Below are 71,372 nucleotides of genomic sequence, written 5' to 3' on the forward strand. Positions count from 1 at the left end.
TAAGACCATCCCCTCCTAACCTTCAATGCATAGGGCAATAACATTTTCCTAACGCATAGACAAACCTCCATTTCCTTGACCCTCCACGCATACTCCTCCAACGCATGGTCCTTCAACACATGTCTTTACCATAGCTTAACTTGACCAACATCTCTATGCCAAGCCCTTGCCCCATGTCTTCCTATGCACAACTCACCAAGCAAAGCTACCTGACATGCCTCGCACTCTTCCCCCTATGCACACTTCCCTTCACGTCTCACCAATGTATAGACTTCCTAACCAAAACTCACCTACAACTTCTTTTTCGCCTAACTAATTCCCACCTTGAGCACCTATGGCCAATGCATAGCTCACTTCCTTAGGTAAATCCTCTTGTCATCATACCATTCAAGTCCAATGCAATGCCTACTTCCTTTAATAATTACTAAGGAACACCTCACTCTTCTTCTCTTTTCAAATCAAACTCAATTCTTACTAAATACTTTAAGCCAAACTACTCACAAGTAACGTAATTCTGAAAAACTTTTAAGGGAAGAATTTCAGGGCTTACAATCACTCTCACCCATACAAATCAAAGGACGGACCTCATGATAGAAGTTCATAATTCATTTGGGAATGAGATTGAGTTACATGGTCATCGTTTGCTTTTCACTTAACGGTATTAAAGAGAGAGATTATATATTTCATGGTCCAGTCTTATACAGTCTCATTACATAGGATACTCCCACTTGCATGCTGTATATAAATGATTTAGATCAAACTGTTTGTACACTTATAACTCTTGTAACAATTATAATGTGGGTTGTATCCATAGTGTTACCAGATAAGACATCCAACCTTATCCATATACTATAGACCTTTTTAGGTTATTACTTAAACACACTCCACTTGTATGTCAATCACATACTGGTCAAGTTACATAAAATAACTTTGGATCTTAGTTTATTGAATTTGAGTAATACGTAGAAATAAATAACACTTATTTATGAAAGAATAAATGAGACTTTATTTATATAAAATTACAAAATTTACAGATTACGAGATTTAGGACATAAATCCCAACACTTATAGTTTTTTCAGACTCTTATTAGCAATGTGGTTTATTAGTGATAGATTCTCATTAGCGATATGGTTTATCGTTGATATACTCTAGGAACTAGATCTAAATTTTGCTATATTTGTATTTTTTTTATTTTTTATTTTTTATTTTTTTTGCATTTTGTTGTATTTGTTAATACTTTTAATTTGGTTGTTAGATTTGCAACTATTCAAATGTTTAATGCATGCTAAGAGAAATTGTAACAGGTTGGTCCATTTGTTAGTGGCCCATGCTATCTATATCTATATCTATACTATATCAAAGAGGGCAATAAAGGAAGAATTTTTATCTCCCTTTTTGTTCTTATATCTCTTACAAATTCCTATTTTACCCTCATTCAATATTTTCTATTTTACGTATAATATCACACCTTTTGAATTCTCTTGGCACTATATTAAAAGGGGCAATAAGGGAAGAATTTTTATCTTCCTTTTTTGCCCTTAAAATTCTTATTTTACCCTCATTTAATATTTTCTATGTTACATACGATATCACACCTTTTGAATTTCTTTTGGTATCACTTCATACAGATACATCCCTTTACAAAATTGCATCACTTCGTACAAACACATTCCTTCACATTATAACTTCAAAAGTTTCAAATAATAAATACAAATTTTTCTACTTTTATTTGGCCCCATCTCATCATTTTCAAAATGTTATAAAAAAAAATAGAATCAAGTATTCATTCTCCATTGGTTGCTTTTTTTTTCAACGGGTTTCTATTATCACCAACACCATGGATCTCAAAGTGAAGTCTTCTCTTGATCAAGGTGAGTTTTGAGTTTCTTTTATTTTATTTATTTATTTTTTTTTTTTTGAAACAAAGAGAACAAGAGAGGATGTTTAGTAAAAAAAAACTAAAAAAATAAAATACACCGCTCAATTAATATCAAGAAATCACCGAAAAGGAGAAGAAAAGTAATAAAAATTTGATATGGTGGATTTTCTTTGAGATTTAGTTGGTCATTGAGATATGATATCGATGTTTACATATATAAATGGTTAGAATAAATATATTTTATTAAATACATAGATTGTGTATCTCTAAAATATATATATTTGGTTAGGTAGTTTCTCAAATCTTTCCTAAGTTTTTTCTTATTTCTTTCCTCAATATTTTTTTTTTCTTCTCTACGTTTTTTGGTTATTGGTTCAGTCCCACCGAGCACAATTGGCCACATCGATCTCCTCTCTTTCACTATCATGCTGATGCTGATTTGGCCGTACAAAATTTATTGATGTGAAGGAAAAAGAGACGCAACTTCAAATTTTAGACAAGTATTATGTGCAAATTTATTAATTTTTTCATTTAAATTAATTTTTTTTTTTTTGTGAATTTTTTTTATGACTACTCTTTTTTCCATCCCTCCATTTTGAAACTTTTGGAAAAACCTACATCTTTATAAAAACACACATTTCCAACAAATTAAACATCTCTTCTATAACATTCATCCTCATTATTCAAATCCCCTCACTCCCATTTGTACTAAAAAAACATATCTTCTGCAAGCAAAGGAGTCACCAATTTCTACAATTTTTTTTTTGTCTTTTTATATGAATTTTAAAGAGGCGGGTGAGAGAAATTAGGATAAGTTTTTTTTTTTCAATTTGCTAAATGGGACTTCTCCAAATTGACCAATTATTTAATATATGAAGTATAATTTGGATGGAAAAAGAGGAAGCAAAAATAAATAAGATTGAGTTTTTTAAGAAGAAATGAAAATGAGTTTGAATGGAGAAAGCATGACCAACAAGAGATGTGAAAGTAAAGAATAAGATTCAAGAGAGAGTAATATTGATGATTGTTCGCACGAGATTTGAAGAGAAGTTTATTTCGTGGAACTTGAACTTTGTATTTGTAGGCCTTTAGGCTTGTTGATTGATCGGCCTTTGGGCTTGTTGATTTTTGAGTGATCGGCCTTTGGGCTTGTTTTTCTTCTTGGGTGATCGGCCTTTGGGCTTATTGATCTTCTTGGGTGATCGGCCTTTGGACTTGATGATCTTCTTGGATGATCAGTCTTTGGACTTGATGATCTTCTTGGATGATCGACCTTTAGGCTTGTTGATCTTTTTGAGGATCGGTCTTTGGACTTGTTGATTTTCTTGGATAATCGACCTTTGGGCTTGTTGATCCTCTTGGAGGATTAGTGTTCGCACGAGGCTTCCGGAGAAACTTGTTTCGTGGAATTGAACTTAAGTTTGTGTTGATGTTGAAGTTGATTTGATGCGATGTGGTTCGATCTCTAGTACTTGATGCTCTGATTCTCTCTCAGTTGAATGCGTACGCTTGATTTGAGAAAGCGAAGCATGTGATGATCGTGAAGTTAAAGTCTTGGGAGAATACTTGTATCTCTGAAGGTCTTTAAGGGTCTTCTATCTTCTAAGAGTGCTGCTTTAGGAGTCTTAGGAGTCTTCTGCTTGTTGATGAATTCTCTTTAGACTCTCTAAATGTAGAATTGCTTGTATCTTCAAAGAACTCTTAATGCTTGTATCTTCAAAGAACTCTTAATGCTTGTATCTTCAAAGGACTTTCGTCTTCAGAATGCTTGCATCTTCAAAGGACTTCAGTCTTCAGGATGCTTGTATCTTCGAAGGATTTCAGTCTTCAGGTGTGGTCAGCTTCAGGAGTCGAGTCTTCTGATTGTAAAGAATTCTCTATAAGCTCTCTGGAGTATAGAATTGCTGACCTCCTCAAACGAGGAGAACTCCTCTATTTATAGAGTTCTCTGCTGGAATTCATAGGCTTGGGCTTGGTTGGTCCATGGGCCTGACTAATTAGATTTGGGCCTTCTTTGACATTTTGGTCAAATTAAGCCTATTTATGAGTTAAATTGGACTTTTAGCCCAAATAATAATATCAAATTGGACCGAAGTAATTTTATTCAATCCAATGGTTACGAAGGAAACACGTGGCATCATCGGACTTTGTCAATTTATGTCTTCAACTTCAATTTGGGACAAATGTCAACTTCTAATTAGTCTCGAATTCAATTATTTGGAATTTCGTCATTAATTTAGTAAATGACGTGGCAATTTGCGATCGGTCCAAAATTTCTCATTCAACAAATGCCCATTTCGAGATTTATGCACATTTATACGGTGGGTGGATCTTGAAAAAGATAATTCGAAATCAAAGTATGATTTTAACTCCCTTAATTTGATGCATCATTTTAATCAAAATATGAGAATTTATCTCATAATTTTGATTTGAAATTTGTTTGCTTGACACACTTTCGCCAAATAAACAAAAGACGAATTTTAGTCCTTGACTTTCTTGCTCCCAAGTGAACTTTAATTTGAACTAAAGTAGAATTTATGTTCCACTTTAATTTCAAATTTAATTTAATATCCCAAATTCTAACAATCATTTTTTTAGATTTCACGTGAATTTGAAGTAGAATTTGTTATCTTGTCTTTATCTTTCCTTCAGCTTTGATTTGGTGGATACTTGGAGTGTGTCGATATTTTGATTTGAGACAACATTTAGATTATGCCAAGATCTTGACATTGGGATGACATTTTGTTGGTATCCAAATCTTGGCTTGAATTTGGAATAGAATTTGAGGTGAAATTGAATCTAGATCAATTTTGATTTGAGATAAAAATTTGGGATATACCCAAATTCGAAAGGAATTTTAGATTACTCTAAATTTAGATGAGGTGAGATAAAAATTTGGAAGATGCCCAAATTCAAAATTTACATCACTTTAAGGTTTTATCTTTAATTTAATTTGGCTTTGATGATAGAAGACTAAATTTGGATAGAATTCCGAATTTTGACTTGAATTTAGAATATAATTTTAATTTTGTTCCAATTTTGACTTTGCATAAAATTTGGAGTATGCCAAATTTTGACTTGAAAAAGATTTGAATTTCAAATATAACTGGTATTCAATCCAAAAATTTGGTTTGGATTTGGATTAACTCCTATTTTTATAAATAAAATTGGAATATACTTCAAAATTCTCAATTTTAAATTTATTTAGCCAATTGGCCTTGAAGCTAAATAATTCTGGACTTGGCTTTATCCCTTTTTTTTATAGTTTCAAATTTGTCTAAAACCTAAACTTTGTGAAACTTGGCCTAACTTTAACTTCTTCAGGATTTTATGGAGGATTAAACCCTAATATTAGTTAGAATTCTTTTTCATAATTTCTCTAAACCACACTTCTTCTCCTATAAATTGGGATGGAATTAACCCATTAGAAATCAAGCTTGGCTCTTTGAAGCTTTTAATTGCTTTCTTCTTCTTCTTCTTTTTTCTTTAATGGTTGAAAGGGGAAATCCACAATCGTTGGTGTTGAGCATTGCCATGAATGGCTTTTGTTGCTGCCATAACTTTGCCATCGGTTCTTTAGTTGTCGATCTTTCTTTTTTTTTTTTTTTTTTTGAGTTTGGCATTTTCGTCACTTTTGAAACCGCCTCAGTGCACAGTCGACTTTGCCACCTACCGTCGCACACTGTTCGCCGTCGAGGATGCCCTTCGACGTGATCGAGCCGCTTCTCCTTTTTATAATTTGAAATGCCAGAATAATGTGTGAGAGTGAAGAGGAAGTAATAGGGAGAGAATAAGAGAGAAGAGAGTTGAAGGAACAGGAGAAAGAAAATGGCAACGGCAAAGCGCAAGAGAAGATTTAGGGCGGGTTTTTCATTTTTTTTTTTTTAAAAAATTATTTCATCCCCTTTTTCCTTTTCCCTTTCTCTTTCTCTTTTCTTCTTCTTTTCTTCTTCTCTTTCCTTTTTCTTCTCTTCTTTTTTTTTCTATTTTTTATTACCGATTGATATAATTTCATACTTTTTTTCTTTTTCTTTTTGTCTTTTTTTTTTTCCTCAAAGTTATTTTTGCTTCTTTTTTTAGTTGTTTTTTCATTTATTTTATTTTTCTCTTTTTTTTTTTGTTTTCTTATTCCTTTTTTTCAACGTTTTTTTTGTTGCTTTCTTTTCTCTTCATGTTTGCTTTTTTTTTTCTTTCACACTTTTTTCACATGTTTTATTTTTTACTTTTTCTTCCTCTTTTTTTTCCAAGAAGTCTTTTTGCTTTTTCTATTTTATTATATTATTATTTCTTTTTACTAACTTGCCCCACCTACTATTTTTTTGATAGGTATTACAGGGCACAAAGGAGCACAACAAAATAAATTTTCAAATCGACCCGGTCTTGGTGTGAAAGAGACGACCTGCATGAGTCTACTATTGTAATCCGTCTATTGTGTGCCTTCCTTGATCGCCATGATGAAACCTGCGAAAAGGGTGCAGCGCCATTTGCATTCCTTGATTCATGGGAGGGGCCCCGCAAAGGCTTACAACTCTCCCATTCGATCACCCTAGGGAGGATCTCAGAAAGGTCTACCTTGTAGCGCCGTTAGTGTATCCTGATCGTCATGAGAGCGACCCCATAAAGGCTTACAACTCTCTCATTCAATCACCTTAGGTGGATCCCGAAAGGTCTACCTTGTAGCACCGTTTGTACATCCTGGTCGTCATGGGAGGGGCCCCGCAAAGGCTTATAACTCTCCCATTCGATCACCCTAGGGAGGATCTCAGAAAGGTCTACCTTGTAGCGCCGCTTGTGTATCCTGATCGTCATGGGAGGGCATAAAGGCTTACAACTCTTCCATTCGATCACCCAAGGTGGATCCCGAAAAGGTCTACCTTGTAGCACCGTTCGTACATCCTGATCGTCATGGGAGGGCCCCACAAAGGCTTATACTCTTCCATTCGATCACCCTAGGGAGGATCTCGAAAAGGACTACCTTGTAGCTCTGCTTGTGTATCCTGATCGTCATGGGAGGGGTCCGCAAAGGCTTACAACTCTCCCATTCGATCACCCCATGGAGGATTCAAAGGTCTGCTTTATAGCGTCGTTCATGTATCCTGATCGTCATGGAAGGGGTCCTGCAAGGCTTACAACTCTCTCATGCTTTCACCCTAGGGAGGATCCTAAGAAGATCTACCTTATAGCACCGTTTTCATATACTGATCGTCATGGGAGGGGCCCTGCAAGACTTACAACTCTCTCATGCTTTCACCCTCGGGAGGATCCCGATAAGGTCTACCTCGTTATGTTACTCCTTGATCAAAATTTGAAGATAAGGGAAATATGCCATTGAGTATTGAAGATGAGGTGGATATGCCATCAAACCTTGAAGATGAGAAGAATTCTCCATTAAGATTTTGAACGGAGTCAGTTTGGCTAGAGTTGATCTCGCATACAAGGCGGAGCCAGACGAACCAAAGTTATCCTCGCATATGAAGAGCCGGATGGACTAGAGTCGTCCTCGCATATGAGGTAGAGCTAGGCAAACAAAACTTGATCTCGCATATGAAGTGGAACCACACTCACATTTTTGGAGAGGAAGCGAAGCTACACCAATTTTGGAGAAGAGGTGAAGTTGTACCAATATTTTGGAGAGGAAATGAAACCGCACCACGATTTTAAAGATGTAGTGAAGTCACGTCATCAGTTTGGAGATGAATTGAAATTGCGCTATTAGTTTGGAGATGAAACGAAACCACACCACGACTTTGGAGATGAAGCGAAGCCACGCCAACATTTTAGAGAGGAAACGAAATCGTACCATGACTTTGGAGATGAAGCGAAGCCACGCCACAACTTTGGAGATGAAGTGAACCACGCCAGACTTTAGAGCTAAAGTGAAACTGCACCAACATTTTGGAGATGAAGCGAAGCCACGCTATCAGTTTGGAGATGAAACGAAGCCACGCCACGACTTTGAAGATGAAGTGAAGCCGCGTCATCAATTTGGAGATGAAGCAAACCACGCCAAACTTTGGAGATGAAGCGAAACTGCGTCATGATTTTGTAGACCGAGTCATTGAAAATGGAGCCGAGCCATGCACATTTGAGTTTGAAGACGGAGTAGAGCCATGCACACCGACCTTAAACTTGAAGATGAAAGTGGGGCCATGCATGCCAATCTTGAACTTGAAGATGGAACACCTTCGATGGAGTTTCTGAACTTGAGGATGGAGAAGTATTGACGAGACCTTTACGTTTGAGTTTGGCAAAGCGTCGGAAAATCCTCCATATTTAACTTTGACGAATTATCGGTGAATCCTTTACGCTTGAGCTTTGAATAATCGATGAATCCTCCATATTTGAGCTTGAAGCATCAGCGAATCCTTCGCACTTGAGTTTGACGAAGCATCGATGAATCTTCACATAGAGCTCGACTTTGCGACGTTGAGCATGAAAATGGCATTGCAAAACCTCCAAACTTGAGCATGAAGATGAAGCATCGATAAAGCCTCTAAACTTTAAGATGAAGGAGCATCGATGAAGCCTCTGAACTTGAAGATTAAAGAACATCGACGAAGCCTCTGAACTTGAAGATGGAGGAGCATCTAAGTTTGATTTTAAAGAGGAAGCGAAGCGCATTCCAAGTGTGTGCCTTTTATTTACCGTGTTGGCTCCTTACGAGGGATGAACATCTTCAATCCATTGTGTTGCCCCCAATAGAGATGAACATCTTCAATCTAAAATGTCATTCTTTAACGGAGATAATCAACATCAATCTTGTAGTGTCATACTTAGGTGGTTGTGGTACATTTTCTGATGGACTAAACTTAAATTTCTTTAAGTTTCCTTCATGCCTTTAAAGAAAGGGATCAAATCATGACGTAGTTGAAGTTTTTTTTTTTTAACTGGACTGAACTTAAAGTTTCTTTCAAGCTGCCTACATACCCTTCTTAATGATAGGGATCAAGTCATAATGTAGTTCGAACAATTTTTTTTTTGGGGTCGTTCACATTTTAAGCTCATGCGGGCTAGAAGCATCATGCAGTTTAGGCTCTTGCGATGAGGAGCTTCTTCATTTAAACTTCAAAAGATCTTATTTCATCATGGTTTTGATCATCCTCTTCATTTGTAGGATTCTTCAACATGATGATTTTTGGCTTCGCTATCAAGGAACCTTCTGTACTTATGTCAACAGAAAATTTCCTTTTCATGTGTGAAGGGACACGACTGTGAATCTTTTTGTCGTTGTTTTCTTCATGGAATGACGTTGGCTTCAAGATTTTCATCCTTCCTTTACGTTGATTGCTTATTGTCTTGAGACGATCAAAAGCAAATGCTGGAGTTTGATCTTTCTTTAATGTGGATATACTTAGCCTTTTGAAGGCTGAAGTTCGAGTAGAAGTAGTTGTTGGACATTGGTCTTCTTCTCCTACCGTGGCCATACTCAATCTTTGAAAGCCTTCAAGTGTTCGATCTTCAGTCTTAATACGATCGAAGATAGAAGTTCTTTGCTTCATTTCTTTTGAGTCTTTGACTTCTTCAGCAGTCACATGATTGTTGTCGACTTCCATATGCCGACAGTGTGACTTGCAATAACTTCATGATACTTTCTCTAGATGATTATTGAGAAAGCTTCTTGGGAGAAATTCTGCCGAAGTTGCCGGCCGTCAGAATTGAGGGAAGTCTTTGTCTTCTTTCTTAGCAGGCTTAGGCTTCCATGTCATCTTTTTTCCTTTCTTTTTATGAGTCTTGTTTCTTCTTCTATAGCTTCGATAGGAACGCGACTCTTTTTGGGTGGAGTTTAGTTGTCTTCTCTTTCGATGAGTCACTACTATCCACCCTTCGTTGTCATCTTCAACAAGCTCATCTTTTTCTTCGGAATTTGCTGTTTGAATCTCTTGTTGGAATCGAACAACTATAGGCTCGAATTCTCCAAACTGGATTGAACTTTGTCTTTGAGTATGGGACACAGACAGTATTGGAACATTTGAAGTCACTGCTACTGTAGCGTGATTTTTCTGAGCTACTTCATCCAAATCTAGCTCAATCTTCTTTTCACGAGCCAACTTTATAATTCGTTCCTTCAGCACAAAGCACCTTTCAACTAGGTGACTAATGACCCGAGGATACTTGTAGTAGTTAGGATCATCTATTTTTCCTTATTGTTCCGACCGCTTGCATTTCGGTAGCTGAATAAGTTGCTTCTCTAGTAGTTGCTTCAACATATCTGCCACATTAGAGTCAGGGAATGGATAAACCTTTTCTTGTCGTTCTTTAAGAGTTGGACGACACTTCTCGCCCTCATTGTGCCTTCTTTCAAATTTTGTTTGTTTTCCTTTGGAGGAAAATTTCAGGGGGGTCACATGAACGACCATAGATTCTTTTGTGGCACTACCCACGATATTTTCAGTGCCCTTGGCATCATTTTTGTATTTTCTCCCTTCAGAGACTAGGAAATCTTTAGTTCCCCTATTGGCAATGCTCAGCTCCATATCATGAGTACGTGTTGCCAGCTCCTCAAACGTATGAGGTTTTATCCCTTGTAGGATGTAGAGAAGCTCCCAGTGCATGCCTTGAGTGCACATCTCCACTGCAAATAATTTAGTAAGTCTATCTTTGCAATCTAGACTTAAAGCTCTCCATCGGTTGATGAAATCGATGACTATCTCTCCCTTCCACTGTTTGGTGTTTGTCAGCTCCATCATGCTAATAATACGCCTTATACTGTAGAAGCGGTACAGGAACTCCTTTTCTAGTTGTTCCTAACTGTCAATAACTTCTGGCTCCAAATCAGTATACCAATCAAAAGCATTTCCTTTCAAGGTACGGATGAATTGCTTGACTAGCTGGTCTTCTCTGGTTCCTACATTTTCACAGGTTACAATGAAGTGTGCAATATGTTGTTTTGGATTGTCCTTTCCATCGAACTGCTGGAACTTTGGAGGTTGATACCCAACTGGCATTCTTAGGTTGTCGATTCTCTTGGTGTATGGCTTGGAGTACATAAAGGAGGTTTGCAATGGTCCTTCGTACTGAGCTCTTATGGAGTTTGTGATCATATCCTGGAGCTTTTGAACTGATAGGGAGGCAACAGAGGTGGATTGTGGTGGCTGACTTTTCTGCAAGACAGTCTTTCCTTTGTCATTGACTTTTGTAGCTGGGGATTGACTTGATTCAGTAATATCTCGAGCCTGTATCTGATCTCTTAAAGCAGCGATTTCATGATCTCGCTCCTCTACAACTTTCATTAGGAGATTTATCTTTACCTCCATCTCTACCATGGTCGACTCAGTCGTTACGTTAGTCATCATGACAAACACTACATTAAAATGTGATTCTTTCTCTGATAGATCAGTAACAAAAGCATAGTTTTCAAACAAGGGATTTTCTTTGATGACGATCCCGCCTTTAGGAAATTCCATCAGCTAGCCCCAGATTTCCTCCGTGATGACAGAGCTTATGCAAGTGCTGCTTACGACGGTAGCTTTGGATGCAACTTTCTTTGGTACCATCTGTAGATTTCTTGACTCGGATGACGAGAGAGATGAGAGGTAGAGATGTCCCACTGGGCGTGTCAATTTGTTCGCACGAGATTTTAAGAGAAATTTATTTCGTGGAACTTGAACTTTGTATTTGTATTAATTTTGTGGAAAGTGAGTACAATCTCTAATACGCAGTATTTTGATGCTTTCAAAATAAACTATAAACTTTCAGCTAGTTTATCTTCTTGGGTGATCGGCCTTTGGGCTTGTTGATCTTCTTGGGTGATCGGCCTTTGGGCTTGATGATCTTCTTGGATGATCGACCTTTGGGCTTGATGATCTTCTTGGATGATCGATCTTCAGGCTTGTTAATCTTTTTGGAGGATCGATCTTTGGACTTATCGATTTTCTTGGATGATCGGCCTTTGGGCTTGTTAATCCTCTTGGAGAATTAGTGTTTGCACGAGGCTTCCGAAGAAACTTGTTTCGTGGAGTTGAACTTAAGTTTGTGTTGATGTTGAAGTTGATTTGATGCAATGTGGTTCGATCTCTAGTACTTGATCCTCTGATTCTCCCTCAGTTGAATGCGTACGCTTGATTTGAGGAAGCGAAGCGCGTGATGATCATGAAGTTGAAGTCTTGGAAGAATACTTGTATCTCCGAAGGACTTCAGTCTTTAAAGGTCTTCTATCTTCTAAGAGTGTTGCTTTAGGAGTCTTAGGAGTCTTTTGCTTGTTGATGAATTCTCTTTGGACTCTCTATATGTAGAATTGCTTGTATCTTCAAAGGACTCTATTCTTTAGAGTGTTTGTATCTTCAAAGGACTTCCGTCTTCAGAATGCTTGCATCTTCAAAGGATTTCAATCTTCAGGATGCTTGTATCTTCGAATGACTTTAGTCTTTAGGTGTGGTCAGCTTCAGGAGTCGAGTCTTCTGATTGTAAAGAATTCTCTATAAGCTCTCTGGAGTATAGAATTACTGACCTCCTCAAATGAGGAGAACTCTATTTATAGAGTTCTCTGCTGGAATTCATGGGCTTGGGCTTGGTCGGTCCATGGGCCTGACTAATTAGATTTGGGCCTTATTTGACATTTTGGTCAAATTAAGCCTATTTATGAGCTAAATTGGACTTTTAGCCCAAATAATAATATCAAATTGGACCGAAGTAATTTTATTCAATCCAACGGTTACGAAGGAAACATGTGGCATCATCGGACTTCGCCAATTTATATCTTCAACTTCAATTTGGGACAAATGTCAATTTCTAATTAGTCTCGAATTCAATTATTTGGAATTTCGTCATTAATTTAGTAAATGACGTGGCAATTTGCGACCAGTCCAAAATTTCTCATTCAACAACGATTATTTTGTATTCATAAATATAGTAGTTGCCAATTGGCCTCACAACGACACTTTAGAAGATATTAAATGTAAATGATGCCACCAGACATGAAACGTAAAGGTTTCATTCATAACTGTATGTTCCATTATTTGTGAGAAATTACAATAAACTTTTTAATTTTCAAGCAATCAAATGAATCTTCTTCTAATTGGCAAATTATTTGGTCTATTTTGATTTTTTTCCCTTTTGGTAGCATATAATTATAACAGGTATCTTCCTTTTCAACCATAAGAAAAATTCACAAATTTGTCTAATTTTTAAATTACAATATTAATGTTGAGCATGTAGTCTTTGTTAGTTCGTGAAATCTTATACAATTATTTTCTTAGTTATATCTTTGATTTGATTTCTAACTTATTAAAATCTTAAATTTCTTATTTATATGTTTGAGCCAAAATGTTTATTTGGTTTTCATGTATTTGAATTTTTAACATTTTTTATTCATTATGTTAGGAGAACTATCCAAGACAATATCATATAGAACAACATAATCAAATTTGATAGATTTAAAAGATTCAAAATAAATGTATTAGTATATATCATACATATCTCTAACTTTTTTTCTTAATTTATTCTCAAATTTACTCTAATTATAAAAGTTGTGCTATTTTTGTAGGCAGAAAATCAATTCGGTTGAATCACACAAAACATACTAGCAAAACTAGCAATCATCAAAATTTATGTTTCAGTGTTTCAAATATCCAAAAAAACATGCAACTCATTTTATATTGTTGTGAATTAACCTATAGTTTTGGCCATTAATTATTTTATTTTAATTTTCATGTTAGATATTTATTAGTTAAACTTAATAAAATTTACGTTCATTTGTTCTTGACATTTCATAAACAAAATTGATGTTTTAAAAGTTTTTAGCCACGTCATCACACATATTTTATAGCGAGTTGTTGTAAATTTGTCTTAATCATGGTTTAACTTTTTTGGGCCTTTGATATGACTAATTTTGATATAGGGTAATTACAATCAATAGCATTTTTAGGGACATTAACTAAGTTTATAACAATATTTTAAAAAAATTGCAGATATAGTAAAGTCTATCAACGATAGACTTCTATCACTGATGGACTCTTATCAACGATATAGTCTATCACTGATACAGTAATATGGTATATTATTAATAGACTATCTAAAATTTATCATATTTGTATTTTTTTTTTTACATTATGTTATATCTACTAATATTTTGGATCTTATTATTATATTTACAACCGTTCCTTTTATCTGCTCTAATTATATTATTCTTCTAAATTATATATATATATAACGAAAACAAAAACTTAAACGGTTAGTCTGAAAAATTCTTGTTTCGCACAAAATTGCGTTCGCAATAGCTTAATTTTCTGCCACAAAATATTTCTTATTTATTTCTTGACATGAAGCTTGGATCGATTTTTCTTTATTTTTACCTCATAGGAATGTGAACACTTGAATTTTTTAAAGCACGTGAAAATAATATTTGATAGATTAACTGCAGTTTTGTACCATCCCAATCAAATGGTAACGTTTTTTTTTTCCTTTTCTATATTTTCTTCGGATGGATGTGTCGATAAAAATATGAACTAAATAAATTACAGCTAGTCAGCAAAATGGACAAAATAAATTCTTAATATTAAATTCAAAGTCCAAACCTTCTAGTTTTGCAAAAAAAAAAAAAAAAAAAAAAAAAACCCTAGAAAATGTAAAAAATGTACGGATACATCTGATACACTTGATATTTCTCGATACACTATTGATGTACACTTAATACATTTGATACACTTGATCTACTTGATACGCCTTGATACACTTGAATTAAAATAATACACTTAGAATTAAAAAAATAACAAAAAAAAACTTGAACTTCTTCTTCTTCACTCTCCCCCTCCCAACATCTCTCTTCGAAAAACCAGCACTACTCCACACGGTCTATCGTCGGCCATCGCTCCACCTCCTTGTCGTTTACCTCTGTCGACCACTGCACGTTCGGTCACTGGTTTTCTCTTTCTCTTTCTATCTTTCTTTCCCCCAATATCTCTCTTTCACTAACTCCAATCCATTTGTTGCCGACCACCACTCCATCTCTCTATCGCTTACCCATCGATAACCACAGCACATCTGGCCATCGATCGTCGGCCGCCACTTTTCTCTCTCTATCAATTAATTGTTTAGGGACTTATGTAATGAAAAATAATTAGAAATTCATAATTGCTAAACTAAAAAACTATTTAAGAATTGTATATTTGCCTTATTTGTAAAGTTAAAAAAATGAAATTCATAATTGCCAAAACCCTAAATTTAATTTACTATCCAATACAATTTTTTAAAAAATTATGAATAGTACTTATAATGGTTAGCTAGTTGTCTTTCATAGTAATGTTGACGCTTGTGCACAATGATGGTTAAAAACATATAAGCAATCAATTTAGCCATCAAACCATTTGTATCACCTAGAAGGCATCGATATTTTGCAACATTATGCTGCATTGTCTAAGTACTAATGGGAATTTTTTAACAAAATTTTCTTCATCAAAACACAAAAAAGACCTTGATGTCTAGACAAATAAGTTGGAACATCCTCACATCCTTTCATATTGAAAACCAAATCAATATAAAACAAGAACAATCTCACAAGTACACTACATGTAATGAAACTCGAGAAACTATTCGATAAAGAAAGTTTAGGTGTCAATGGGACAAAATCTTCTTTTTCTGATTTGCTAATTCTATTTATAAATAATGTAGGAGTTGTGGATGGGAGAAAACAAATTAATAACTGTGTTGGAGGTTTTCAATTTCTTCAACAGAAATTCTAGTGAGGTAATTTCGTTTCTGTTTAAATTCGGTTTACATAGTACTTGTTTTACCACAACAAGGATGAAGGCCGATGATGCAGTGACGCGAACAAGTATGAGAGAGAGGAAAGGGAGGAAAATAAAAATTGGGGTTTTTCATTTTTATTTTTTCCATTTCATCTCTTTTTTAAAAGAATTATTTTATTGGTAAGTTTGTATTAATGTTTAGTTGACATCAACTTGTTTGCTTTTACATGTTAGGCCTTTAACATGTACATTTATGTTTTATATAGTATATTCTAAAGTATTTGATATAAATGAGAAACAACTTTTTAGTTTGTTTTTAAATGATTACATGTTACATGTCAAATATAAACTTCAAACATGACAATTATAAATTATCAAATGAACGTATATAGTAAATCCTTATCCAAATAATGGATAATTCTCCTATATGTAAATAAAAACCTAACTTCTAAACAATATATCCATATTCAAATAAAGAGACATTTCATACGATTATAAAAGTAGTTATAGATTCGCAACAAAATAAATAAATAACGAGTTGAGTCCAAAAGACCTGTGATTCAAATCTCCACTCTTAATTTATACTTTTTAAAAAAAAAAAAAAAAATTAATATTTCAAAATTTAAAACTTATTTAAATATCAAATTATATACACGATCTATCAATCATCCTAAAATACTAGTGCTTGATGATTTGAACTATGATTAGATTGTTGAAGTTTTTAATTTATATGTATGTTGATATTTTGAAATTAGAGTAATGGCAACGTTGGCGCCATACGTGGTATAAAACGCTAATGTGGATGTATATTTGGTTATGAAATTTGTACATATTTGTGAAAAATAATACAAATTATTTATGTATAAATAGTGTTTTTTTAAAGTAATTTATTTATAAACAGTTGAATAAGATTATATTCGATTAATCATCCCATTCGTACAGATAGACGTGTGTCATAAATAATTGAAAGTGAGGTGAGACAAGAGGCAAACCAGGCTAATAGGCATGACAACTAAGTCATGTATTATTTATTCTTCAAGAAATAAAAACTTTGGCTAGCTAAATTTTTTTTTTTTTGCCCAATCATTTTTTCCCAATGTCACCAACTTTGGCAGCACATTCATCACTTATATTACTATGTTAACACATAAAAAATGGTTGAAATGAAATATTTGTGGATAATAAAAAAAATTATAGTAAATATTAATTTGTACCTTTAGGTTTTTTTATTGTATCAATTAAAATAATAAACCAATAACCAAAATGAGTATACTCAGTTGACATTTGTAGTTTGTGGTTTGAATCCAACCCCCAATTGTACTAAAAAACAATCCATCATTTATGTATCAACCTAAATGTTGAATTTTTATGAGTGTATCAAATTATATCTTTTGTTGCGTTTTGTGTGGATATGTCGTATGAGACTTTTATTTTTATCAATTATAAACATTTAAACTTGTGAGCAAATCAATTTTCATTTTATTGGAATTTTATTTTCTGATTTGCTTCTTCTATTTATAAACAAAATTTTATTGGAATGGTTGCACTAACAATTTTCCAAAGTAATTTTACCAAAAAATCTAAGTTGATCATTTATGACAACTAAAGAGTATCACTAAAACAATTATAAGTCTTGCACAATATTTTTGAACGAAATTTGAAAAGGATTGTAACTATTTATTTTTTTCATGTTTATCAGAATATCGAAATCATTTATACGAAAATGGTCTATCAATTTCAATTACATAATTTGATATTATAAATTTAATTGTATGTTTTGAATTATAGTTCACTCATGAGTGATTAACGATGTCATGTTATAAAGAGAGAGAGGCTTAGGAATGATTTAGAATCATCATAAAGAAAGTTTTTGGTTTAATATGCGGTTTGAAGTTTTCTCTCCTTGCGATTTTGTTTCTAAACCTTGTTAGAATGATTTGAGTTTTTTCTTTGGAGGGTTTTCTATTTCTTTATTTTTATTTATTTCAATTCAATATCTTAGAAAAAAAGAAAATAACGCTAAGACACGGTAGTTAAAAATGGTTACAAAGTTATACAATGTAGAAGGCAAGAAAGGAGAAAATTATTCGGTTACTAAGAAGTTAATTAAATACAGGTGTCTTTGTGGACCGCTTACCATGTCAACGCAAGTAACGTGCTTAATCACGAATTAAAGAGTTAATAAGACCGCCAACTGCTCCCGTTATCTGTGTAATACAGAAACTTCTTCGCGAGGTTGAGCCTCACGCGCGCCGTCGCAAAGACTGTTGTTATTCGTAACCCTCTATCGTTCGTTTATAGAAAAACCGTTGAAAAGCCGCCAACTTCCGTATGCACCACCACGCGCTTTTCTGAGTTCGGTACCCTACACGACGGGTCGAAGGGCGTGACGTGGCGGGCGTGACTAGGCAAAGGGAAAGATGAAAACGCAGGGTCAAATATTGCAAAAATACGCATAAACCAGAGGCCCAAAGAAAGTTCCATTTTGAACGAAGGGCGCTGTTTCTCCGCGTTTCACCGTCGATTGAACCACCGGAGTTTGGATTACGCCGTCGCTGGACCTTCTTCTTGTTGTTCTAGAATTACCTTCCTATAAACCGACTCGGTGACGCCGGATCGGGGGACTTTGGTGCAATTGGAGCGAGGAAATGAGTGGATGGGATAGGGTTAGACCATCGGGTTCGAGATTTGGCCGTGGTAATTCTGCAATGCACGAGAGGACCACCTCTACTACTGTCTCTTATACACATCTAGATGTGTATAAGAGACAGCTACTACAACGGTTCGACTCGGCCGAGTCCAGCCACAGGCCCCTGGTCATCGCACCATCTTCTGCAATGATCGCGACGCTAATCTTCTTGTCAAATTCAAGGTTTGATGATTTCTAAGTATTGCATTGATTTGTTTATTGGTGTTGTTTCGTGGTCATGATATAGATTTAATCCGGACTTTTTTTTTTTTCGTTTCGTTACAACTCCCTGAACTTGGCTTTGGTTCTCGAATGTTTTATTAGAAAGGAGTAACAAGGAGTTGTGAGCGAATATGTTATTGCTTGATTTGTCTTTGGCCATATACGCTCGTTGTCTTTGGCGTATCTTTAGCCAAAATTGTCTAGTTTTTATCTTCGTCCTATGAATTTGAATGGTTGTCAATTTGACGTTGTATGCAGGGGAATTCAGTTTCGACGACAAAGTACAACTTCTTCACTTTCTTTCCGAAAGGGCTGTTTGAACAGGTAACTAATTTTAAGCGTCCCAAGCCTATATACTGTTTCTTCATTTTGTTACTTCCATAGACCTTTTTCTTTTAATTGGGAGGATGCGAGTGATTGAACTTAGAAAAAGTTTACGCAAGAGTCATTATGGCTGTCTCGTAGATGATTTATAAAATGAACAACTGTTGAAAACTGGAGGGGTAGTTTCTATCATACTATTGGTCGAAGAACAAGGTAAATTGGAGACAACATGTTTATCATTTTGCTGTTATTAGGAACTCCAGTTTTTGAAGTGAATGGCTATGACATGCTCTTTACTTGATTTATCGTCTAATTATCTTTTGGAATTATTAGAGCATTTTTGGAATATGACGTTAGTTAATGGTATTTTTGTGTGATCAAATGATGTGGGTACTGTCCCAACTTCATTGTACTACTATCTCTTGCTCATTTTTATTGAGATCACACTATTACTGTTGAAATAAATGTAAATGTTGTATCTGCAGTTATTATAATTTTTATTTTTATTTTTTATGGAAAAAATTATTTGTTTAAAAATGGAAAAGTTGAATTGCAATACCCCAAAAGAAGAACACAGGAAAAGGGAAGATTAGTATACTCTAAATTAAGGCCGAAGGAATTTCCCTTACCCCCCCTACAAAAAAAAAAAAAAAAAAAAAAAAAAACTCTCCTATTGGCATTATAAAGAAATATTAAAGTTTTTTTTTTTTTGTTGTTATTGGTATTGTTTTTGCCAGTAATTTGACCCTGCTACCATCATAACTTTTTTGAAACATTACATCTCTGATTAGAGTTCTGTACTTTTTTTAACTGACAGTTCAGGCGTGTGGCCAACCTATACTTTCTTACCATCTCAATCTTATCGACAACACCCATCAGGTTAGTTAATAGATGGAAAGTGTAGTCACTTTGGGTAGCATTCCCCAGTTGCACTTCACATTGTTTCTTAATAATTGTTTGATATGTAGAAGATGTCACTTTGGGTTGGCTTATTCTTACTGTACTGTCCTTAATATCTTTCTGGAGTTGACATGAAATAAGTTCATTGTAGTTTAAAATTATAAATTGCTAAATGGTACACCATGGGAATTTATGAGATCCTGATCGGTCATGGGGATCCGTGAGATCCTGGTCAGGTGATTTACTATGTTAGAGAGCATGTGGTAAAATTCATTAGACAACCACGGATATTTCAAATGGAATTCAGATTTGTTGTTGTTCAATTTAACAAATTAGCTGATTGTCAATTTGGTTGAGAGGAAATAAGAGTCCTAGCTGAATGTTGAAAGGTAGGCAATGGTTTCTCCTTTGAACAATAAAGAACTTCTTGTACCTAATGTTTGCAGTCATTCTCTGAAGATGAAAGCAAGGATCTTGTAGCTAAACACCTATCGATCCATTTTATGGGAAATATGGCTTGCGAGTAACAAAAGAACTTTCTAATTGGTGGAAAGAAATTGTAACTTTCTTTGGGAGCTCACTGTTCTTGTTTCTTCCTGAAGATGTCTCTATGGTCCTTTTTTTTCAAAAAAAGAAAAGAAAAAAAGGAACTCTTTTTATAACTCGGTTTCTATGGGCTTCTAGCCTTGTTTGTTGTTTTTTTTTTCCGATGGAGTTTGTTACATGTACAAGCAAAACAAAGAAAAAAGAAGAAGAAATGAAATAGCCGATCTTGCCTCTATTGTGTGCTCTTCTCAAGCTTCTTTTCTTTTTTTTTTTTTCTTGGATTTTTTTAATTAAAAAATAGAGCTTGTTATAATCATGATTTTTTTTTTTGAATGTTGCTTATGTTGCTTTAAAATTCTATATTATATTCTCGCTTTTAATGTGTTGATTTATTTTGTTTGAGTTCTATGGTTTTAAATCGGGGTTCAGGCCATTGAATATTGTTTTAGTGATTACCTTTTTAATTATTATTCATTGTGCAGTCCTGTGCATCCAATTACAAATGTGGTCCCTTTAAGTCTGGTTCTACTCGTCTCTCTCATTAAAGAAGCATTTGAGGACTGGGTGAGTGCCCTAACTCTATGGTTGTCTTTCAATTATTTTGACTCTGACGTTGAAAATCCTTAATCAAACAATAATCCTAACTATAAGGTGCTTTGAATGCAAACTTCTTTGTTTACGTCTTGACATTTTAATCATGCCATGCAGAAACGATTCCAGAATGATATGGCAATTAATAATAATCCTGTAGATGTGCTGCAAGATCAGAAGTGGGAGAGTGTTCCTTGGAAAAGGTTGCAGGTTGGAGACGTTGTTAGGGTAAGTGCTGTTTTATTTTATGGCTAACATCAGTTTTCTATTGTTTTGTTCTCTATCTCGATTTTGAATATCTGAAAAAAAAAAAAAAAACTATTATTTGAAGAATAAGGTTGGCATCAGATAGGAGTTTGTTTCCCCTCCACTATGATTTGACAATGATACTTCAATTTATATTTATGTGCTTTGTTGTTTATAATCACTACTGAACCTAAAAGTTAAGTTGATGTGTTATGATACATTTAATATTATATCAATACGTTAACACTCCCTTTTATTTATGGGCTCGGAAATTTGCATAAGACTCAACAAGTGGTTAATTAGGAAGGTAATGGGCATTACAGGATTTAATCACAGGACCATCCTATGTTACATTACCAATAAACCAAATGTTTTTTTAGATAAGAAACAATTTTATTGATCGAATAGAATAATCCAAAGTGGTACAAAAGGGGTCGATCAATGGGATTACAAAAGTTGTCTCCAATTTGCAATAATGAAATTTAAACTAAAATTGTTAAAGAGATGTGTATTTTTACACCAAAAAATAGGATGGAAGATTGATAGATATAAGATTTCCTTGGAGGGTCTATCTTTGCCTTGGAAAAGCCGAGCATTTCTCTCACCCCATAATTTCCACAAAATGGGCACTAAACTCAAAATCGATGGGTTGCAATAAATTTAATCTTATATCAATACGTAAATAATATATCAGGACAAGGTTTTAAAACGCAGTGTTTCCTCAATTTAGAATGTTTCTATTGGTTTTTTTCTTTAACCTCTGATACCTTCCACGTTCACATGTCCCCCTCCATTTTACAGGATTGGAGGCCCTCTTTCTTTGGAGGAGCTTCTTTTTATGTCGTGGGCTGGTTTTTTTGGTGGCATGTGTATTATCTCACTTTATTCTCAATGAAAGATTGTTTCTTACCAAAAAAAAAAAATAAAAAATAAAAAAGTAATTAGAAAAAGAAGAACTTGCTCCCCTTCAAATGTCGTATTGCCCCTTAGGTTTGATGGGACGAGTAGGACTATGTAGAGCATCGGGTTGTCATTGAATGAAGCAGATATAAGGTTAAGGTGGATAGTGGGTATAGTCATAGTCATAGTCATGCTAGGTTGAGTGAATGTGGGGCAATTGCATTGCACTCTCTACAGATTTTGATGAAAAGGTATTAAAAAAAATACTTCGGTGAAAGCTTGAATAGAAAGATCACTACAAAAGGATTTCTCATAACTATTCGTTAGGTTTTATTCTATTGGATTGAAGTCCCACTTTTGAATGGTTAGTTTAGGTCTATTTGGCTCTTTTTATTGGGCTGTCAATTTGTATGTCCTTTTGCATTCCTCTATTTATTTATTTTTCAATCTCAATACAACTTGATTGTCATCCTTAAGAGAAAAAATGATTGAAACCCACATATTATTGAAGTCCACTACCAAAGGAGGTTCTACGTAGGAAATAACCTAGAGGCCAGTGGTTGAGAAAGGGGGATAATGTATTTGGGTTCTCTATAGATTGGGTCTTCCCATAGTGTGTGACCTTTAACTTACTTCCATTGAGACAATATCATGGATGCAGGTTCGGCAAGATGGATATTTTCCTGCGGATCTTCTTTTCCTTGCTAGTACAAATCCAGATGGCGTCTGCTACATTGAGGTTCTTTTTTCCATCTCAAGTGCAATTTAAGTCCTTTTAGTTTTGATTACATTAGGTTTTCTCCCTTTTGTTCATTTTAAATAAGCGCTGGTTTTAGAATGGTGATGAGAATTCAGCCCTCCAGAAAGTTCAAATGTTTGAATATTTTTATTTTTGGCTCATAGACTGCTAACTTGGACGGGGAGACAAATTTGAAGATTAGGAAGGCCCTGGAAAAGACCTGGGATTACCTGACTCCAGAGAAGGCATCTGAATTTAAAGGTTCACATTCTATATTTATTTTTTTATCATCTTGTGGGTTTTGCCGCAACTTATGTCATGAAATAGTTATGCATTTCTTGATTACTTTATGACTCAGAAGTTGAATAAATGTGAAATTATGACATAATAAATGTAATGCATGGCAACACCTGGTTATAGAAGTTGACATTGAGGATGAGGTAGCTGAATGCACATCTGTATTTTGTATTTAAAATAATAAATGTTTAATGATGTGAATAGCAATTCGTAAGATTTATGATGACAAATTATAGATCACTAAGAAAGTGAAAAAAATGTCCTTATATGTTCGGTGCTGTCTCAAGGTATGAATGGATCTCTTGAAAACATTCACTATTCAATCTTAGTTCAATTGTTTAGTTATTTTGAGTCTTTGCTTTCTTATACTCACTTAGAAAGAATGTCACTGATTTTTTGATTTTTTGGATAAAAAACATTTCATTAATGAATGAAATATCCAAAGAGTACAAAAGGGATAAACATCGAAAAATACAAATGAGGCCCGATCAATAGGGGAGGATAACAACAGAGAAAGAATGTCGTTGATAATGAATAATCTATGGTTCCATGCATGATTTCATTTCTTTAGTTTTCTGTGTGCTTTTTTGATATCATAAAAGATACTAGTTATTCTCTACCTCTCCAAAATGCAGGTGAAGTACAATGCGAGCAACCAAACAATTCACTCTACACTTTCACAGGCAATGTTATTATTCAGAAGCAAACATTACCTCTCAGCCCAAACCAACTTTTATTGCGAGTATGATTTTTTTCCCTTTCAATGTTGCAACTTGGTTTCTTGCTGTTTGTTGTGCTTGTATGGCCCTAAAAAAAGTTGGTTTTGGTCCAATCAAATAGGTTTTCTTTTCCCATAGAACCACTAACTTTTATGCTTTCTTATTATGATGGTTTACAGGGATGCAGTCTCAGGAATACTGAGTATATTGTTGGGGCGGTTATTTTTACTGGCCATGAAACAAAGGTCTGTTATCCTGCATCAATTAGTGGAAATACTGGATTTGCATAATAATATTATATTATGGTTTAGGTGCCAAAGGTTATTATATTGATTTCATGGTTTATTTTGTGAGTTTTAAAATTGAAGGATTCAGCAAAAATTATTGGAATCAATGATTTTTATCTCATGGGATGGCTAGAAGAAGGACGTAAACAATAGAGTTCTTAATGTAGCCTAAGAAAGGAGAGAAATCTCCAATAGTAATATCAAAGTTTTTATTACTATTGAAATAAAAAAGAACAACAACAGCGCAAGGTTTATGTGGAAAACTCTAAATCAAGAAGAAAAAACCAGTTCTTTTATTATTTTTCGCTAACTCATACGACACAGACCCAAGATAAAATAGACTATAGCAAACCCTAACACAAGAAAGGAAACGTAGAGCGATATGAAAAGACCAAAACGCCCTTAGGGCAAATATATAGCAGCCCCTTATTTTCAACAATTATGAATAAAAAATTATCAATACAAGAAGACAATCCCTATATTTATAGAGAATTGGAAAAGAAACTAATCCTAATCCTAATCCTAATAAACTAAGGAAATTAATCAGTATCCTAATTAATCGAGGAAACTAATCCTAATCCTAATCAATTAAGGATTTGACCAAGATATTCTAATCTAATCTTATCCTAGTATATTAGTTCTTGAGGAAACATGCGAGGATTTGGAATGTGTATGACAAAGAAAATAATGTTGTCAGCTCCTTATCACAGCGCTTTTGTAACTTCTCTATAATTTCATATTTGCACAGTGGTTTAATTTCATTTTCTTCTTCCGTAGTTTGTGACTGTACATTGATTCCCCTTGTCTTTGTAATTACTCTGACGGGATTTACTTTGAGATATTTATTATAGATCCTTATTGCTCCTAACGTTTAGGAGGAAGAGTACCAATTAATTGTGAAGTGAGGGGAGTACCATGTCTCAGCTTAGGAAGTAGGTAGTCAAAATAATTGTAGCGGAATCTGGTTATTCTTAACCTTACGTATTGTGTTGTATGACACAAACTGAATAAAGGAATGGTGAGTAGATGGTGGCTAGAGCCAATGTTCGAAATATCGAAGTCCCAATTTCGTGGAAATATCGATATCGATGAAAATTTCGGAAAACTTTATGAAAATTGATGAAAATTATTAATAATTAGTTAATGAAACTTTGATTGTGGCTGAATTAGACTATAATTGATTATTTTAATCTTCATTTCTATAAAATAGGACAACATTTAGATGTATATTGTAAAATATTTGTGTAAATATTAATGCGAAAGTAGAAATTAAAAAATAATAATAATAATTACAAAATAATATCAAATATTGGAAATTAATTACAAAATTAAAGGATGCTTATAAAATAATTGTAAATTGTTTATTATAAAATAAAGTGGATACAAAAATGAAAAATTATAGCATTAAACTAACATAATTCTCCCCCTACCAAAATTCCGAACCGATCAAAATCTGAAAATTTTGAGATGTTGACGGAAATTTTGAACTATGGCTAGAGCAGGAGAGCTTGGAATCGTCTTCTTACAGAAGCACAAAAAACAAGCTCAACAAAAAGGGGAACTCCCTCTACTTTGAAAGCAGTTGTTTCTATAAAAAATGATTAATCTCTCTCTCTCTCTTAAATGAAAGCAACCACTTTCATTGAGAAAAAAATGAAAGAATACACAGAAGCACAAAAAACAAGCTCAACAAAAAGGGGAACTCCCTCTACTTTAAAAGCAGTTGTTTCTATAAAAAATGATTCATCTCTCTCTCTCTCTTTTAAATGAAAGCAACCACTTTCATTGAGAAAAAAATGAAAGAATACACAGAAGCACAAAAAACAAGCTCAACCAAAAGGGGAACTCCCTCTACAAGAAGGGACTCCAACTAAGAGAAATAGTGCCTTTAGAATAATTACAAAAGATCTTCGAAATCGAAAGCCACAAGGAAACATGGAAGCAAACAAGGGACCAAATCTCCCTAGAGTCTCTATCCATGCCCCTAAACACCCTACTATTCTGCTAAAAAATGATTTATCTGGTTAGGAACCCATTAAGGTGGCTCTGGTGGTAAGAGCTTGGATCTCTTGGAGATATCCTCTTCTGTTCAGTGTTCCACCATTAGGTGGAATCCATAATAATTTGACACTTGATGTCTCTTGGAGTTGGTTTTGGGTTATGTGAAGCCTCCTTGAAGGTTAGTGTGGCGGGGTGGGCCATGAAAAAGTAGGGAAAAATACAATACTAATCAACCTGGGTTTTTACAAGGTTACCAGTTACCTTTCACCCTTTTTGTGGTGCACTTCCTCTTTAACACCGACTTCTTAACTTATTGGTTTTTGTCCTTCTTGGTCAAACTTTGATGATGTTTATTTTTGTGAACTCTGTTTGGAATGAATAAATATGCAGGTTATGATGAATGCTATGAATGTTCCATCCAAAAGAAGTACTCTGGAAAAGAAACTTGACAAACTTATACTTACACTGTTTGCTACTCTGTTTATGATGTGTTTGATTGGAGCCATTGGCAGGTACGATAAATTTGATTCATTTTATTGATAAGTTTTCTACTCATTCTTTTTCAGTTTTTGTCAATGATGGTTTATTCTATTTCTCTGGTGCTTTGAATTTGTAGTGGTGTGTTCGTAAACCAAAAATACTACTACTTAGCTCTTGATAAGGGAGGTGAAAACCAATTCAACCCTCGCAACCGATTCCTGGTAACTTCTTGTTATTGGTTAATCTTTGTCTCTCTTCTTTTTCTTCTTCTTTTCTTTTTTCTTTGGGTGCTGTTGATTTCGGAATAGTGACTTCCACAGGTTATCATTCTGACCATGTTTACCCTGATTACTCTATACTCGACAATCATTCCTATTTCTCTTTATGTTTCCATTGAGGTGGGTAATATGATCCATCATTGAATTGGTTCTGGATTCGTAATGCACACATTCATCGTCTGGGGGTTTATTTTTCCTCTTAACGCAATTTTCAGATGATCAAATTTATTCAATCGACACAATATATCAATAAGGATCTAAATATGTTTCATGCTGATAGCAATACCCCTGCATTGGCCAGAACTTCCAATCTGAACGAAGAACTTGGTCAGGTAAATATTTACTTGACAAAATATTTTTGAAGCAATATGGAGACTGTAACATTTTATCAAAGATGGTATTTCAGTCGTTTTAAATCGTGGCTTTTGATCAGGTAGAATACATCTTTTCAGATAAAACTGGTACTCTTACTAGGAATCTAATGGAGTTTTTTAAGTGTTCAATTGGTGGAGAGATTTATGGCACTGGTATCACTGAAATAGAGAGGGGAATTGCTGAGCAGAATGGCTTGAAAGTGGAGGAGGTTTGTGTTCTATAACATATGCAGTGATGAATGGATAGGACCAGTTCAACTTAGAGACTATTGTTTTGCAGCCACACAAATCAGCCAATGCTATTCAAGAAAAGGGATTTAACTTCGATGATGCGAGGCTTATGAGAGGAGCATGGAGAAATGAGCCCAACTCTGATCTTTGTAAGGTATGTTAACTATTTAAAATAATGTGCACGGTCAGTTAGGAGTGTGGACCAACCAACCACCACACTTTGTTTTTTTTATTCTAGACTTTGCACCTTCAATTTAACATTTGGGATGCCATCTAGTGTCTGAAGCTTTAATTATGTGTGAGTTCTTGATTTTGTGGGTTTTTTTCATTTCTCCCTTTTCTTTTTTGGTGATTGGACTTAATAGTCTCTCATTCTCTCATATGTTGTATTTTTGTTCTTTGAATTATTATGCTTGCCATCCCTTTCAAGGACAAGAAGGGAATCTTTTGGAAGAATTTAGTTGTTTTTTTTTCCTCCTTTTTTATTTGGTGGTTTGGCTTGAAAGAAATCATCGGACCTTTGGTTCCAAGGAGAAAGTGTGCTTGGTTTACCCAGAAAAAAAAAGGAAGTCTTCTTGGTCTTTCTTGAAAATGTTCTTTACCTTGCTCGTTCATGATGTAAATTGAAATTTATTTTTCTTTCTTATAGTTTTGCTTCACTTTTGTCCAATTGGATGGAGAAGTTTATTGTAACTCTTTGGATTGGGGTCTTTCTTCCCCCTGTAAACTTGATATATCAACAAAATTATTTCTTATTTAAAAAAAAAAAAAAAAGAACTTCTATGTTTAACGTTGAACTTGTGATTGTTCATGACTCAGTTTAATGGCTGCCTCATGTAAATCTTGTTATTTTTTTACTGTTGCTGTGATCCTCAAGTTCCCCAAAGAATTTTGGTTTGACCATAATGATTAATATAACTAAACAAAGCGGGAAAGAATTTTTAGGATATACCTTTGACAAGGACTGTAGGAATTGATGCCATTATCTTTGTATTGATGGAGTGGGTTTGTATTTAAAGCATTAATACATGCAATAACTAAAAGTATGTTATGTTTCTTTATTAGGAATTTTTCAGATGCCTTGCTATTTGTCATACTGTACTCCCTGAGGGTGATGAATCCCCAGAAAAGATCACATATCAAGCAGCATCACCTGATGAGGCTGCCTTGGTAACTGCTGCTAAAAACTTTGGCTTCTTCTTTTACAGGTTTGCACATCCTATCTAAATATGTTCCATGAGTTCCAAGGTTTACACAACAGATTCCAAGTGAACTCTGTTTCCTCTTCACTTGGGCATTATGTTAGTCTTATAGTGTGGTGGACCTGGTGGTAGAAACTCATGCATTTGATACTTTTGTCTACTGCCAGTCCCATGTAGCTTTGGCACAGGGTTAAAGGATTTCCCTTTTATTTACACTCATTGGAATAGTATTTTGCTTGTAAAGTTTTTCCATGTCGATTGTGGCCATAAAAATGTACCCTTGGCATTTGGCATAGTATGACATGGTGAAATTATGGAATTTTTCCGATTGTATGTCTAGTAACATCAGGTGGTAATTTCTGTCCCACTTTCTATTATCCCAGGCGTACACCTACTACAATATATGTTCGCGAATCTCATGTTGAGAAGATGGGTAAAATCCAAGATGTTTCTTATGAAATTCTCAATGTACTTGAGTTCAATAGGTTGGTATAGTGTATTCCTTCAATATGCTTCAATTTGATACAATTTTACTTGTAACCCTATAAATTTGTCAATTGTATTTGCTATTGATAACAGTGTAAGGAAGCGTCAGTCCGTGGTGTGTCGTTATTCTGATGGCAGGCTTGTCCTGTACTGCAAGGTAATCTTTTAATATTTTGTGATTTAACTTTCTGTTTGTCGATTTTTTGATATGTGGTTATTTGCTCTGACCAGGGTGCTGATACGGTAGTATATGAGAGATTGGCTGGTGGAAATGATGATCTGAAGAATATAACAAGGGAACACTTGGAGAAGTTTGGATCTTCCGGTCTGAGAACCCTCTGCCTTGCTTACAGAGATTTGCATCCTGATGTGTATGAAAGCTGGAATGAAAAATTCATTCAAGCTAAGTCTTCATTAAGAGATCGTGAAAAGAAATTGGATGAGGTGGGTTAAGTAATTATGATGTTTTCTTTTCTTGTAGAAAAGTATACCTTTTTTCTCCCCTTTTTCTCCACCCCCGCCCTCCCGGTGAAGGCTGATTGCAACAATCTTCATTGAATGGGGCTATTCTTCATCTCAGGACATGTGGTCCAGTGTTTGTTCCTTGTGGGAAATTGTGTGTGTGTCATCTCTATTCTTTAGACGTATGCTCAAGAGAGGAAAGTAAAATGAACAACTTTAGTGTGGATAGGGAAACCCCGCTTAAAGAACTACAAAAAGATTAAGACAGAAAAAAGAGAATCCTTTCAATGGTTAATAATCATCAAATACCTATAATTACAAAAGAATATGTCGTTCTCCACCCTTTTGTAATTATAGCTTATTGACTTGACCCCCATGACAAATGGGAGGAGTTTCTTGCAATTATTCAGAAGTAGGGTTTCTGTTCCCTTTATATATAGAAGAAAAAAAAGGAAGAATATGTCATCTCTATTCTTGAATAGTTTATTGAGAAATGCGATTATTCTACTAATCAGAATCTTCTAATATTTTTGTCTCAGTCAATATGTGAGCATCACTCGTTTTATTTTATGGAATGAAAGTATATTTGCTCAAGTGTGTGATTTCTACCATCATGGTGGTTGACATCTCTTTATAATTTACTTGAATGGAATGAGAAAGAAAATCTTATTTCAAAGTGAACACTTACCACCATTGATTTAAAGAGTTGATGGAATTAATTTGGAATCTCATATCTTTAGACCATTGGATAATTTATTGATAAATTTCCTTTGAAGGAGAACTTCCGTCTTCATGGACTTGTGGGGCCAGATTTATGTCATGATGATATGGTGGTGTTCTCACGTAGAAATTATGAAAAAAATGCAGGTTGCAGAACTTATAGAGAAAGACCTTATTTTGATTGGTTGTACTGCGATAGAAGATAAGCTTCAAGAAGGAGTACCAAACTGTATACAGACACTTTCTAGAGCTGGTATCAAGATTTGGGTGCTAACAGGAGACAAGATGGAAACTGCTATTAATATAGCTTATGGTAGGTTGACATTTTGGCAGTAGCTACAACTAAAGTAAAACAATAGCCAAATTAAATAATTTGATGATTATATTATTTGTAACTATTTGATTCATATGTAGTTCCTATCTTTTTCAGCTTGCAATTTAATAAACAATGAAATGAAACAATTTATCATCAGTTCCGAAACGGATGCAATCAGAGAAGTTGAAAACAGGGTAAGCATCCAGCATTTTAGCTAGTGATGATATGACATGTTGGTCAATATTGTTTTCATCTGTGCTACTACTCTGCTAATACTTGCATTTTTATTAGGGTGACCAAGTAGAACTTGCACGTTTTATTAGAGAAGAAGTAAAAAGGGAACTGAAGAAATGTCTTGAGGAAGCACAGCAGTGTTTACATTCTGTCTCTCCACCAAAATTAGCACTCGTTATAGATGGAAAATGTTTGATGTATGCATTAGATCCAAGTCTACGAGTTACTTTGCTAAACTTGAGCTTGAATTGTACTTCAGTTGTTTGCTGCCGGGTTTCTCCTTTGCAGAAAGCACAGGTTAGACTCCCTTAGAAAGCAACTTGTTATCCACGGCATGCTTTATTGTTATTTTTTAAAAATATTATTATGCTACTTGCGTAGAGAAGTCTATTGCTTTTATTTAGAGTGACATTGTTTTTATTAAAATATATGCATGTATGTTTCAGAGAGTTACCTTCTGTTTGTCATACTGGCTGTAGTATTACTGATGTGGTCGATCTAATAAGTAATAATTGAAAACCTTGCTTTTATATTCAGTGATATGATAGCTTCTAAGTAACTTAAATCATTATGAGTTGGCTCAATGGTCAAAGTTCATACTCCTCCAACATGGTTGATATGAAAATATAGTGACTTGAAATTAGGAACCATTTGTATGTGAACTCCTAATTTATAAACACTAAAGCCCACAAATTGATTTGTTTCCTACTGGTGTAAAACCAAAGGATAGAAAAAACTCTCAAATGATTTTATTGTCTCCAAAATATTGACCAAACCTATTATTTACAGGCATGGGTTAACAACAAACTGTTTTACAAAGACTACCTGTATTAAAAGGTAGTTGGTTAAGGTCTATTAGTTACAACACCTAAAAATTAACTGACTAAAGAAAACTAATTAAACATTCTTATAACTGATACATCATATTCCACCCCCTTATAAAAAACTCGTCCTCGAGTTGTCTTGCCTAAACAAGAAGAATGTCTTGCCTAAACAAGAAGAATCTAAAAGAATTATTAAAGGATCAGTAAGTGCACCGGGACATCTCAACTAGGTTGACACCCCCTTAGCACTATCATCATATCCACTATCGTTTTAAGTTGCCAAGTGAAAGTCATCTGGGGCATGATAGGGATGCAAGTCTGCTACATTGAACACTGGATTGATGTGTAAATCTAAAGGCAATTTCAAATGATAGGCATTAGAACCATACGCTCGAAGGACTTTGAAAGGACTGAGCTTTCTATTTTTTAGGTTATTATAGGTGCCAACTGGGAATCTGTTTTTTCGAAGATGAACCATAACCAAATCCCCTATTTGAAATTGTTGGAGTCGTCGATGTGTGTCAGCTGCCTTTTTGTATGAAGTGTTTGCTTTCTTGATGTTTGCTTGTACTTCTTGATGGAGTTGGATAATCTTGTCAGCCATCTCTTCAACATTGCTGTTAAGACCAACAGAAGGAAGTTGAGCGAGATCAATAGTTAAAGAGGGAAGTTTAATATATACAATTTCAAATGGACACTTCCCTATAAATCTGTTCTTAGGAAAATTCAGCTTGTGCAAGCACTAAATCCCATTGTTTTGGATGTTCTCTACATAGGTAGCATATTAAATTGCCCAAAGTCCAATTAGTAACCTCTGTTTGACCGTCTGTTTGAGGGTGACTGGTAGTGTTGTATTTAAGGGAAGTATGGAACTTTCGCCGAAGTGTTTTCCAAAAATGACTAAGAATTTTTACATTCCTATCTGAAACGATAGTTTTTGGGATGCCATGAAGTCGAGCTATGTCCCAGAAAAATAAGTTAGCTATGTATACAACATCATGAGATTTTTTACACGGTATAAAGTGACTCATTTTACTGAAGCTATCTACATCTAACATTACCGAATCATGTCCCTTTTGAGTTTTTGGTAGTCCAAGGACAAAGTCCATAGACAAATCCTCCCATATAGAAGTTTGAGTGGGTAAAGGTGTGTAGAGACCGGCATTAGTAGATGTTCCTTTGGCAGTTTGGCAAATGAAACATCTTTTGACAAAGTTTTGTACATCATGTTTTAATTGGGGCCAAAAGAGCTGAGTTGAACGAAGGTCAATCGTTTTAGAAATACCAAAGTGACCAACTAGGCCTCCAGAATGGAGATCTTTTATTATAGATTCCCGAAGTGAAGTACTAGGGATACACAAGCCGTTTCTAACAGAAAATTATAAAAAATGTGGAAGCCACCGGAGTTAATATTATTAGAGTATTTGTACCAAATCTCTTGAAAGTCGGGGTCAATTGGATATAGATCAGGGATATGGTGAAAGGCAATAACCTCACCAGCTAGGATAGTTAATAGTTCTCCTTTCTACTTAATGCATCTGCTGCTTTGTTGTCTTTACTAGCTTGGTGGCGAATAACAAAGGCAAACCTTTGCAGAAACGAGAGCCATCTAGCATGCATCTGCTAATTTGTTTTTGAGATTTAAGATACTTCAAAGAAAAATGGTCAGTTAGTAAAATAAATTCCTTATCGAGTAAATAATGCTTTCATAGTTTAAGAGCTCTCACGAGAGCATATAATTCTGGTTTATATGTGCTCCAATTTTGTTCTGGAGGACTTAGTTTTTCACTAAAATATTCAATAGGGTGACCATTTTGGGATAAAGCTGCACTATTCCTATGCTACATACGTCGATTGCCACTTGAAAAGGTATGGTAAAGTCGGGGAGTTTGAGCACAAGACTATGGCTTAAGAGGTGTTTGATTTTCTTAAACTATATGCCTGTTCTGTGCCCCATTTGAAGTTATTTTTGCGTAAGCAATCTGTTAAGGGAGCTTTCACACTGCTAAAATTTTTAATGAATTTCCTATAGAAGGATGCTAGACCTAAGGAAGATTGGATTTTTTTAATTGTTGATGGTGTTGGCCAACTAGAAATGGCTTCTACCTTCTTTGGATCAACTTAGATTCCGTTCTTTCCTATTGTAAATCCTAGAAAATAAATTTTATGCACCAAAAAGACACATTTTTTTATGTTTAAGTAGAATTGATTTTTGGATAAAGTGGAAAAAACAGTGTGAATCATTCAAGTGCTCCTGAACAGTCTTACTAAAAACAAGTATGTCATCAAAATAAAGAACAAATTTATTGAGGAAAGGAAGAAAAACCTTGTTCTTTAGGTGCATGAATGTATTGGGAGCATTTGAGAGGCCAAATGGCATGACAAGCCATTCAAATAGACTTTCATTTGTTTTGAAGGCGGTTTTCCATTCATCGCTAGGTTTTATACGAATTTGATGATAACTACTATGGATATCCAATTTAGAAAAGATGTTAGCACCTCTGAGTTGATCAAGAAGGTCCCCAATCTGAAGAATTGGAAATCTGTATTTTATTGTGATTTTGTTGATCGCCCTGCTATCAACACACATCCACCAACTACCATCCTTCTTTAGTGTATAATGCTGGGACTGCGCAAGGGCTAATACTAGGTTGGATGAAGCCTTTGTGGAGTAAATCTTGAATATGATCATGCAAGATTTTATATTCTGTCGGGCTCATGGGCTCATCTTGTAATGGGTCAAGCGAGGTAAAGAGGCTCTTGGAATGAAATCTATTTGGTGTTGGATGTCCTGGATGGAGGGGGGTAATTGAGTTAGAGTGTTACTATATTTGGAAATTCCTCAAATAGTTGTTGTATTGTGGCAGGTAATGGTGTTGTAGAAATCATTTCTTCATGTCCTTTCACTACTAAACCCCAGACCATGTCTTCCTTTTGTCTGATAAATTGTTTGCCACTTAAGACACAAAATAGCTGACCTTTAGGCTCCTTTGTAGCATTTGTTGTGACTGGTTTATGAAGTGGAAGGAGAACTATTTTCAATTCATGTGTTGGCACGGTCCTTGTGGATTGCTTGCAAGTCATATTGCCAAGGCCGTCCGAGGAGGATGTGGCAGATGTCCATTTCCAAATCATCGTAGTCTATTTGATCTTTATAGTTGTTGCCAATAGATAATTGAATGGTGCAAGTGTGAGAAACCAGTGCTTCTCCCCCTTTCTTAATCCAACTCACTTTATATGGGCTCGGGTGTGGTTCTAATGGGAGATTGAGGGCTTGAACAAGTTTTTTAGAAACCACATTCTCGAAGCTACCACTGTCAATTATGACATTACAACCTTTCCTTTTACTGTGCATCTTGTTTTGAACAAGGAGTGTCGTTGAGAGTTTGGTTCACTCTTTGGTGTAAGCAAAATTCTTTGAATAATACAAGAAACACCGTCACCCTCATCTAGTTCCAAGAAATTTGTTTCCTCCACTTCTTCATCATCTAAGGCATAATCGGGTGCATCTTCTTCTCCCACCACTGCCATTGTTCGACGATCTGAGCAGTTATTGGACAAATGCTCTGTTTTTCCACATCTAAAGCACTTTCCAAAAGTTGGACGATCATAAGGATTAGTTTGCTTCTTTGTATTTTCACCTTGACTTTGATCTTTGTTGTTGGATGTCTCTGCCTGTTTCAATTTCGAAGTACTCCCCTGAGATTGGTTGGTTTGAGTCCTTATCATTGGAAAAGTGTTTTTCCTAACATTAGTTGTCGTAGAATCCCATTGATTTCTTCTATGAATTTTCTTATTTTGAGAATCATTCATTTCTTCCAGAGTCTCGGCTAAAGAAATGACAAAAAAGAAAGCTCAAAGATTGAATCTTGACCTTTTCTTTAATGTCTGCACGCAGCCCTTCAATGAATCTTGCAATGAGGTGTTGCTCATTTTCAAGTAGATTAGTTCATGCACCTAGCCGATGAAAATCTTCCATGTAGTCGGCTCAAATCTTGGTCCCTGACACAAGTTTTGATACTGATTATACAGAATCTGCTTATAATTGGTAGGCAAGAATCTGTCCTTCATTAGCCGTTTCAACCTCTCCCAACTTGTTATTGGATTGTTCCCGTTTCATTACCTATTTACTTCCAATTGTTCCCACCAAGCTGAAGCACCACCACAAAATTTCAAAGCCACCAGCTGAACTTTCTTATGTTTTGGAGTATTAGCATATTTGAAGAAGCTTTTGACATTCTTGATCCACTCCAAGAAGTCTTCTATGTCTCTTTTCCCATTAACGTGGAAATATCTAATTTTACTCTATATTCATTTTGTTCTTGATGTTGGTGTCCCCCAACCCTCCAACGCCATAGGTGTTCTTCATTTTCTCCTTCTTCTTCGGTTGAAGAGTCGTTGTACTGCTGTTTTCTTCTCTGGAAATTAAGCATTCTTGGTCGTTCTTGTTGTAATGCAGGCCAATCTTGAATGTTTCTTGGTTTATTTCCAAGTCGAACATTGGGGTTTTGCCTTTCTTGAGGGGGATTGTTGATTCTTGCATAGAATTTTCTTGGTTTTGTGGTTGTTGTCTAATCATTTGTAGCTCCCCTGCGATTTCATCAACTTTTGTCATCAGTCTTTCCATCATTCTTTGGGATTCTTCCATGGACTGCATGCGTCTCGTTAAAGTTCTTGGTGATTGGGCTGTGAACTCCCCGCTTCATTGTCTGTGGCTTTGGAATCATTGCCATTGGTAGGCTTATTCCCTGCCATCAGCTCCCAGAATTCTGCTCTGATATTAAATGATGTAAAACCAAATGATAGAAAAAACTCTCAAATGATTTTATTATCTCCAAAATACTGACCCAACCTATTATTTATAGGCATGGGTTAAAAATTAACTTTTTTACAAAGACTACCTGTAAATAAAAGGTAGTTGGTTAAGGTCTATTAGTTACAGCACCTAAAAATTAACTAACTAAACATAATTAAGTAAACATTCTTATAACTGATACATCACCTACCCTACTTATCAGGTAGGACATAGATCACCTTAAGATCAAGCTCTTGAGACATTTTTTCTTTCTTGGGCTGGTTTCTTTGGTTACTTTGGGCAAAGCCCCTCCAATTGATAAACTCTTAAGTCAAGCTCTTTGGAAGTATAAAAGTTCGAGGAGAATAAATATAGTCCTTTGGATAATGATTTTTGGAACTCTAAACTGTTCAAGTCTGCTGCAAAAGAAGCTTGCCTCCCATTACATTTCTCCCAATAGATGTGCTTTGTGTAAAAGAAATTGGGAGGTTCTCCAACACCTTCTTTTCGATTGCATTTATGCTCAAAACTGCTGGGTATCACTCTTCAAGATCTTTAATTTAAGTTGGGCTTTTGGGACAGCATTTAGAGATAATGTTCAGCAGCTGTTAATAGGTCCAAGCCTCAAGAAATCTCATCAAATTTTGTGGGTCAGTGCTGTAAAGGCAGTGTTATATGAGTTGTGGTTTGAACGGAACCAAAGAGTCCTCCAAGACAAGGAAACTCCATGGTTTACAAGGTTTGAAGCAGCCAAGCTTAAAGCCTCACTTTGGTGCTCTCTCACAAGCCCCTTCGCAGACTACTCTAGTCAGGAAATCAACTTGAATTGGCACGCCTTTCTTTCTCTGGCATTTTGAAGCCTCCCTTCCAAAGGACTTTTAGCTTCCATTGGTTTATTTTATTCTCAGATTGTCTAGCTCTTATTTTGTCCCCATTTGCAGTTTGTCTCTCAATGTAATGTTTTGAAACCATGTATTTTCATTTGCTACTAGTATTCGGAAGTGATGGGGTGCTAAGGGGGTGTCAACCTAGTTGAGATGTCCTGGTGCACCTGCCGATCCTTTTGGTATCCATGTATTTTGAGCATTAGTCTCATTTCATTTTCTTAATGAATAAAGAGACTAGTTTCCTTTTCAAAAAAAAAAAAAAAATCTCATTGAAAGGTTGTTTCTTTAACCCAAAAAAAAAAAAACCCACAAGATAAGATGATTCCTACTTGAATGTTCTTGCCATGCAACTCAACTCATGAACTACATAATTCAAGATCTATTAGCTGAACTTCAAAGAACACAAAGACTGCAAGCTTGGAAGTGATTTTGAAATTGTTAAAATCACTTTTGACATGCTTAAAATTACTTCATAACATGTCGTTAATCATTCCAAATGAATTTAATATTTAATTTTACACTTTTAAATGCAATTTTCATATCATCAAAGTTGGTTTTGAATGATTAAAAATATGTTTTATATGTTTTATAATGATTTTGAAAATGACAAAAGTGATTTTGACTATTTTAGTTTCTCCACCATCTTTATTTTGAAAATTAAAAAGTACGGTACATTAAATATAACAAATCTAGAGGAAGTTGGAAATGAAAACCACCGTCTGTCTCTGTGTTTTATAACCAAGAAACGACATTGCTGAACAATCTGAACATTAGAAACAGCATAAAAATTGATGACTAACAACAATCTAACAAATCTAAAAGTCTCTAAGGTTACCTCAAGAGCTCAAGCTTGTTTGGTGTAGAAACGTATGGCGACAGCCAATGCCAAAATTGCAAGTGGCACGAGGAATTGAAGAAGCTTGATGATGAACTCGTATGTCTTGTCCTGATTGTAATGAGGCTGTTTTGGAGGTGTATATGCGACCTTCTTTGGAATTGTTGAAGCATCAATCTCCCCAACATAGTATTGATCCATCATTTCTCTTGCATTGTCACTGACATCTTCAAAGTCATCGATTGCGTCTTTTCCTGTAGCTGATAACATAACATCGTCACCACCAGGATGGTCTTCTAAGAACTTGGTCACATCATATACCTTGCCACTGATAATGAGCCAACAGTCCTTATGATTGTTGTGCTCAGCAACTTCCTTCAAACTGAAAACCTTTTCTCCGCTACCCATTTCGTGGAATTGGATTGGTGGGTCGGATTGGATCCGATAGAGAAGCAGAGGAAAGGGGAAAGTGGGCGATGAGCACGAAGATGAAAGAGTTGACCATTTTAGAATCACCCCCAAACATACTCTAAAATTCATTTATTGTAATCTATCCTGGAACAACCTAATGGTCAAAGCTTTAATAGCCTTCCAAAACTCTAAATGCATGCCACATCATTAATCAATGGGCATAATGACTAAGATACCCCTATTTATCATGTTCTGGAAAGGATGAAACTGAAAAGTGAAAACAATAAAATTACATCTAAATTGTTAATGTAAATAATAATTCCGAGTCTTTGGTAGTTCATATGATTAAATCATGGTTACCATCTATCTAAAATGTTAATTATAAGTATTCCATCTTTCTAGGTTTTTGGTGCTGGATTATGTCCAGACTCCAGTCACATAATTCTTCTGTAGAATTAGTGAAAGCATGAAATTATACCGTCATATTTAATTTTTTTTAAATAAGACACCCACAGTTATTGAAAGAAAATGAAAGAGAGAATGTGGATTTTTCATTCACAAAAGCATCAAAAGCTAGAGAAACCCAATCTCTCTGTTCTTTTCTAAGGGGAAGGAAACTCTCAGTCACTGTTTAATCATCTCTTGCAGGTGACAAGTCTGGTGAAGAAAGGTGCAAAGAAAATAACACTTAGTATTGGCGATGGCGCTAATGATGTTAGCATGATTCAAGCAGCTCATGTGGGCATTGGAATAAGTGGTCAGGAGGGAATGCAAGCAGTGATGGCTAGTGATTTTGCTATTGCCCAGTTTCGATTTCTCACAGATTTACTCCTTGTGCATGGGCGATGGTCATATCTTAGAATATGCAAGGTTCCCACTTATTTTTTTACATTTTATGATCTTTCTTTCTGAATGCTTGCACATTCTCTCGTTAATTAGCTGGTTATGACATTAAATGCATATTTGAGAATAAATTTGAAATGGTTAAAATTACTTTCATGTTTGAAGTCATTTTCAAATATGCCCTTATTTTATGAGACTTTTAATGAATGGACTTGTTCTCTGGCAGGTTGTCACATACTTCTTTTACAAGAATCTTACGTTCACTTTAACTCAGTTTTGGTTTACCTTCCAAACTGGATTTTCTGGTCAAAGATTCTACGATGATTGGTTTCAGTCATTGTATAATGTCATATTCACCGCCCTACCTGTAATAATTGTTGGACTGTTTGACAAGGTACTGCATTCTTTCTTACTACTTTGCTCATGGCGTGTAATGCTCTGCTATTGAAGAGATGACTATAGTTCGTGGAGATTTTCTTTTGTTTCGTTAAGATGAAATCTATCCTTGAACTCTCCCTACCAATTAATATCATATAATATATATATTTTGCCAGGATGTCAGTGCTGCCCTTTCCAAAAAGTACCCTGAGCTCTACAGAGAGGGAATAAGAAATGTGTTTTTCAAGTGGAGAGTTGTGACAACTTGGGCTTTCTTTTCCATCTACCAATCTTTAGTCTTTTATTATTTTATAACCGCTTCTAGTTCCAGCAGTCAATCGTCATCTGGCAAGGTGTTTGGTCTGTGGGATATCAGCACGATGACTTTCACATGCATTGTAGTGACTGTGAATCTGCGGCTGCTTATGATCTGTAATTCAATTACCCGGTGGCATTACATTACGGTTGGGGGAAGCATTTTAGCATGGTTCCTATTTATTTTCTTATATTCCGGTATTATGACACCACATGATAGGCAGGTTAGTTCTGTTCTTATATTCCTTAAAAAAATTAATTTTAATTTTTTTTTAATTTTAACTTTTTTGCTTTGAATACTCATTTTATTATTGCCTCTTTTTCTGCAGGAGAATGTATATTTCGTTATATATGTCTTAATGAGTACATTATACTTTTACGTAGCTGTTATTCTCGTCCCCGTTGTTGCACTTCTTTGTGATTTCGCTTACCAAGGGTATGCATTCTTTGAACTATTTTGCTACTTATCGGTAGGAAATACATCACATAGTTTCTTGTTTCTTAAGCTTTCTTTTATACGTTATCATTTAGTGCTGCAATCCGTGTAAATTTTTTGCAGAGAAGCCTAATTGGGTAATTGTTTTTAGACTTTTGATCTATGTTATCAAAAGGTCAAAAACTCCCTTGAAAGCGAATAAAATTTGATATCTCCACAATGAAGCAAGCTTCTGCTACAAAACAAACATTTTAAGAAATCCAAGGAATATGCATTTGCATATGTTCTTAGAAGGATATTGCCATCGGATTGCTAGATTAACGATTAAACTGGACAATTTGGCAACCTTGACCTGTTTTGTCTTGGATTGCTAGATTAACGACTAAACTGGACAGTTTGGCACAACCTGTCTGGCGAATTTCCTTTTCCAAAATGAACTGAATTCTTATTTACCATCGGATTTTAGATGGCTGATTGACCAACCTTGGCCTGTTTTTTCTTGGATTGCTAGATTAACAACCTAAACTGGACAATTTGGCATAACCTGTCCGGCGAATTTCTTTTTCCAAAATGGACTGTATTCTTATTCTGAAATTCCGTCTTGTTTAACAGAAACTTGAATATCAAAGTGGCTAGTGCGATGGAATTTTGTACCATTACAATTATTGTAATCTGTTAACCATTTCTTTTGTATTCAGATGATTAGATGAAATAAGATGAAGATAGTGAGTCAACTTATTATTACACCTTTTGTTTTATTGCTATTATATTTTTCACTGGGAAATTTTTTTATGTGTATACAGCCTTCAGAGATGGTTTTTCCCCTACGATTATCAGATAGTACAAGAAATACATAGACATGAACCTGAAGGTAGAGGTACGGCAGGATTGCTGGAGATTCAGAACCATCTTACACCAGAAGAGGCAAGAAGCTATGCCATGTCTCAACTCCCTCGAGAATTATCGAAGCACACTGGCTTTGCTTTCGACTCACCTGGCTACGAGTCATTTTTTGCTGCACAGCTTGGTATTTATGCCCCACAGAAGGCATGGGATGTTGCTAGGAGAGCCAGTGTTAAGTCGAGACCAAAGCTTAGGGAAAAGAAGTAAGGTAGATTTGATCATTATTGTACAAAATTCTTCATATCAAAGGTGAACCTCAGAAAAATCATTAGTATTAGCTTTGCTGTGCCATATTTTAGCATTTGATTTTGCAGCACACCATTTGGTTCCCTCTTTCTCCCATTAGTCATCTTTTTTTTCCTTCTGAGAGACTAGTGGTTATTAGAAATGTAATGGTATATATTGATATGTCGATGTAATTTTAATACCAAATGAAGTTGTAATTTTTGACTGGTCGGATTGTAGCTAAGCCCATAGGAACCTATCCGTTGACCATTAACCTATCTCATGTTCTAGTTAGTGCACATTATCATTCAGCGATAGCTGAATTTTCAAGTTTTTTACTTTTACTTCCTACATTGTCTTATTTAATTTTCAATTTCAATGAATTATATCCTCTTCTCCTTCATAAACATTATCTCCTTCATTAGTCTACCAAAAGTTCTAATCCCCAGGTTGGTTATAGTTGAAAAAATCATGGATTTTAAAGGTTATAATGATAAGATTTTTTTCAGCTGATTCAGGTATCTTCCCTACACCACATCCATCAAGAGAAAGCAAAACAGAAGTCAAGCCTCCTATGCGCTCTACTTAATGCAAGCTGTTTTAGATTCTCTTGGAGGCAAATTGATTCAGCAAGGTCATTTAAATTACAGAAATATATCATTTTATGGCTTCTTCGGATCTCAATTTGAAAATACACTGCTTAGATGGTTGCTTAAGCCATGTAGCCTCTGCAGGTGCAGACAACAGCACAGAAAATAGCATCTTTGATGTGATGGTCAGGTCTTTGCTGAGTCGAAAACTCTGACCAAATTCTGAAAAATCCAATTTGAAGAATTTGAAAGATTGCTTGGCCTAACTAGATTCAAATTCTCCAAAGATTTTGACTTCTCAAAATGGCCACAATAGTTGTAGATAAGGATTAAAATATCAATATTGATATTGATATTGATATTTCAATGTCGTGGATATATAAGATAATTTTGTAATTCAGAAAATTTAGAAAATTTGTTTAGATTAATAATTAAGTTGCTTTTATTTCCCAATTAAGTTATGAATATTGTTATTAATATTTCTATTCATATTGAATTAAATAGATGAGTTTGAGTATTTATAAAAGATATCAAAGATATTCGTATATATTTAATATTGATATCGAACCATTCAATTTACGGATATATTGACATTTTGATGGATATTTCCAGCCATTGGCATCAAGTTTCTTTGTGTAATTATGGATTTGAGAAAGAAGTTGGGACAACAGCAGCTTGTAGCATATGCTTGACCATTTTTTGGGATTGTTCATCAGCACCTATTCCGTAATCTGTAATCTATTTTGGAAAAAAAAAAAAACCATTTTATATCATGTAGTTTTCAGAAACTATTGCTTGAAGTTGAGTGGGGAAACTTTTGATGGTCAAGAAGTTGTGTAGACGACAATTAAGAACTTAATTATGTGGTGCACCATATATATGCTGTCTATTTTTGAGACAACATAAACCAAGAATCATGTTATCTATCACATCTTTATTTAGTTAAATGGAAGAGTTTTAAATTCCAGAAGAACCAAGTAAAAACCATTTTATTTCCCTATAATTTTTTTTAGTCTTACACAGACGACACATGGACAACTTAAAACTAAGTAAAAGAAAAAAAATTGAATTGGCATTTGGGAATTAGAATCGTTGCTTTGAGGATATTTGTAAACATTAAATGAAATATTGTTCCAGTAATGATCATAATCATATCAAATTAGTGGGAACATATTGCAAAGTTGTCTTGTACGAATCCATGAGAATGAGATTTGTAACAGTATTCAAAGCTTTTCTATTCCAATTATTAAAATCTTTCACAGCCCTAATTAATAATTATAGATATTTTTTTAGTTTTAACCTTCTTTAAGCTCCACCATCAGGCAGAAAGAATCCCCATCCTTCCACTTCCCTTTGCTCTATTTCACAATGATGTTATTTTTAATCTTCAGTTTTTAAAATTTTGAACTAAGTCTCTAATTAACCTTTATTTCCTTATCATTATAACAAGAAAATTCCCGATTTTTTAAGATAAAATAATCAAAAAGAAATTTTTGGACGTTAACTTTATCTATTAACTTTTACATCTTTCACGATCAGTGTACCAGTTAACATGAGCATAGTTCAACGTTAATTAACACATATTTCTTTCAATCATATTCCTTACTCCTACAGTTATTGTACTAAAAATATATAAATATATATATATAATAGTTGAAACTTTTTAAAATGCATAGTCCAAGTAAGACAAATATATCAAGTTTAGAGATCACAAAGTAGATGATAGTTTTGAGATGTTTATGAAAGGTTAAAGGTAATGTTGCAACTTTAAAGACATAGTTGAAGTTTTTTAAAAAAGTAATAATAAATTTAGGCCATACTTAATTAGACACAAACTTGCAAGAAGAAAACTTATAAAAGTTGTTACAAGATGGGTAAATGAAATTTGAAGTAGGAGTGAATTAATTTAACAAGAAAATATATAATTGACTGATTCTTTGAGTTTAGGCATATATCTATTTTATGTACAATTAATATGGAGTTTTGAGTGTGTGAGAGAGGGCTTGAAGGTGAAGGAAGACATGGAAAAAGCAAAATTTTGAAGATGCTTTGAAATACCAAACAATTAACAAAACGAGAGAGAACATTACTTCATTTAACTTTTATAAGTAATTTGATTTTGTGCACTATTATTCCAAATGGCCAAATGGCTTCCAGCTCGATCCTTACCCATTTTTTTTTTTGTACGGTACTAATTACTTCACAACCCATCAGCTCTCACACTTCATTATTCTATTCCCAATGTTTCTTTCATTAATTTCTCTTTCATATGTTATAGTTTTTATACATAATCATGTATTACAACACTTTCATTTTTAGTTTTTTAATTCAAATTATAAATTTAGTCTCAAAAATTTCGACGAAGTTAGAATTTAATTCCTATCATTTTAGAACTTAATATTTGTTGTTTGATGATAATTATATTTAATTAGAAAAACTCACTTTAACTCTTACACCCTCTAATTAACTAGATAGATATACATTTTTTTAGTACAATAACTATGGAATGAAGGTCAAACCTTCGATTTCTAGGGAAAAAGATCATGTTGATTATTATTAAATTAAGATCACTTTAGCAATTAAATACGAATACATTATTCCTCAAAGTACTGTATGGTACATAAGATTTTCCCTTTCTTTTAATGCTTTTTTATGAAAATATTTAAATTGATGAATGGATTTCAGTCAACTATTTGTCTCACCAACCCTCTTAATTGAACCAAATATTTAACCAAATAAAGAAATATACCCTTTGACTTTTTTTTTATTATTTATATATACATAGTATTGGATCATGTAATAGCTTAGGAAAAGCTAAGATACATACCCAAAAAAAAAATCATGTTTCTACTTATTGACAATATAAGTGCATGTGAAAACAATAAACCTGACTTCTACTAGAGCCATGATTTTAAATTTATTTTTTGACATATGATAAAATAGATTACATAATATATTGGGTTAATTAATTATATGATAGTAGAAATATGGTGTGTGTTTTTTGAAGAATAAATATTGTGTAATGTTGGTGATGAACTTAGAAGTTAGAAGTGAAGTGTAATGTATATAATAATAATAATAGAGATGTGATGATAGGTAGACTTGAATGAGAAGCTATTTAGGTAAGTGAGAGTTGAGTGGTAAGGCATTTGATTCTTTAGAAGCTTTTTAAGTAAATAAGACTGTGAGATCCATAGGGAATGGATTAGAAACATTGTGCCATATGCTTTGTCTTTTATTTATTGAGGTGCTAATATAACCTGCCTGTGGCTCCCCTTCTTCCCCAATTTTATATATATAATTAAACATATATATGAACAAAGATTCCCCACTCTAAAAAGTATATATTATAAATCCCAAACCCCTTTTGCAATAAAAAATATTCAACAACTCCGGTTTGTAACAATTTAGTGTTTATACTTTTAAATTTATAACAATTAAAGTCCCTAACATTAAATAGAATATATCAAAATTAGATGTCAATTTTTAATATTCTATGACAAAGACTTTGTATTTTGAAAAAAAAATAATTGAGTCTCTAATTAGTTTGGTGATTTATTTATGCATGAAATCTTATTGAACCTTAACATTAATTTTTACAATAGGGACTAAACCATTACAAATTTTAAAGTACAATAACTAAATTGTCACTACTAAAGTTCAAGGATTAAATGTCACAAAATTGAAAGTACGGGGACTAAGTCGTTACGCTCTAAAGTTTATGAATTAAATTATTGCTTTTATGAAAGTTTAGGGACTAAAAGTGATTTTTTAACCTTTCTTTTTCTTTCTTCAAGTATCAATTTTCACTCAATTTCTTACCATGATTGGCATATTTCTTAAACAAATAGAGTTGAATTTTTAGCAGAATTCAAAAAACAAAAACAAGCTTTTAAAAATAACTTTTTTATTTAAGTTTCAAAAGTGCCATGATTTTTGAAAATTTTAATTAAAAAAATAGATAACAAAACAAACAAAAATTTAAATAAAAATGATGTTTATAGGTTTAATTTTTAAAAATTAGAAATTAATAACAAAATGGTTATCAAATAGAATCTTTAATTTTTTATTTATTTAGTTTATAATATAAGAGAAATATTTAATGTTGGTTGGATTACTTACCTTTGTGCAATTCAAGTACCTTTTCAATAAAAAAAAGGGGGGTCAATTGGCCTTTTTTTTTTTAAAGAAAAAAATTTGTTTCATTTTTCTTTATTTATATAAAAAGATGGAATATAGAATTAAGTGTTGTCTAGACTTCACCTAATCATTACTCATACTATAAAATTTGGTCAAGTAGTTATTTACATGTCATGTGATTTATGTGAACAATAATTATTATTATTATTAATTTTGGGATGACAAACGTAACTATGGTGATTGGCATAAATGCAAGAAGGCCAAATTTGTGTATTTTAGTGCTAAATGTTCTTAGCACGTTTATATATATCATTATATATATATATATATATATATATATATTTATATGACGGAATAAAATAGGTAGTTTGAAACAGAGAAAATGCTTTTAGATTTTTCAATACTTCTTTTTTTAAGTCAGATTTATCAATACATTTAAATGTGTATATGTGTAAATGTATATACTTCTTTTTCTTTTCAGACAAAAGCATGAGAATTTAATGCCTAAAAAACTTTTAAAAATAATTCTAGACTTTAATTTTCAAATTCAATTTTTCTTTCTTCACAAGTGTTTTCCCCCAAAAAGCTCAATCTTAAGAATAATCTACTTTTTTTATTATAATAGTACTTGTTCTTCTAATACTTGACAATAACTTTAAACCTTTATAAGTTTTATTTGACTTGTAATTTTCATAACAAAATGATACATGCTTTTCTTTCCTCTCTCTTTCTCTCACACAAGCATCAAATCATTCATTCATGTAATATGTATACTACATGTAAATTTAACTAATACATACACTAAAAATAAAAAAAAAATATGATAGGGTTGTTTTCAAATAAAAGAAATGAATCAATTTGTTTACAAATATAACAAAATGTCACTGTCTATCAGTGATAAGTCTATCGTAATTTATCATGGTCTATAACTAATAGACGTGACATTTTGCTATGCTTAAAAATATTTTCAACAGTTTTACTATTTAAAACAATTGTCCAATATAAAATTATAATATAATTGATATGTGAATAAACAAAAGAAAAACAGGGCAAAGAAAGGTTTGAGAAAAGTGCAACAGAATCCACCAACCCTATAAAGAAAAAAAGAATGCTCCCTAATTAAACATGCAGCCGCTGCCAAAACAAATACCCATCTTCCTTCTTCTCTTCCTTCCTTCTCCTATTGATCTTAAACACTAATCCCATACTTCTTCTCTTCATTGTTTCGATATCAATCGCCGTTATCTTTCTATCTTCAGGTCGTAAAAGTACGACGCATCGCTCTCGACATAACCTAGAAGAAGACTATATACACTAAATAAAGTTCTCTCTCCCTCTATATATATATGAGAAGTGTAGATAGTTGTAGCTACTTTTCTTACTTGAAGGTCTTGCTTGGAGCTGTGGTTGTGGGGCTGTTTGTATGGCTTTTAATCGTTGGGTCGCTGCCACCAGGGAGAACAACAAGCCGGCGGCCGGCAGCTGAGTCTGAAGTTGAGGGAAGCCATGTCATGAAGCAAGCTGAGGAATTGGCTAACAACAACCATCCAAAGTTGGATCCTAACTTTATGAGCAAAGTTAAAGTTCCTAAAGGACCAGACCCCATTCATAACAGGTATATTTAAATACGCTTTGCATTAAGATTATTAAATTTACTAAAAACCTATACTAAATTTAGCATGAATAATTCATCCTGTTTAAGTTCTTCTAATGTCACACTTAGTATTAATAAAGTTTATTAATAAGGTTAAAACATTATCCTTCTCTATACTTTGAAGTTTGTTCGATTTTATTTTATATACTTTCATTTGTCTAATTCTAGTTCTATTGTTTCAATAAATCTTAAATTTAATCCCCCTAACTAGTTTATTAGTGTTTTTTCTCCAAATTTTTACTGTAAATTTCGAAAACCTATTCACATAGTATTTTCTTATGTGAAAATTATTATTATTATTATTTAACTAATTTCAATAAGAATTAATATGGAAGTATTACATTTAAAATTTATTGAAATAATAAGAACTAAAATTAGAGAATTGAAAGTATATAAACTAAAATTAAACAAACTTCAAAGTACAGAAATTTTAACCTATTAACAATTACGTGTTAGACCTTGTGTTAAATTTTGAAGTTAGGTAAATGTTAGAATTGATTAAATATATACACTTCAATAGTCTTAGTGTGTATGCTTTAGAAGGTATACTTTAAACAAATGAAAAACACTTTTTTCCAAAATTATCTAACAATATATAGCTTATGGGCTTTAATTAAAATCATGTATGCAAGTATGGTTGAAAATTTTGTATTGAAGCTATCAATCTAAGCATAGTTTTTTAGTGGATAAAGGTACTAAATACGATTTCAACAAAAAAAAAAATTATTGAATTAATGTGTTATAATAGTGAGTGTTTGTTGAATATATATATATATTATATATTATATAATATATATTATATATATATATAATATATATATACGTACTTGGATTGGCAGGAGAATTGGGGTTAAAGGAGGACCTCCCAGAGGAGCTTAGACTTTGTACACAGAAAGGCATAGATTCCTTCCTCAGCTTTATATAGCAGTTTAAATATTTAAAGATCATTATTATGAAGATTTCTTTTTTCTTTTCTTTTTTTGGGTAATTTCAATAAGGGGAAATGTATAAAATCTCTGAATAAATCTGGATTGTATAGAATTGACGCACACTCAACTTTGTACCTTTTGTAGAACACTAACTCTTCATAATATCCCTCAAATTTTTCTAAAAATACTAGCTTAGATGAGAAAATGGGCTTGGGCTTTTTTGGTTCGATTTCGAATTGGCCCAAAATCCGGAGCTCGGCCCAAATACAAATCTTATTGGGCTTATCAACCAACCAATTCGGGTGTAGGAAGGAACCAAAAGTCCAGTTCATTCTATTCTTCTGCAGAAACATTCAGTCGTCCACTTTATTTCAACTTTTCTTCGAAAATGGACACAAGTTTGAACTTTGAAGAATCTTTTTAAAGAATATACATATACTTCTTTTTATTTCAAAAAAAATATTTACATTCCTGGGTCAAAATATATTACTTCTAATTGTTTACTGGTCTAAACGAATAAGCTTTTGTAAAAATATATTGGATTCCATTTTCTTAATTTATCCTTCTTGTAAAAAGTTGTTTTTGTACCTTATAAATAATAAAGTCATTTAAGAAACATCATGATATTAAATTTTCATTAACATATAGATATTTTTATTATACCCTAAAAAAATTATGAAATAGAAAACAAATAAACAACAAAATATCGATGATGTGAATATAATATAAATAATATTTTTTTATCTTAATTAAGAAGCATAAATATTTATTTACTAATTTAAATGTTTTTTGTTTTTATATTTTTTCCAAAATTAAGCATATTTTACCATTATCTCCCTATTTTTTATAAAACTTTTTATAAAATTGAGACTTCGATATTTTAAACTTTGGAAAAGACGAACTTAAATTTTTTAAGTGGAAAATAAATGTTCAAAATGTAATGAATAAAATAATTTTCTGATTTATTTGACCTAATCTAAATGGATTGATTCTTTGGTCAGATATCCTATTTCAAACCTCAAAAATTGAATCAATTTTTGTAAGATAGCTGCTTCTTTTGACTTTACTAATTCAATCACTATTTCTTATTGACTATTTTTAGAAAAAGAAAAATGTGGTGGCTATTTACTTACCTACCATACCCACATCATTGCACATTTGAAAAAAGAATTCTCGTAAATCGAATTTATTAAATGGAGCAATATAGATTGTAAAAATTCATGTTTAATTTATGGATTTCTTGCAAAGTTATTAAAAAAAAAAAAAGAAAGAAAGAAAGAAAAGATTGTGGGGAATATTTTTTTTTTCAAATAATCGTTACCTTTTCTTGTTGATATAACAGAATTATCTAAATAAATAAACGTTACTATAGTTTTTAAAAAGAAATTGTGAAGGGGAAAAAAACATATTTTGATTTGGAGACATGAAATGAAATGGCATTTCATTTGCATTTTGATTAATTTAGGAGCAATCAATCCGTTCCCCTCAATTCCCTCGTCATCCTCTTATTCACATAAATACAATTTTAGTAACTTATTTCCAAACTTTGGCGAAGAACGGAGAGAGGGGGAGGGGAGGGGGAGAGAGAGCCAGAATGAATCAGGGGTTCAGATTCTATCTATGTTTCTTTGTTTCATGTCACGGCGATTGAAAACGTAAGCATTTTGGGGATCAATTTTGATGTTTATGAGTCCATTTGATGCATAAATGAGCTCAAATTCGTTCGTTATCTGAGAATGGAGAGATCGCTGAGTTCGTGAGTGTGATTCTTTCCGGACGATCTCTAATTTTTGCTTGTGGATCTGAGAGGGATTTGAAACCATGCCGTCTCACGCGGATCTGGACCGTCAGATCGAGCATCTGATGGAGTGCAAGCCGTTGCCGGAACCGGAGGTGAAAATACTTTGCGATCAGGCGAGAGCGATTCTGGTTGAGGAGTGGAACGTGCAGCCGGTTAAGTGTCCGGTGACGGTTTGCGGCGATATTCATGGCCAGTTTTACGATCTCATTGAACTGTTTCGGATAGGAGGCCGTACTCCCGATACTAATTACCTTTTCATGGGCGATTACGTTGGTGAGTTCTTTGCTTTTTTTTTTTTTTTTTTGGTTTTTATCCTGCTATTTATATTTGAGAATAATTTGATTCCTTCATTTAACGCTACTGTTGCTCTCTGTTCTTTTGTTGTGTTTGAAAATTCTCAACTTCTAAAAGTGATTCATTCGGGTTGTTCTCAACCCGAATAGCCACATCCTTCAAAGGGCTGATGTATTGTAATATAATTTTTCTGGATTAATCGGAGTATGATTTCTAATAGGCCTTTAGCTGTACCTCTTTGCATTTAAGAGTAAATTATCTATTAGATCATTTAGAATCACAGCCAGATTACTCGGTTTTGGCAAAAGATTGTTTAAGTTGAAAGCTTAAAACCGGACATTTCAGATGTGCTGGTAAGGTCTCTGATCAGATAACTTTTATCAGATGACTCTTGTGGGCATGGGTGTGCCTGATTTCTGGATGGCTCCCATCTGAGAGCTACGGGTGATAATGCAATATGGGTTTGTAAAAATTGACGCTTGGTTGATTCTTAGGGAGTCTTCTCATTTCGCCATTGTACTGCGTCACAGTTATAATTCATCAAAAAAAAGTTGCATCGGAGTTATATATATTGGTTGCTTTTAAACTTAGCCGTAAATTTTGAACTAGGAGGCTTTTGGGATTTACATCCTCTGGGAGGCAATAGATGAAAGCAGCTACTTATCATGATAAGAATTTATAGTGGTTTGCTCATAAGCCTTACATAAGTTGATAAGTAGTTTTTGTATAGCTGTTAATAAATAGAAAAAGGAAAGGAAATAGTTCTTCAAATTAATAACGGGGATCAATACTCTGACACTGTTTTAAAAAGTTATCTTAGAATCCTCTCCAGTTTTTGAAGAGGCAGCACAACGAGCATTGTGCTGTTCAGAAGTCATTACTGCTTCATTACCCTCTTTTATTTGCTCGGAGAGGGGGAAAGGAAGAAAATAAACCCATTGCAGTTGATGGTTTGGTTAATTGGTTCCTTCATCCTTGATTTCGTGTTTTGAGAAAGTATGTAATGCTTTGTTTTAAGCTATGGAGTTCTGAGTCTACGGTACTAGTATTTTTTCTCACATTGTGAACTAATGCAGATCGTGGGTACTACTCGGTTGAGACAGTTACTCTTCTAGTGGCTCTAAAAGTTCGTTACAGAGACAGAATTACCATCTTGCGGGGTAATCACGAGAGCCGACAAATAACTCAAGTGTAAGATGTCATGAGTTTTCAACCCCCCTTTGTTACATATGTGATGAGTCGTTCTCTAAAACATCCTTCCCTAACGTTAGTATGAATAATCTTTTATTCATAGACCATTTTTTCTCATTCAGGTATGGTTTTTATGATGAATGCCTGAGAAAATATGGAAATGCCAATGTCTGGAAACATTTCACCGATCTTTTCGATTACCTCCCTCTTACAGCTCTAGTTGAGAGTCAGGTTCAATTCTACGCACCATGAACTGTGCGGTTGTAATTTGATACCGTATAGCATCTATCTAAAATGCAACTCTTATCATGTGTAGGTTTTCTGTTTACATGGAGGACTTTCTCCATCTTTGGATACCTTGGATAACATTCGCTCATTGGACCGTATACAGGAGGTTTGTACGTTTTTATTTGGTTGTTGATTGACTACTCCACCAATCATAGCAACAAAGATTTTCCATTTTCGGTTTATTCAGTGTATTGTATTCCTCATAGCTGTTGTTTCTGTATATATCAAATCAGGTCCCCCATGAGGGGCCAATGTGTGATCTCTTATGGTCTGATCCAGACGACCGTTGTGGATGGGGAATATCTCCACGTGGGGCTGGTTATACATTTGGTCAGGATATAGCTGCTCAGTTCAATCATACAAATGGGCTCTCTCTTATATCCAGAGCTCATCAACTTGTCATGGAAGGATACAACTGGTGTCAGGTGAATTTGTTTAGCTGATTGCAAATGTTCTACCCCACTTGTTGTTTTTGCTTGTATTGCATGTTCTCATGTTTTTCAATGACTCGTTTTTGTAGGATAAGAATGTGGTGACTGTCTTTAGCGCTCCGAATTATTGTTATCGATGTGGAAATATGGCTGCAATTCTGGAAATTGGGGAGAATATGGATCAAAATTTTCTACAATTTGACCCAGCTCCTCGACAAATTGAACCCGATACCACACGCAAGACTCCTGATTATTTTTTGTGATTACTATATTGTTGGTCATTGTAAGTGTCAGTAATTGTAGATTTTACTCTGAAAAAGCCTTTATTGTCATGGGTGAGAACCAGATTATGTTCAATGTCATTCTTTTGGTTGTAGTTTTAGTTGTGTTTTGTTGCTTCTTTTATGTGCAAAAGAAACTCTAGTAAAGTGGCAGAAGGTTTCGACCGATGGTCCCATTTGCTTGTAAATCTTAAGGAAGCAATAACTTGATATTATTGTGTTGTGTTTATACATACATATATATTCTTTGAAGTGAAAAGCTGATTTTGCCAATACTAATATAGTGAGCAACTTTTCGATTTCAACAACCAAAAGAAAGCAATGAAATTTCAAGCAGTCAATTCTATGGGAGTAACATTTGTTTCGAAATAAATAGAAAGGGAGAGAAGTATGTGCAACCATCCAATGCCTAGCTTTTGATTGATCTATAACTTCAATATATAGTATTTGCGGTTAATAAATTTACGTCACATGAACATTTGTAACAAAAGCCTGACTGGACTAGAACCTGGAATTTGATTGCACCCTGCCAGAAGCAAAACCAGCCGTTGAAACAGATCGCTTCCTTCTGAAGTATACAACTGAACCACTTACGAGCAGCAAGCACAGCACGATGCTCTGTCCAGAAGAAAGATTACAGCAAATGAAACTGAACTAAAAATTTGATTTGGTTTTCCTTTAGACTTTTTAGGAAAGCAAAAGCGTACAAACTCATCATAATAACAGCATTAACTATAGGACTCAAAAGTTTTACCTTTGAGGTAGATAAAAGTAAAAATAGGATAATAATTGGCATGCTATGTTGTACCAAGATGAATAAGAGTTCCTATCCTACATACTTCCTCTTCTTCACATATTGCAAGCAAGACTTCAAAGATCTAAATAGCAACAGCACAATGGTCATTTCTAGAACACATTTACCTCTCTCCAAAGAAAGACAGTTTTGATTTGAACCACTAATTGGATTTCTTAAGAAAATAGAATATTGTTTTCCAAGAAAAGTTCCAAAACTGCCCCTCATACATATATACTATTATGACTTAGTTAACAATATATTGATCTTAAAAAGAATGAACTACAAAGAGAAATAACTACTTTTCCATATCGCTTTACAAAATAAAAGATGTTTAAGAAAATAGTTATTATTTTGAAAACGTGCCCCAACAAATTCTGTAGCTTGCAGGAAATGGCTAAAGTTTACAGACAACAAAATAGTAACAAAATGAACCCCTTTAGTACCCCAAATCTTACTAGACATGATTTTAGTTATCACCTAAAACAACAAAACTGCTTAAGAAAATCCATTAGATTATACTGATTGGCCCTTAAAATTCAGTTCAGTAAAAGACGAACATTTCTCAAAAATGCCTATACCGTCTACTTAAAAAATAAATAGGTTCTCATTGCAGTAAAGGATTACAGAAAAAAGGCCACAGACCACAATTACAATGAGAATAAAAACAGTAGTGCCCTAATTGAATGATTGCACCGCTATCTAGTTGATGAACACGTTTGGCATCAATCATACAGAATAAAGCAATATAACAGAAAAGTGAGAAAAGATCATGTAGCATGCATAAAGAAAAATAGAGCAGATAAAAACTGACCAAAAACCATCCATTTCAACGAATTAAACCTGTTCAAATTGAGTAGTTAGGAAAATGACATACCTCAAAACCAAGTACAGACAACTTTTCTTCATTAACTGATGGTATACAGCTTCTGTAAGTGATGTAAGACTGAGAACCATCTGTTGCTGAGACAGAACCATCTCTTAGATTTCGGTGTGCAGTTGATGAAGCGTGACCACTGGCCTCATCAGGGATCACAAGCTTCTGCTCATAAGACATTTCAAGCATGGAACGACCATTGTGAGATTTTTTCTCATTGGAAACTTTTGAAGTGGCTTTGATTTCCACACATTTCAGGGGAATACGGTAGCCAGTCTCACTGCAGCGATATTTTTCATCATTCTATGAGACCAAAAAGAAAAAAGAATGAAACTTTACCCCTGAATTAAACTTTATACCAAAGAACAAAACAAAAGCTACCATAAGCTACCATTACCCAATCTCAACATACTAGTAACTTAAAGCCTATATCTTCGTGATGAACTTGCATTGGCATTAACCAGATATTAACTACCAAGTCCGCGCTGTCTGTCCCATAAGGCAAGTTCAAATCCCTTCTCACCTACAACTAACCAATGTACATCGTCTCTTTATTTATTTATTTTCTATCCTCCTTTTTGCTTTTTCATCAGCTGGCTAAGGGAAAGGCATTCATTACAAAGTAAGTAAGATATGCCCAGCCTGGACATATTTTTAAAGAATGTTCAAGCATGAAATTTTGGTTTCAAAGACAGCGAGAACACAAGGGGCCTATCATCATCCAATCCTAATGACATGAAAACTGGAAGGCTACAGCTTCATGATGGAAAACTCACAAGCATTTGCAATATTTTTCCACTACAACTACTAAATTATCGTCGCCATAAATGAAAGAATTGTTCGTAATGCCTCATCCCATTAGTTCACTACAAAATCACCAAATTACAGCAATTGAAAGAAAATCACTGTTCTAACTTCTAACTTCCAATAAAGTAGGTCATAATTTCTAGATGATTTATCCTAATAAAAACCGCATGGAAACTAAACGGGAAAAAACAGCAGTAGAAATTAGGTATCTCGAATAAATATTCTAATGAAATAGAAACCTTTTCGGAGTAAAGGCAGGCAACGCAGGGGCCAGAACGAGAGCATTCAAAGGTAACGTTACTTCCCTGTGGAGTCTCTTTGAAACTTAACAGAGCTCTGCGCCCAAACCCTATCTCGATTTCTTCGTTCCTCCCAACTCTGTAGCTGATAATCAGAACAAATGCAACAGTTCGCCAGGGAATTCCGACAGATCAAATTAGATCAGATCAAAAAAGAATTCGATCTAATAACAAATAATCAATACGAAAACATAATGAATCAAATTAAAGCTTACGTATTCTGCAGTTGGGCGTGAAGTGAAGCAGAGAAACTGACGAGAAGGAGAAGAAAAGGAAGCAATGAAAATTTCCAACACATTTTTGCTTCCGACGTTAACGTCTCTCCGTTTTCGTTTCTTCTCACCAAAATCAAATCTGGGAATTGAATTCACAAACCGGAGCCTGTAAAGTTTCTATATTCTCCACCCTTCCCTTGTATCTTCTTTAATTGCATATTTGCCACGTTAATCTCGGTTTCCTTACATTTCCAGAGGTAAATTTTTTAAATAGTGAAAGTTTAGGGTTGCCAACCGAAGAAAAATACATTTGAATTTCATATTTTCAGTATTTTTAAATAACTTTTTTATGATACGTTTAGAATCTAGGTCCAATTTTAAAAGTGGATTAAAATGTGTTGGATGAAATTAAAAATATAGAATAAAAATCGATACTTATTCGAAGTTCCTTAAAATCTTTTACGTTTACCTTATTTAAAATATCATAATTATCATGCAATCGAATTATGTTTTTAAGATCTAGAACTTCAGAACATCCGTCAATGATAACTAGAAATAAATGTTCTATCCGGAGGATATCTAGTCCCTCAACACCAGGCGTACTTGAAAAAAAATTTGATGTAATTTAGTGGAACAATAGATGAGCGAGAAATAACATTGAATAAGTAAGGGTTGAGAGCTCTTTTTATGTAATACGTCTAACATCACTCCAAACATCAAAGCATATAGTTGTCAGGTTGGTTGAATGTCGGATTTACTCGGTGTTTGAGATATCACATTGTTTGAAAAACCTTAGATGTTATTTTCAAATTTCAATATTTAAAAAAATTGATAGATTAAATGGCATCTATTATCGTAACTAACCAAATCAAAATGAGTGTGTTATGAAATTGACAATTAAAGAACGTAGAGATGGAGAAGATCGACACACAGATATATGTGATTCACTAATGGTGTGTTACCTATGTCCACAGACATAGAGAGAATAGTATTATTAGGGAAAATGTTTTCAGAAAATTACATCAAACGAGACCTCTAAGATTAGAGAGTTTATATATCGCACTACTCTAAATCCTACCTGTATTTGGTTGTTCGAAACACCAACAAACAAATTCAATGCATTTCAATAGAATGTAACTCAATTAGCATTCATACTGTATTAGTAATCAAAGATTTGTGATTCAAATTCTTTCTTCCTTTAATCATACTAAAAAAAATATCAAATTTTTTGTCTTCAAATTTTTTTCTTTTCAAGTGTGACAACTGATGATATGAGACATCCAACCTCTAACTTATGAGGGACCCTAAAATCATTTGGACCGTGTTGGCTGAAGTGGCTGAAATTCATCCATGAACACATATAATAAAACGACAAATCAAAAAAGCAATAAACCTTTGCTCACATTGATGATAGTATTCTTGTCGTGTACCAACTTAAGGAACCATATGCTCTAAAATGTCCTCTCACCTTCCAAACTACAAACTCTTCGAAAATATTTAGATTAATGCTGATAATTAATCCATTACTTTATTTATAGAATAACATAAATTTAAATACTACTTTAATACTCTTAAATTTTAGTTCATTTTGTTTTCTTGGTTTATTTGGTCCATTCATTCTAATTTATAACTATTTGTTAATGAAATTTTAACCTACATTTATTAAATTTTCTAAAACTATAGGCATAAACTAGTGTTGAAAGGTTTTCTTTATGTATAAAATTTATTTTCAATTTTTATAAATAGAAATGAAAAATGCCACTTTTTAAAGTGGGAATTTGAAATTAAAAAAAACTAACATGAACATTCATAGTATGGCTAGAAAACAATGTTTCGAACATCATAGGTAGAATTTTCCTATAAATTATTATGACTTCGGTGAATGAAGTTCATCTTATCCACTACAATCTAAAACCTCTTAATGACTGACGTATCAAAGACATTTTAGCAATTATCACATAGTTCAAATTCTTTTGCAAGTCACATCTTTCTTGAATTACAAATTCACACTTTTACATGAAAGTTGATGCATTTTTCTTGTCAGAATTTTGACATCAACAATATTAAATTGAACCAAAATCTAAAATATAGATATTAAAATAATATTTAAACCAATAATCTATTTCTCCAACACTTCTTTTTAATGGAAATATTACTCAAGCATTTTGAAGCAAGAGCATAGGAAGAATTATATGAACATTAACATAACAATTCTAAAAAAAATAGAAATACAACCAACTTTATCAAAGAGGAACTAAATAAGTCAAACCACAGTCCCCCCATATTCCCTCTCTCTCTTTTTTTCTGGACCAATTAAATTTCATCTGTACAAAAACAAAGCTGGAATCCCTTTTTATCCACTGTCCAATTAAATCCAAGCAATTATTCTTTATATCTAATACCCCAACAATCTTCAAGCAACACTGACAATGTCTATGCTGTCTCCGCCGCCTGACATTGCCTGGAAACTGCCGGACGACTGTGAAGCCGCCGCCGGTGACTGTCCCTCCGAATGTTGAGTTGAGAGCTTCAAAGTTAGGGGCAAAGGGTCTTCTGGCGTTCTCTCGTTAATGTTCAATTCAGCAAATTTTGGGTATGGAGATAAAGGAAGCATTGGTATTGGACGACTAATTTTGGAACCGCACGTCTTTGCCTCAGAATTTGATGAACGTAGTGTTAGTGTACTCTCCACGGCGTTGCTATCGTCGGCGCCTCCGGATACAGCGGCGGGAGGTGGTTTTGCTGGATGAATTTTCACGGGGAAATTTCCCGGATTGTTGTCTTTTTGCGGCTGCGACGGTGGTAGCGGTGGCGGCATAACCTCGTGGCCGGAAAACATCAAATCGTCTTCCGTGGATGAGTTCGTGAACTTCATATAAATTAAACAGGAAACAAAAAAACAAACACAATTAAAAAACTATATTTCTCTTTTTTAATTAAAAAAGAAGAAAAAAAATTATCCAAATGGTTAAATTAAAATTGGTCCCAGTAGAAAAAATTAGAATTTAATTTCTATAATTTTAAAAATTATAATTTAGTCTTAAAGACTATTATAGAGATTTTATCAAACTATAAACTATATTATAACTTTCTACAAACTATAGGGATTAAAATTGTAATTCAACATATAATTTATTCTTATGCTCCATTCTTATTTATTAAGTCATGTTTGGGAGTGATTATATTTTGAAATGATTATAATTACTTTTTTTCAGGTTGAAAATCACTCTAGCAACACACATTTAATAACTCAAAATCAATTCAATTAAATATAATTTTTATATTATTAATATTGATTTTGAATGATTAAAAATATTATAAAAATAGTAATTTTAATTATTTCACAATCACTCTTAAACTTGTCATAAATTAAGATAAATGCGTCAATACATCTACCCTCATTAGGATATGGGTTTCAATCCAAATTCTTTCTAATTAGGTAATAAATCGAGGAATTTTTTGGAAATGGGAAACAATTTTGCCTTTCCATTCTCATGTACACACATGCCTTTCATCCATTCCAAAAACTTATTGGTCTAAAAGAATTCAAAAAACAAAAAAAATAGAGGAAAATTAAGGGGGAAAATACACTTATCTTTCTAAAGTTTACTCTGTTCTAGATTACTAATTCACATATTTTAAGTCATTCCTTGCATCTAAAATCTATGGAATCATGTTAAATTACATATTGACCCAAAAGTAAATTTAATATTGTCTCGTCTATCAAATTTCTATTAGTTTTGATTGAAGAAAGGGGGATTTACCGTATGAGTAGTGATATCGAAAAGGCTGGATCTACGGCGTCGCCGATTGAAATTATTCCGTCGGAGAAAATATTTCTGAGCATGACTTGCAACCTGAGTTGGCGTACGTGTCTTCACAAAATTCCTCGAAATCCCTCTCCAATCTCCCTTCCCAACTTTCTGTAATCCCAACAAAAACAGCCTATGCTCTTCCTCCGTCCATGGAATCCCTATCCCAACAACCAATCAAAACCCAAACACTACACAATCCAAAAAAACTTCACAAATAATAAAAATTACCTCTCTTCCGGCCGCCGCAACGGTCAGATGGGTGAACGACGTCGTCAGAAGCATATCCGGCATCGGCGGCGTTGTTGGAGTCTTGACTTGGAGGCTGGTCTGCGTATTGCGAGAGATTATTCATACTAACGCTTTTCCTAAACGAGCTACTTCCCTCCGTCGTTGTCACCCTAACTCCGAACAACATGAATCCGCCGCCGTCCCCTTCCGGGCACGTGCGGGAGTTGTGGCCATTCTTCCCACACAGCGAGCACGTGCGAGACCCGTTCATTTTCCGACTCTAGAACTGAAGGCTAGGCTGCAGGAAGAGGAAGAAAAACATAAAAAGGGGTCTGACAAGATAAAGCCACGAGAATTTGGAAGTGCCAGAAAAGCAAAAAGCAAAAAGGTGGACCGGAAAAGCAAATATGAGACCTGGTTTGGTTCATATAGACGCTGAGTTAGCCACCAGTACTCCTGGGATTAAAAATCAAATCAAATCAAATACCATTTTAAATTTGTATGAGAATATTTTTACCATTTATAAAGTAAACGTTAATAAATATTAAATTATAAGGGGAAAAAATTAATATTTCGGTTTTTTTTCAAAATATTATATTTTTAATTCTTAAATTTTGTATTTGATTTTAATTTAGTCTCTAAACTTCAAAATTTTACGGTTTTAATTTGAGTTACGTTTTAATTGATTCCTATATTTTAAGATTTCTATTTTTAACATCGATTTTTCACTGAATATTTATTTTTCATCTTTCTTGTTAATGTTTATTGGTTAATTTGAAAGAACTATAATTAATTAACTTTCACGTTTTTATCACTATTAAAATTAATTCAAATTTTTACTTCGTAATTTTTTTTTAAATAATTAATAGACATCAACATCAAATATTAAAATGAGTATTTAGCGAGAATAAAATTGTAAACCTTAAAACACATGAACCAATTGAAATTGAATTCAAATCTCAATGAAATTATAACATTTTAAAACTTAGAAACCAAATTGAAATCAAACTCAAACTTATAACATTTTAAAACTTAAACAACAAATAAAATACTTTTTCCAAAACTTTAAATTTATCTAAGTGAAATAACTAATTTTGACTTTTTTAGGGAAGAACCAAAAAAAATCAACGTAATTGGTATAATTTCTCTTCTTTTTTTTGGGGGGGGGGGGGTGATGGAGAATACTATAGTGGTGCGCAGGTGCACAGCGTATCATACTCCATCGCCATCCAGCCGTACATCTTTTGAAGATGATTCGAAGAAAAAGGGAGAAAAACAAAAAGAATATGAAGAGAATGGTGGAGAAGGAAGAAAGGTGGAGCACCGTCGAATTAGCATATTCTGTTCTATCTCTCAATCTCAGGGGATGATTGGAAGACAGATTTTTTCATCCATTGAATTAAATTTGGATGATTGTCTGATGGGTGAGGGGTGGACCCCACTTCTCACCAACACCAACATGTAATTTATTTATTCATTTAATTTACACACCAATTTCTTTTTAATTAACCTCAGCCTTTCTTTGTGGCTAATGCCTATGGTGGAGCTGTGCTGTTGGTGAATTGCCTTTTGATGGATGCTTAATTATATTTTAATTTCTTTTAGGTTCAATTACTAAGTTTAGTGTTATGTTTGCTTTCTCAACTTTAAAAAAAAAATAAAAAATATATTCAATGTATTTTTTTTATTTTTAAATTTGTATACTCTTATTTTTTGAGATTTAAATCTATATCTAACCTATATTTTAAAAATCTATTAAACATTTTCAAAGTTAAGAAACAAGTCAAATATAAAATCTAAATTTTAGATCTTATTTAATAATCATTTTATTTTTTATTTTTTAAAATTTAGTCTACAAATACTTATTCCACCTTTAAATTTATTGCTTAGTTATATATTTTCTACTAACGTTTTCTAAAATCAAATAAAGCTTTGAAAACTATTTTTTAAGAAAAAAAGTAGTTTTTTAAATATTATTTTTGTGTTTTGAAATTTGGTTAAGAATTCAATTTTTTTATTTAAGACGTAGAACAATGTAAGAGCTTGAGATAGAAAAAATCTAAATTTTCTTTTAAAAAAAATGAAGGTCCCCCTCTGGTAACCATTTGACTTTTTGTTTTCTATTTTTGAAAATTAAACCCTCTTAATTTTTTGCTATGTTATCTAATTTCTATTGATATTTTTAATAATCAAACCAAGTTTTGAAAACTAAAAAAATAAAAAAAAATAATAAAAACTTAATTTTTATTATTTGAATTTGACTAGAAATTCAAATTTGTTAAAAATAAAAACTATGATAAAAAAAAATTAGAGAAAATAGACTTAATTTTTAAAATAAAATCAAATAATCAAATAATTACCAAACTTAAATGATTATTAAATAAAATTTTATGATCGAAGACTAATTTAGTTAATTTTTTTTCTCCTTCCAATTTATTTAATTCAAATGGTAAAGAAAAATATATCATTTAATTCAACGGTTGAAACGCCTTGTCTCTCTCTTCTTTTAATTCGTTAAGTGGGGTGCCCTTCCGAATGTTTTTTTTAATAAGCAAAACTCTTATTTATACATATCTACATATAAATTTGTATTAAAAAAATTATATTATCGTACTTGTGAAACGTTTTGAAATTGATTTTTTTTTTTTTTTAATTTATGCGTGTTGAAGTACTAAAAAATATATTTTCCTTAAAAAAAAACACTATAAAATATAAATATTCTAAATATTTTTCAGTGCTAAAAGCATTCACATATTCCACACGCTATGAAAGTTGTTGGGTTGGATTATATAATTTATTATTGTAATAATTTTGATCAGCAATTGCCATGAACTTGCTAATTTATTTTATTCTACATATTTTAACACATCGCCAAATTAGTGCAGTGAAGTTGCCAATTTTTATTGACGTAAAAGATATTTTTTTTAAAAAAAAAAACAATATCATTCATCAACACTAGTTTATTAACAATATTTAATAAAAGTATTGTGGATTTGAAATCATTTCTTTAACCCTTTAAAAAGCATAGGACAAAATTAACATGGCCGTAGACAAAAAATATTGGAACTATAATGTGTTTACTATTAAACCACTAATCAATTCGATAGGGTGAGGCTCTAATAACCAAGATCCCTCATCTCTTATGAGTATCATTTAGGCAACATTAGATTTCTTGTTAATAGACAAATCATAATATAGAGTGGGTTGATGATACTTACGATTCCATAACAGATAGTAGAAGGCGTTCTTAGAGCGTAAATGCAATTGACTCTAACACAATGACCACTCTCTTTATACAAGTGGCTGCGATGACGAACTTATTGAAAAATCTGTCAATGGGAAACGCGACACAAACTCAAAAGGTGCATCAGGTGGACGCATTCACGTAGCCCATGGCTAGCTATGTGGGCTATGGAGAACAACATTCCTACAATGACTGTCCCGTTAGCCTATTTCATTAAAAACAACCCATTCTCAAATACATACAACCCTAGATGGAGGAACCATTCAAATTTTTCTTGGGGAGGTCACCAGTAAGATTAACAACATCTTGGAATGCATCAGTAGCCTAAGCAGAGGTCATCGCCTGGATTCCAGCAGCAACAACAACCTCAGCATCAGACTTTTAATAGAGGAGGCTATGCGTAGAGTTCAATGTCTCCGCTTGAGAATCTATTAAAGGAATACATAACCCAGAATGATGTGTTACTGAAGAGTCAGACATCATCAATCCGGAACTTGGGGATGCAAGTGGGACAAATTGCAAGCGAGCTGAAGAATTGGCCGTATTGAGTATTGCCTAGCAACACTAAAGCCCCAGAAAGTAACAATGGAAAGAGCAATGCCATGCGGTGGCATTGCAAAGTGATAGACCTTTAGTTGAGAAGAAGATAAGCCCAAGAAATGAGGGTCATCCTTCAGCATGTGAGAATACAATGCAAACAATGACATTTGAAAAAGAACAACAAGGAAGAGCACATGACTCTGTAAGTCATTCACAACCAAACATGTCGAACGCAGGGCACTTGCGGTGCAACTGAGTGCACCATTCCCCCGATGCCTACAAAGAAAGAATGATGAAAAACAGTTCAAGCGCTTCCTTGAAGTCCTTAAGCAATGCATATCAACATTACCCTCATAGAAGTGTTAGAACAAATGCCATGTTATGTAAAATTCTTGAAGGATGTTTTAAAAAAGAAAAGAAAGATCAGTGAGTTAGAAGCAATAGCGCTAACGCAGGAGTGTAATGTGTTGATCAACAACAACATTCCTGAAAAGCAAAAATATCTAAATAGATTTACTGTTCCCTGTTCAATTGGAGGATAGAAGTAGCGCATGCGTTATGCAATCTTGGAGTAAGTATTAACCTCATACCCCTCTTCATCTTCAAGAAACTTAGAATTGGTGAAGCTCAACCTACTTCTGTAACGCTTCAACTTGCTAATAGATCTATCATGTATCCTGAAGGAAAGGTTAAAGATGTCTTGGTAAAGGTTGACATTTTATATTTCCAGCGGACTTCATCATCTTAGACTATGAAGCTGATCGGGATGTTCCAATCATCCTTGGACACCCGTTTCTTGCTACCGAAAAAGTTTTGATAGGCGTGCATAAAAGGGAGCTCACCATGTGTGTGGACAACCAGAAAGTTAAATTTAATGTGTTGATGGCATTAAGGTTCACAGATGATATAGAGCAATGTCAACCTATCAACTCAATTGAACTTTTTGAAGAAGAAGAGATGGATCAAGTTTGTGAGGTCCATGCGTTGGGTAAGAATATGTAAATATTTGAGCCACTAAGTCTAGATGAGTGGTAGACCAACATTTCCTTCCTTGAAAGAGCCACCAACGCTCGAATTAAAACTTCTCTCTGACCATTTATATACGCCTTTTTTGGAACCGATAATACTTTGCTTGTTATTATTTCAGTTAATTTTACTCAGTCTAATGAGCATTCTCTTTTGCAAATTTTAAAGAAGCATACGAATGAAATTAGCTGGATGCTGGCTGACATTTGAGGAATCAACCCATTGTATGCACAAGATTCGACTGGAAGAAGGAAAAGCTGGATCAATCGAACCTCAACGCAAGGTAAATCCATGAAAGAAGTGGTAAAAAAGAAAATTATAAAGTGGCTCGACGTGGGGTGATCTACCCCATTTCTAACAGTAACTGGGTGAGCCCAGTCCAATGCACCCCCAAGAAAGGAGGCACTACTATGATAGTCAATAGCAACAATGAACTAATCCCATCCAGAACTTTCACGATATGGCGTATATGCATGGACTACATAAAGCTCAATATGTCGACCAAGAAAGACCATTTTTCCCTTTCTTTTATTGATCAAATGCTTGATCGATTGGCTGGTAAAGAGTTTTACTGCTTCCTAGATGGATACTCTAGTTACAACCAAATCCTTATCGCTTCGGAAGACTAAAAGAAAATAACTTTCACATGCCCCTTTGAGACATTTGCATTCCATCACATGCCCTTTGGGTTGTGTAACACACCAGGAACATTCTAAATGTGCATGATGACAATTTTCTCTGACTTCCTTGAGCAATCCATTTAAGTTTTTATGGACAATTTCTCAATATTTGGATACTCCTATCAATCCTGCTTAAACAACTTAGAGGCTATCCTCCCTAGATGTGAGGAAACAAACTTAATGCTTAATTGGGGAAAATGTCATTTTATGGTGACAGAAGGCGTTGTTCTAGGACACAAGTGTATAGTCTCGTTATATAACACCATTCATGACAGAGACTTCACTTCACTAGGATGACCATAGGTAACATGACCTCAATCCTGAGTAAGTTGAGAACTCCTGCCTTTGAGGGTGTGGTCCTTTATGATTTTGCATGGGTGCGAGTGCCAGAACGCTGACTTAAACCCTACCACTTTAAGGATTCGTCTAATTGGAGAGTTGGGAACTCAACTACACAAGATGGAATTCACTCCTTCCCCGAAGCAGGGGTAAATAGATAAATTGCTCCCTTAAGGGCTGATTTCGAGGCTTGAACTATGTGGCGCCACACACCTTCTCATGTCCCGAGAGGTGTCCACTCATAGTAGGACTATGACGTATTGTTCATTAGAGGAATCAGTGGTACTTAAGGAGTTAGATGTAACTACAAGGGCAAAATGGTAAATTGGCCCAATTGTATTTACGAGCATCTGTGAAGGGTTATCATGCTGTTGAGTGGTTATATCCGATAGACACAAAAATATATATGTGATGAGAAGAATGCAACTATCGGTCTTTAGTGAAGTGCCTGACAGTTAGTGAATGGTGGATCTTATGACTAAAGAGTTTAGTCGGCTATTCACGTACCGTTGGAGCTTCATACTACAGGTCCATAAGGTACCCTTGGTAGCTTAATGGAATCAAGTTGAGAATCAGTTTTTGGGTTAGTTTGAAGTGTTCAAATTGACAAGAAGGAGTTTGATTATATATGATATGATTAAACTGCTCAATTATATATGATATAGTTGACATTATGTATGAGATACATTAATTGGAGGAAATGGATATAAATATGATCTATATCAAGTAAAGGAAAAAAGTGTTTATATGTTGCATATGATGAGATAGTAAAACTATAGGTTATAAATATAATATGATAAATTAGTTATTATATTTATTTATAATTAAAACAATTATAAGATAATTGTTGGTGGTTTTCTTCATCACCGTGCGTGAAAGTGGGAGGTTTTATTCAGTTTTCATAACTGAAAAATAAAATGAAAAATATTTTCATTTTTTGTCAAGAGAATCGTAATGTCGCTTCATTCGAGTACATTGCCTATCATTTAGCTCACGAGAGACTACATGACAGCTTCAAGTATTTGTCTAAACAATCGTGTACATGTGCATTTATCTAAACGATTGTGTAGATTTTTACTAAACGACCATGCGGCAAGCGAGCTTCTCTAAATGATCGTGTAAACGATCTCACCTGTTTTATTAAACGATTGTATACCTAACTAAACGATCAAGCACCACTGTCTATATAATAGACTCTATACTCTCCCACTTGCTTGGTCGTTGAATGCTACTGAAGCTCAACGACGATATGAACAGAGGCTGATTTTCTGGAATCTGCAACTCAGCCTCTTTGCTTGTTTCTTTGAATTACAGCCTAATTTCAACTCTAATGACTCCAAATAAATTACAGACTCTCGGGAACACATATAAACTCATCAAACAAGAGCCAATTACAAATTAAAACAGAAATTAAAGAGAAATTAAAGGCAAAAACTTAGAAAACTATATCAGTACAACAGTTTCATATTTTCATATAAAACACCCACCAAACCAAATTAATCCGAATTGAATGCTTATATGATTCTTTGATACCAATTATTGGACTGGTACCAGTACACAACAGAAGCGAACAGGATCTATAAGCACTCTAATTGATTAATTTTGGCAAAAAAGAAAACATGCTCAAACAGAATTTAATGGGTTTCAAGAACATGCCTTTGAAGCACCATTGAAATCTTGATTTTCAGCTACTAAATCCTCCAAATCTTTGTGTAGACGACCACAAGATTTTCCCTACTATTCTCTTGGTGCTTCAGGTTGAGTTATGAGACTCAAAATAAGTTGGAATTAAATGAAACTTGGAGAAAACTCACTGTAACAACCTAAATGAAGAACACTTTCTTCAATCCGATTTTTTTAGAAAAATTCATTCTGTTCATCATCTCAACTTCACCCAATCTCTTTAATATATTGCAGACATTTATGCAAAGAGATTTGATGCATGGGATGCAGCTCATGCTTGGAGTAAATGAAGATTGAAGAAGTGGGTTCTTTGTGAGCTACTTTGAAGATGAAGATGAAAAATCATTTTTCGTTTTTTATGTAATTTTCTATTTCCAAAATCTATTTTGATTTTGAAATCATATTTTATTTCTAAAATCAAAATATATTAATTTCAAAAATTAATTTTCTAATAAGATTAATAAATAATTATTTAAACAATTTAAATAATTATAATTAATTTAATATCCAATATTAAATTAATTTTTACACAAATTCATCTTCATATATTTAAATCATATTTAAATATATGTTCTCCAATTCCATTTGATTCTAATTTGAACGTTTCAAATTAACTTATCACACTACTCTAGGGCTAATCCATTTCCGAGCTAGAAGTAGACCTCATGGACCTACAGATCATGGGTTTCAACGATCCGAGATTAATGAAAGTTTATGATATGTGTTACTACTTCTAGATGTATTAGACCGATCTAAATTCATTAGACCGATCTAACTCCCATTCGTTAACTCATGGACCTACACAATGCATGGATGATTATAATGAAAGTTTATGATATTTGTTACTACTTCTAGATGTATGCGTTATTAATGGAATGTTTATAGTATGCTATGCGTTGAAACCAAGTATAATTCCACCACAAGTTTCTCGGAGTGATCCAAGGTCGAACACAGGGATTGCGTAGTTAATGCATTACGTTCGTGATATATGCGATCAGAGTTTTTCAATTAATAAAAAAGAGTGTGTGTGTACAAGTATTTAAAATTGCGGTAAAGTAAAATACTGCGGTAAAGTAAAGTTGTGATAATAAAATAAAGTGCGATAAAAGTAAACCTAGGCTATTATGATACAAGATACAGGATACTGATACATGATACTGAGTTGAGCTGACTGTGAAGATTATACAAAGGGTCATGTTATATGATGGCAAGTCTTTATGTATGAAACAGAAATAGAAAAGGTAATTAATATAAACATCGTAAGTTCATTAATTGTGTTAAAGATATACTACGGTTTCGCTTTCCCTTGGCGTACACCTCTCGGTGATTGCCGCGTTCCCATATCTCTGTGGTGAAACAGGGACGAACGTAATGAACGCAAGGTTACTTCCATCTCTGGAAGTACTTCTCGCTTTACTTAACGCATTCTTCCAACCTTTTCTCGACAGGTGGAATGACATCTTCACGTCTGCTCTCACAGATGAAGATGTCGTCTAACATGCTTTAGCTAAACATATTCATTTCCTTAGCACAGATTAATTTACTTGTTAGATTCATGCTAATTACCAAGGGATTAAGAAAACATCATAGAGAAAGCGATTAATGGAGGAACGGAAATAGATAGAAAGATGAAAATGAAAATGATCATGACATTCAATACTAATATTTAGTGTCTGATACATGGTGTGAATGATAGACTAAGAAGATGAATACAATTGATGATAAAGATATAGAAACAAATACAGAAAAGTGCCAACGTCTTGACACAGATATGGACGGTGGATGTGCTTGCCCGCGAATGGAGTGAATGTAAAGAAGAACTTCCCTCTCAGACTTGCTCGTCCGGTAGAAGTGACCTTGGTACAGAGCTTCAACGGTGGGGATAGAAAGGATTTACCCTGAGACTCACCTCTCGGCCTTGTCACTTAAATCTTCCCGGATCTTCTCCGATCAGGCTCTTCAGGCCAGTCTCTCTCTCAGTATACAAATATCAAAATATGCCCGTATCAAGTATATCTTCCAATAGAATTTCAGAGGCTATTTATAGGCTCAGCTTTGACTCTCTGCAGTGTGGACCCCACTTTATTGTTATGGCAATTCCGGAAATGGTGGAGTGAATATTCCTTCTGTTACGCAATCAATCCCGTCAGAAATGCACAACGGTCAGTTGTACACGTGTCAGGATCCTCCGCAATTGTGTTGCTCTTTTGCATCTTCCATCGTGTGCCTGCATGCGGTGTTATTTTTTTTATTACTGCATGCGGTTGAAGTTGCATTAATCGCTTAGCTCTCAATCGATTGTCGCATGCGCCGTAGATGCGTTGTTCTTTTTCTACCATCGCAATGGTGTCAGTGGGTGTATTGGCGAAAATTTATAATTCTTGCATTTATTAGCTAATTCCCATACAATTGGCGCAACTTTCCTTTCTTTTGGCCGCAATACCTAAATAAAGCAGTATAAATAACTTGTATTTCTACAAGTTATCACACTCCCAAATTTAGATATATGCTTGTCCTCAAGCATATCTTCTACTAAGGCAATATTTCTCAATTCCTATCCTAAATTTTACATTGATTGGTTGCTTCGAATGCTCCACCTAGATACATTACTTAATATCGCAATTTCCTTCTATCCTTGCTAATTCCTAACAAAGCTCTATTTTATTCTTCTATACTACAAATTTCTGCTAAAAAATGCTTTTCTAATTTTAGAAAGAATGTTTACTTCTTCTTGTCAAAACAACTTGATGCGTCTGGATTCGGTGGTTAAATTTTTGCGTCATTTATTAGAGACTGTTGATCATGGTTACACCCTTCGTTTTGGCTTGTTCCCACGAGTGTCATGCGAACATCCAACTACGGTTGTGTGCCAATCTCAACTTTAACTCGTGAATTTCAGAGGAGTTGTCTCTTATTTCTTTTATTTTTTTTCTTTCATTTTTCTCTTTTCATATTGCGTTGTACTTGGAAACCCACCTTCATTTTGGCTTGCTCCCATGGGTGTCATGCGAACATCCAACTATAAATAGGCTCCTTTCACAACTTAACTCTTATCAGATTGGGATTGTTTTTTAGGTTTCCCTTGCGCTGACATTGGAGTTTATATGATTTTTTTTAAGATGAAAATAATGAGCGCATTTTTCTTAATGACCGCATACTCTTGATCTTATCTGCTCAGACTTTTCCTACCCCCAAATTTAGAGATGCGCAAGGTTCTCATTGCATTGTTTGGATATAATAGACAAACACTTAGACAAAATTTCAAAAAGAAGGTTTGAGCAGAATTTTGAAAGATAAAAGGTAAAGTAATGCTATAGCTACGAATTAATTAAGTGTTAGTCAGAAAATACAAAGTTAGGGAAATGTTACTAAGTGTATGCATATTATACATCATGGCAGCGTAATGAATAACGCAACATAAAAGATCAAGAATATTGCAAAGTTGACAAAGGATGATAAAGAAGAGGCATAGGCATATAGAGAGAATTGCTACTCAATTGTATTGAAAATTAACTAAGTATACAAGTAATTACAAATACCGCAATGCAAAACTTTTGACTGTACAAAGA

General features: G+C 33.9%; 6 protein-coding genes across 10 annotated transcripts; 3 read left to right on the top strand and 3 right to left on the bottom strand.

The window, feature by feature from the left end:
- The first annotated feature begins 17,996 nt into the window (after nt 1-17,996).
- Nucleotides 17,997-42,701, top strand: LOC120081249 (phospholipid-transporting ATPase 3). Of its 5 annotated transcripts, none has more exons than XR_005482745.1 (30): nt 17,997-18,289; nt 18,334-18,434; nt 18,732-18,797; nt 19,615-19,676; nt 20,726-20,807; nt 20,952-21,062; nt 22,642-22,719; nt 22,884-22,980; nt 23,652-23,758; nt 23,915-23,980; nt 26,414-26,535; nt 26,640-26,724; nt 26,824-26,901; nt 26,997-27,113; nt 27,215-27,364; nt 27,436-27,540; nt 28,452-28,594; nt 28,972-29,073; nt 29,168-29,231; nt 29,306-29,518; nt 30,404-30,569; nt 30,687-30,766; nt 30,864-31,103; nt 39,207-39,428; nt 39,628-39,795; nt 39,956-40,318; nt 40,424-40,530; nt 41,334-41,641; nt 42,168-42,292; nt 42,393-42,701. XR_005482745.1 is itself a non-coding variant. In XM_039035965.1 (29 exons), the coding sequence occupies exons 1-28, from the start codon at nt 18,211-18,213 to the stop codon at nt 41,638-41,640; spliced, it is 3,681 nt and encodes a 1,226-aa protein (XP_038891893.1). In that variant the 5' UTR covers nt 17,997-18,210; the 3' UTR covers nt 41,641; nt 42,168-42,701. The 5 variants fall into 5 exon arrangements, 3 of the variants coding, with proteins under 3 accessions (XP_038891893.1, XP_038891894.1, XP_038891895.1); XR_005482746.1 differs by having other exon boundaries at nt 42,177-42,292; XM_039035965.1 differs by having other exon boundaries at nt 42,168-42,701.
- On the bottom strand, nt 31,110-39,165 carry LOC120081250 (cytochrome b5-like). Its single transcript, XM_039035969.1, has one exon. It carries the CDS (start codon nt 38,685-38,687, stop codon nt 38,157-38,159), a length of 531 nt encoding a protein of 176 aa, XP_038891897.1. The 5' UTR covers nt 38,688-39,165; the 3' UTR covers nt 31,110-38,156.
- Nucleotides 42,702-47,464: 4,763 nt separating the features above from the next.
- On the top strand, nt 47,465-49,156 carry LOC120081268. Its single transcript, XM_039035996.1, has 2 exons — nt 47,465-48,003; nt 48,882-49,156. The coding sequence occupies exons 1-2, from the start codon at nt 47,735-47,737 to the stop codon at nt 48,919-48,921; spliced, it is 309 nt and encodes a 102-aa protein (XP_038891924.1). The 5' UTR covers nt 47,465-47,734; the 3' UTR covers nt 48,922-49,156.
- Nucleotides 49,157-49,852: 696 nt separating this feature from the next.
- LOC120081266 (serine/threonine-protein phosphatase PP2A catalytic subunit-like) lies at nt 49,853-53,472 on the top strand. The gene is made up of 6 exons (XM_039035994.1): nt 49,853-51,045; nt 52,143-52,257; nt 52,380-52,488; nt 52,574-52,651; nt 52,779-52,970; nt 53,066-53,472. Exons 1-6 carry the CDS (start codon nt 50,793-50,795, stop codon nt 53,237-53,239), a joined length of 921 nt encoding a protein of 306 aa, XP_038891922.1. The 5' UTR covers nt 49,853-50,792; the 3' UTR covers nt 53,240-53,472.
- Nucleotides 53,473-53,648: 176 nt separating this feature from the next.
- On the bottom strand, nt 53,649-56,496 carry LOC120081267. The gene is made up of 4 exons (XM_039035995.1): nt 56,249-56,496; nt 55,974-56,118; nt 54,928-55,230; nt 53,649-53,875 (listed from the first exon to the last, which is right to left on the bottom strand). Exons 1-4 carry the CDS (start codon nt 56,329-56,331, stop codon nt 53,759-53,761), a joined length of 648 nt encoding a protein of 215 aa, XP_038891923.1. The 5' UTR covers nt 56,332-56,496; the 3' UTR covers nt 53,649-53,758.
- A 1,889-nt stretch (nt 56,497-58,385) lies between these two features.
- LOC120080819 (transcription factor MYB1R1) lies at nt 58,386-60,724 on the bottom strand. The gene is made up of 4 exons (XM_039035469.1): nt 60,706-60,724; nt 60,292-60,589; nt 60,013-60,221; nt 58,386-59,117 (listed from the first exon to the last, which is right to left on the bottom strand). Exons 2-4 carry the CDS (start codon nt 60,560-60,562, stop codon nt 58,662-58,664), a joined length of 936 nt encoding a protein of 311 aa, XP_038891397.1. The 5' UTR covers nt 60,563-60,589; nt 60,706-60,724; the 3' UTR covers nt 58,386-58,661.
- Between the last annotated feature and the right edge of the window lie 10,648 nt (nt 60,725-71,372).

The sequence above is a fragment of the Benincasa hispida genome, chromosome 7 (genome assembly GCF_009727055.1).
Source record: "Benincasa hispida cultivar B227 chromosome 7, ASM972705v1, whole genome shotgun sequence".
NCBI lineage: Eukaryota > Viridiplantae > Streptophyta > Magnoliopsida > Cucurbitales > Cucurbitaceae > Benincasa > Benincasa hispida.

Excerpts from the sequence above, each read along its gene's own strand:
- LOC120081249 (XM_039035965.1), top strand. The coding sequence starts at position 18,211 with ATGAGTGGATGGGATAGGGTTAGACCATCGGGTTCGAGATTTGGCCGT. Across the intron at positions 19,677-20,725 it reads TTATCGACAACACCCATCAG|TCCTGTGCATCCAATTACAA; the intron begins GTTAGTTAATAG and ends TTCATTGTGCAG. Across the intron at positions 29,519-30,403 it reads GTGAAAAGAAATTGGATGAG|GTTGCAGAACTTATAGAGAA; the intron begins GTGGGTTAAGTA and ends AAAAAAATGCAG.
- LOC120081250 (XM_039035969.1), bottom strand. The coding sequence starts at position 38,687 with ATGAATTTTAGAGTATGTTTGGGGGTGATTCTAAAATGGTCAACTCTT.
- LOC120081268 (XM_039035996.1), top strand. The coding sequence starts at position 47,735 with ATGAGAAGTGTAGATAGTTGTAGCTACTTTTCTTACTTGAAGGTCTTG. Across the intron at positions 48,004-48,881 it reads CCAGACCCCATTCATAACAG|GAGAATTGGGGTTAAAGGAG; the intron begins GTATATTTAAAT and ends TTGGATTGGCAG.
- LOC120081266 (XM_039035994.1), top strand. The coding sequence starts at position 50,793 with ATGCCGTCTCACGCGGATCTGGACCGTCAGATCGAGCATCTGATGGAG. Across the intron at positions 52,652-52,778 it reads CATTGGACCGTATACAGGAG|GTCCCCCATGAGGGGCCAAT; the intron begins GTTTGTACGTTT and ends ATATCAAATCAG. Across the intron at positions 52,971-53,065 it reads AAGGATACAACTGGTGTCAG|GATAAGAATGTGGTGACTGT; the intron begins GTGAATTTGTTT and ends TCGTTTTTGTAG.
- LOC120081267 (XM_039035995.1), bottom strand. The coding sequence starts at position 56,331 with ATGTGTTGGAAATTTTCATTGCTTCCTTTTCTTCTCCTTCTCGTCAGT. Across the intron at positions 56,119-56,248 it reads CACGCCCAACTGCAGAATAC|CTACAGAGTTGGGAGGAACG; the intron begins GTAAGCTTTAAT and ends TCTGATTATCAG. Across the intron at positions 55,231-55,973 it reads CCTGCCTTTACTCCGAAAAG|AATGATGAAAAATATCGCTG; the intron begins GTTTCTATTTCA and ends TTGGTCTCATAG.
- LOC120080819 (XM_039035469.1), bottom strand. The coding sequence starts at position 60,562 with ATGAACGGGTCTCGCACGTGCTCGCTGTGTGGGAAGAATGGCCACAAC. Across the intron at positions 60,222-60,291 it reads TTGCGGCGGCCGGAAGAGAG|GGATTCCATGGACGGAGGAA; the intron begins GTAATTTTTATT and ends TTGTTGGGATAG. Across the intron at positions 59,118-60,012 it reads TCGATATCACTACTCATACG|TTCACGAACTCATCCACGGA; the intron begins GTAAATCCCCCT and ends ATTTATATGAAG.